Here is a 70,475-nt window from a genome sequence, read left to right on the forward strand (position 1 = left end):
CCACATCTTCCCCCACCCCTAATCCTGCCAACCCTCCCAATCCCCCTCTAAACTACCCCAAAAGAAAGAAAAAGAAGAGATCAACGTACATAACGACCTTCAGCTATTGCCATGGTTTGGTGCAACCCCAACGACCGTGGGAAAAAAACTATTACAAATTCAATCCCATATATGGACTCCAAATTTTAACAAAGGAAGAATCATTGTTACAGAAATTATATGTTATTTTTTTCCAATGGAGTACAAGAGCTCTTTTCCGAATGTCACCATTGAATATTCAAATCAGCCTCATTTTTCCAAGTAATTGCCAAACATTTTTTCGCCACAGCTAATGCCAACTTCAAAAAAGCAATTTGAAACTTATCTAGTTTTAATTCCAAACTCAATTTCTTAATATAGCCCAATAAAAATACAATAGGATCAAGTGAGATTTTAAATTTAAATAAAGCTTCTAAAAGTTCCTTAATTCTATTCCAGAAAGGTTTCACTGTTTCACATGACCAAGTAGAATGCAAGAAGGAGCCAACATGTTTCTGGCACTAAAATATAAATTAGAAATGTATATTTCCTTAAATATAACTTGTTGCAGCGCACATCTCTCGTGGCGAACCGGCCCCGCTTGTATCGCCACGCTGTTGGGGCAGCCACGGGAAGATGGCACCGCTGGGGTACCTCGAAGAAATTTAATATTTCTTTGGAATGAAATAAAACGCCCAGCCTCATAACAATCCTTTACCAATCTAATTCCTTCCTGTTCCCACAATTTCAAAAGTTGATTATTTAATGTGAAAGGTGTGGTACCTTGTTAGCCAGAATCAGACACACACAAGGTAAAGACTGTACAATAGGCTTTAATCCACAAAGACTTCCACAGAGCCAGGCTGGCTGTAGCTGCAGTAACTTTGAGTGAGCTTCGGGAGGCCGGTGCAGGCTTATAATCCCGGAGGGTGATTGACACCTGATTGGGTGGGGCTTGATCCCTTCAGGCCGACTTATTGACAGCTGGCCAGGTGTTGTCCTGTCCTCTTACTCTCCTGCAGGTACAGAGGTTGCCCCCTGCAGTAGGCCGGTGGTACATTCCTGAAGATACAGATGTTGCCCCCTGCAGTAGGCCACTGGTGTACCACCACAAAAGGAAAAAAAGTTTATTTTGAAATAAAAGGGTTTTAGCCTTGATTTTACCTTTCTATAGTCGATAACTCCATTAAATGTTTCAACGGTAAATTATAACTGTAAAAGATGAGGATTCCATTTATAAATAAAATGATTCATCCTCTTCTCATCAATCTGAGATCATTCAATATCAGCCCAACCCACTTCAAACATCCTATTAATAAATGTCAACTGCGCCAGGTCATAGTCATTCTGAAAACCAGGAAGTGGCGGCCCTCCCAACGCACATTTCCAAGTCAATTTCTGCAACATCACCCTTGCCAATTTACATTTCCAGAAAAAAAATGTCCTCACTGAAGCATTCAAATCTTAAAAAAAAATTGGTGGGGGGGATCCTCCCAGGTATAGACTGAAAAAGATATTGAATGCGGGGAAAGACATTCATTTTCACACAATTAACACGTCCTATTAATGTTGTTGGTAAATCTTTCCACTGATATAAATCATATTTAATTTTAGACAACAAAGGTAAATAAATCAATTCATAGAAGTGATTATAATTACTATTTATTGTAATACCTAAATACTTAATTCGTATCAGACCACTTAAATTTCGCAATATGCCTACAATCCACATCAGCCAAAGGTCATAATTTCCTTTAATTTTATATCCTGATAATTCACTCCAATCTAACATGCAGACTCCCCAAAGATTGCCTAGGTTGTGTTAAATATATCAAAGCATTGTTTGCAAATAAATTTATTTTATATTCATCCACTTTCACCATAATACCCTTAATATTGCCATCTTGTCTAATTAACTGAGCCAAAGGTTCAATGACCAATGAAAATAGAGCTGGTGACAAAAGGCAGCCTTACCTAGTTGATCTAGAGAGTCCAGAGGACCCCAAAAACTGGCAGCAATAGATATGCACCACAACACAAAGGGATATTTAAGCAAAAAGTAGTATTTAATTATAATTTAACAAGAAAACAGAATTAAACTTTAACTTATTACTATCAACTTACTTAACCTACTTAATCCCCCCTCTAATACTAAGCACAGATGTGTGTAATATGTATATAGGGTTGGAAAAGAATTGCAGGCAATTCTTGTTCTGTGCACAGAAGTCACCAGGCTTTGGTGCTTAACAGGCAAATGGTTTCCACTCAGGAGCATTCTTGTTGGTCTTCAGAGAGAGATTCCTTTTTGTTCCAGGACATCCGCACCTGATTCCTGTTTAATCAGTCTTGCTGACGAGACTTGCCCCCTTCAGGATTCTCCAGATGATCCTCCTTCTTTCAGGTCACCTTTCAGACAGACATCCTTCTCATTTGACCAGGCAGTCTTCCAAAGTTTGCCAGCTTTGTCCTTCTGGAACTGATTTCTGTCTCCTTTCTCTCTGTTTCACTCCCTCCCTCTCTGAAAGCAAAACTGTTCTGTCTCTGCCTGCAAAAATCACATGCTCTCCCAGGCAAGCTAAATGCTGCAACTTTGTGGTTCTTTTTGCAAAAAGCACTTTGCAAAAGTCCTGCAAATATTCTGTATTTTAAAATGTTTGTGTGCATTCTGCTCCAACAATTCTTCCCAAAACACCTCTAAATACTCTGTTACAATACAAACGAAGTAGATATCTGTCCATTTGTCACAACTCTAGCTGAGGGTTTCTCAATGCAGCCAATAAAAAGAGGGCCGAATTTAAACTTCTTCAACATGTTAAACAAAAAACTCCATTCCACTCTGTCAAAGGCCTTTTCTGAATCAAGAGCATCGGATTACTCCCAAGACCTGATTGAGTTTGACATTGAGGAGTCTGATGGTGGAGGAGTCGCAGCTGTTCCTGAACCTGGTGGTGCGAGTCTTGTGGCACCTGGACCTCTCTCCTGATGGCAGCAATGAGAACAGAGTGTGTGCTGGGTGGTGTGAATCCTTGATGATTTATGTAGCAAAAATCAAGATACATGTGTCAAGCTTGAGCCCTTCATCAAGGTATAGAAAAATGTTGGCAGGTAACAAATTGGTGAGGGGGGGGCACAGTCTCAAAGGCAGGAGGGACAAGGCAGGGAGCAAACAGGGGGAAGGGGGTAGCTCTGTGAATGGAGGGGGAAGGGGTGGAGAGCTGGAGGAAAGTGGGAAGGGAAGGGAGGGAGAATGGAGAGTAGGTTAGCAGAAGTCAATGTTAATGGCATCTGGTTGGAGAGCGCACGGACGGCTCCTCCGATTTACGAGTGGTCTGGGTGGGATAGTCCATGAGGCCAGGGACAGACATGAGAGTATGGGAGTGGGACGCAGAACTGAAACGGTTGGCCAATGGGACAGAGCGAGGGTGCTCAGCAAAGAGCTCTCCCGGTCTGTGCCCAGTCTCTCCGAGGTAGAGAAGGCCACAATGGGAGCACCGGATGCAGTAGACCACCACCACCACACCCCCCTCCCCCTCCGCGGATACACAACTGAAGTGAGGCTTCACTTAAAAGGCCTCTTTTGGGTGAAGGAGGAGGTGAGGTCAGGTTTTTCACCGTTTGTGAAAGGAAAAAAGTTGATGTCATGCCCACATATCATAAATGTGGGAGGAAAAGGAATGCTTTGGCAATGTGGATGGCAAGATATGAATGTCCTGCATTATATATTTCCAAATTTTATGAATAAGGTATATTTTGGCATGAAGAAACGTGTAAAGGATGTATTCAGAATTCCATTATTTCCTGTTCTTTCTCCAAAGATCTACGAAACTATTCACTATTTAGAGAACACTGTTATTATGCTATTTCGGGTTGTATTTCCATTCTGATCGACTTTGTCTCCTATGGACACTTCCTCCAGCATTTCCGAGGGTTTCTACTACAATCCCAGCGTAGGCAGACTATCATGCTTCACTGTCTTCATAGATGTTTTAAATATAAACTTAAATTTAGGCATACAGCACGATTACAGGTCATTTCAGCCCATGAGCCCATACCACCCAATTTATACCCCGTTTTAACCTACACCCTCCCACCCGATGTGAAAGTCAGCCTGTGCTGTAATTAAACAAACAGCGGAACCAATTAAGCGTATAACAGTTTCTTTATTTCACCTTGGAGTGAGGGGGTGATAAAAGAAAGAGTTTAGTAACTTGTTCTCCACACTGAACCCCATTCAAAGCATCGGAGTGGTCATCATACTTTTATACACCTTTGGGCAGGGGTCTGCGTGTCAAGTGTCACACATCTGGCAATCTTGTGTTTACAATAACATGTTCCCCTGTGGTGCCTGCAAATGTCCGGGAAATGTCCTATACTCAAGGTGTATCGATATTTTTGTAGGGTTAGTTGCGATCTCATGATAGCACAGAGAAGGTCATTTTTATAAGGCAATTATATTCTCACTCTTTTGCAGGAAGCTACACCTAATCCATTTGTTAATCATATTCATTAGACTTATTCTTTCACACTGAGTACGTTCCAAATGGGAGAAAACCAGAGGACCCAGAGGAAACCCCCATAGACATGGGGAGAATGTATCATGACAGAGTATATAGAAATATTTTTGGGAGATAAATTGGGAAAGGTTAGAGTAGGTTACATACAAACACTTCAAAACAAATCTAATTTAAAATACTGGAGTCTTCATGTCTACAGTGACTTTACAAGAAACGTTGAAGAATGCCTATGGAGACTTCACAAGTAGGTGTTAATTGGACTGACTGTGTGCAATAAATGGACTATTGTCTTTAAATCAACAGAGGAGACATAAGTGGCTTCTCACACTTCTTTTGCAGGAGCTTTTGAAGAGTGGGAGAGAGAGAGAGAGAGAGAGGTCACTGATGGGTTCTTGCTTACCCAAATGAAAGAGCAGCTGGTGCCCTATTGTCTACAAAAGACTTGCTGTTGTAAGAAGGTCATGTGGCTTTGCAAGCAGAGAGAGTCAAATAGGCTTTCTCTCAATCTCAGTGTGTGTGTGTGTGTGTGTGTGTGTGTGTGTGTGAAAAAGAGAGAGAGAGAGAGAGAGAGAGAGAGAGAGCCGAGATTCTGACAGTGTTACAGCCCCCAGCAGAAGTTGCTGGAACTGAAACAGGACAAGCTGGCAAGCTTTTGGAGACAACCTGGTCGAAGCCCTTGTGATTCATTCAAGAGGAAAGGACTGGAAAGGAACTCTGTGGTGATCTGAAAGAAAGAGGTTATCATCTGGAGAACCCTTAAGGGGCAAGTTTCCTCAGCAAGACACTGAGGTGACTGATGGGAGTACATCAGTTGTGGATGTCTTGGAACAACAAAACTCTCTCTGAAAATCGACAAGAACTTTCCTGAGTGGTAACTATTTACCTTTCAAGCATCAAAGCCTGGTGAACTTCATAAATGTTAGATTCTGTGCACAGTGTAAGAATTGCCTGCAACCAGTGAACTTAGAGGAATGAGAAGTGAGATTGGACTGTGAACCAAGGAACTTTTCTGAACTTACGTATACGTGCGCTTGGACTTGAAGGAGGCTAAGTTAGGTTAGTTAAGTTAATAGTGATAAGTTAAAGCGTGATTCAGTTTACATGTTTTAAGATAATTAAAAGTAACTTTTGTTTAAGTAACCATCTGACTTGGTGAATATCTATTACTGCTGGGTTTATAGGTCCTCTGGGCTCCTTTTTGAGATTAGCATTAGCTGTAGCAAGAAAATGTATTGTGATTATTTGGAAAAATGATATTGATTTGAAAGCTGGACCAGTACAAGAGCAGTAGCACTAAAATGGTGCTTTGCCGAGCTGCCCAGCTAACAGATCAATAACAGGCTGGGGAAGAAGGATATTTTCATGCAAGAATGTTCCTGCCCGCTATTGTTATTCATGCATCAGCCAATCAAACAAAATGGCGGGAACTCCAACTATATAAAAAGACCCCTTTCCAGCCTCAATAAATCTCAGCCCTTAACCTCCCACACTGCGGAGTATGTGTGTGTTTCTTAGTATCATTTTCTATAACAATAAATATATTTATTTTCTTTGCAATATTTTATTTTGAGAATTTTCGATCAACAAGCTGTCAAAACAAAGAAGCATCAAGCTTCACAATATTAATGCAAATATCAATCCGCATGTGGATACTAAAGACCATGAAATAATAAGAGTTGACATGTGATTCAATTATTATAAAGAAATAAAAATGTCAATATTACTATAGAAATGCAAATTTGACATCCAGACTGAACCAAAGGGAGGAAAAGAGAATAGAGAGAAGGAAGAACAAAATAAAGGAAAGCTTACCCCCCTCCCCACCCCACACCCAAGAAACATGAAGGAAAAATAAGAGAAAGACTGGCTTCACCTCAGATAAAACCCACTCCCATCACAGGACAAATAACCTGACTGATCTTGGGTTCACTTGAGCCATTTTACCAGCTCACGTTTCTGGGGATGTAAGCGGATGTCTACAGGTCTTCTTGCAAAGCAACTAAAGCCGACCATTCTTCTCCCACTGGGTCAGCACTGTGTTCCTCAGCAGATTGTGTTTAGCTCTGTCACTGCAATCATGTGACAACAGGCATGAACTTGGTGGCTCTTTCTTGTTTATCCAGGCCCCCCATGATTTTATACAACCCTTTCCTCAACACCCCCATCCTCAGCTGATCCAATATTTTTCCCCAAATAACTACAATTTAAAATGGTAAATACACAAAATGGCTGGAAAATCTCAGCAGATCCCTCATTGTCCACAGGAGGCAAAGGTCTGTAACCTCCATGCTAGGGTCTGAGGCCTTTGTCAAGGTATGAGCAAAAATGAAGTAGGTGCCTGAATTAAAAGGTGGGGGGTAGAGAGGGACAGGGGCAAGGGAAGGGGCACAAACCAACAGCCAAGCGGCAATCGGTGGATATGGATAGGAGGGCAGGAGAGAAAATCTGAGAATCGATTGGGAGATTGATTAATTGATTGGTATCCCTACGAATACATGCGACACGGTAGGAACCGGGGTTCGAATCCCATGCTGTCTGTAAGGAGTTTGTACATTTTGCCCATGTCTTTGTGGGTCTTCCCGGTGGGGGGGGGGGGGTCTCTGGTTTCCTCCCATCCTTCAAAGCATACCAGGATTTGGAGGTTAATTGTGCAGCACAGGCTTGTGGGACTGTTAACGTGCTGAATTCTAAATTTTTTAAATATTATTTTAAAGCACAAAAGTCTGCAGACTCCATAATGGAAGTTAAAAAATACAATGCTGGAGAAACTCGAACAGTGCATCTTATATAGCAAAGATTAAGATACATAACCAATGTTTCGGGCTTGAACCTTTCATCAAGGTACAAGAGAATATAAACAAAGTCTTTATACATTCCTTATGCATTTCATTATTGTAACATTACTAATGACCACAGTATTGTAGCTAAAAACACCAGAACATTTGACCAAAGCAGCGACTTTAAAAAACACCAACAGCAACAAAAACAACAGAGCCTGCTGCCTGTTTCCACAGGCAGACAAAACCACGTCGTTGTCATTGGGTAATAATGACAACTCCGACCAGAACATGTTTGAAGATTTAAAAAAGTAGGAGTTTTAACCTCGTAGGAATATTGATACATGGAAACTGGGCTTACGAAAAATGTTTTTGTCCTTATAACTAACGACAGGGATTTTTAAAAAAAAATATAATCTGCCGAATCATGGCACAGTAAAAAATGTATAAACAATAATTTTAGGGGCCTCTTCCTCTTCTTCTCTCCCCCTCTCTCTCTCTCCCTCCTCCTCTCCAACCTTCCTCCTCCTCTCCCCCTCCTCTTCCTCTCTCCTCCCCACCCCCTCCTCCTCTCCCCCTCCTCCCCACCCCCTCCTCCTCTCCCCCTCCTCCCCTCCCCCTCCTCCCCTCCCCCTCCTCCCCTCCCCCTCCTCCTCTCCTCCTCCTCCTCTCCCCCTCCTCCTCTCCCCCTCCTCCTCTCCCCCTCCTCCTCTCCCCCTCCTCCTCTCCCCCTCCTCCTCTCCCCCTCCTCCTCTCCCCTCCTCCTCTCCCCCTCCTCCTCTCCCCCTCCTCCTCTCCCCCTCCTCCTCTCCCCCTCCTCCTCTCCCCCTCCTCCTCTCCCCCTCCTCCTCTCCCCCTCCTCCTCTCCCCCTCCTCCTCTCCCCCTCCTCCTCTCCCCCTCCTCCTCTCCCCCTCCTCCTCTCCCCCTCCTCCTCTCCCCCTCCTCCTCTCCCCCTCCTCCTCTCCCCCTCCTCCTCTCCCCCTCCTCCTCTCCCCCTCCTCCTCTCCCCCTCCTCCTCCTCTCTCCCCACTCTTCCCTCCTCCTCACCACTTCCCCTCCTCCTCTCTCTCCCCCTCTTCAACTCCCAATCTTCCTCTCCACACCCCTCCCCTCCTACCCTTCTCCTCCTCCCCTCTCTCCCCCTCCCCCCTCTTCCCTTCCCCCTCCTCTTCCCCTCTTCCCCATTCTCCCCATTCCTCCCCCTCTTCCCCATTCCCATCTTCTCCTTCTCCCCCCCATTCCCATCTTCTCCTTCTCCCCCCTCTTCCCCATTCCCATCTTCTCCTTCTCCCCCCCATTCCCATCTTCTCCTTCTCCCCCCCATTCCCATCTTCTCCTTCTCCCCCCCATTCCCATCTTCTCCTTCTCCCCCCCATTCCCATCTTCTCCTTCTCCCCCCCATTCCCATCTTCTCCTTCTCCCCCCCATTCCCATCTTCTCCTTCTCCCCCCCATTCCCATCTTCTCCTTCTCCCCCCCATTCCCATCTCCTTCTCCCCCCATTCCCATCTTCTCCTTCTCCCCCCCATTCCCATCTTCTCCTTCTCCCCCCCATTCCCATCTTCTCCTTCTCCCCCCCATTCCCATCTTCTCCTTCTCCCCCCCATTCCCATCTTCTCCTTCTCCCCCCCATTCCCATCTTCTCCTTCTCCCCCCATTCCCATCTTCTCCTTCTCCCCCCCATTCCCATCTTCTCCTTCTCCCCCCTCTTCCCCATTCCCATCTCCATCTTTTCCCACCCCCACCCCCCGGATGGCGTCTCAGTACCATTTGAATTGCCCGCCTAATCTCACTGGCTTTATGAATGGAACTGAGCGTCCGCCGCATGCCATTGGCCGGCGTATCCCGTCCCGCCCCTCCCTCCCGCGGGACGCCGAGTGCGCCGATTGGGCCGAGCGGGTCGCAGGGAGACGTCAGAACGTTGCCATTGTAGCAATTGAAGAGGGGGGGGGGGGGGGAAAATTGTCAAGGGAGATCCAACAGTGAAGGGAGGTGAGCGGGGGGGATTTAGCCGCCCCGACTTAATTAATTTCTCTTTCAACTGGGGGGGGGCCTGTTTTCATAACTCCTTGTATCTGTGGCTTTTTACCCCCTCTCTGCTCTGAATGGGGGGGGGGGGTTGGTTAATTATTGCGTGAATGTGGACGGACTTGCTACATTGTTGTTTCTGCGTGTGGTCAAATTGTGTCAAAAATTCGTTACATTCCCTGTGTCTAATTGGCGGTCCGGTCTTTACTGCTATATGCTTTTCTCCCCTCTCTTTTAAAGTGTGGCTCTCCGGTCGGCGGGGGGTGGGAAACAACTGGGCAGGCGAGTTCTTTAAACGCTCCCTAACTGTTTACGTGATGTGGTTCCTCGGCTCTGGGGAGTTTAGATTCGATCACCATTTTGTCCTTTTGTGTGTATGAGAGAGAGAGAATATGTGTGTGTTGTCACCCATAAAACGTGAGAGCCCAGTAAAGAATTTACTCTGGAAGGCGGTATGTTGGCGCTTTTGAAGTCTATACTTTTTTTTGTTTTTTTTTATTTCCCTCCCCTCCCTTCTCTTTCTTTAAACGCCCGAATTTGGAACCGATTTTTAAAAAACAAACGACTTTCTACAATGTTTGTGTTCTCTTATTCGCTCATCGCCTTAACCGTGGGGGGAGGGCGGGGCGAGGAAGAGGTTGGATACTTTGTAGCAATTTCAGTATCGATCAGAGACTCGTCTTCGTTTTGTTGGAGTATTTTTTAAAACAAAATGTAACAATTATTGAGTGTTTTAAGCTTCACGCGATGCGTGAGGGCGGGATTTTTCCGCGCCGAATTTAAATTGGAATTTTTTGGAGTTCGGGGAGAGTGTTAAAGAGGATGGATTTTCTTCCGGGAGAATTTTGTTTTATCGGGATTTGTTTCTCTTCTCTTTCCTCTCACCCCCCCCCATTAGTAGTGTTGTGCTTCTTGGTGTGTTTGTTGCTATTAGAGGTGTCCCCACGTGGTGCGTGGAAGACGGCGCGGATTTTGGAAATTGCTATTCCAGGGGAAAGGCTCACATTTCTCAATCATTGAGCCAAGTTGGTAGGATATTTGGGAACGTCTCTTGAGACAGTGCCGGGGGGGTGCTATTTTGATGAATTGCTATTGAATTTTGCCCCACCCCAACAGTTGCAACACGAACAGGATTTCCCCCTGGTCCTCATCTACCACCCCACTCGCCTCTGCATCCAACACATTATCCTGCCACCTACAACATCATCCCACCACCACCACCAGCACCCCCCCCATTTCCGCGGGGGCCGCTCCCTCCGTGACTCCCTTCTCTGCTCGTCCCTTCTCCGCCTTCCGCAGGGACCGCTCCCCACTTCTCCGTGGCCCCCTTCGTCTTCTGCGGGAGTCACTCCCTCCGCGACTTGCTCGTCCACTCCCCCCCTCCACCCTTGGCACCTTCCCCGACGGCTACAGGAAGTGTCGCCCGACCCCTCCTCCCTCGCCGCCACCTCCTCCCTCGCCGCCACCCCCTCCCCCCGTTGTCGGAGCGAACTGGGCGCAGATGGGGAGAGCGCCTTCACTCGGCCCGCACCAGCGACAGGGACCTCCTGGTTGCCAACAACTTTGGTTCTGCATCCCACTCCCGTGCCCATGGCCTCGTGCTAATCCCACCAAGACTGCCCTTAAATTGGAGGAGCAGCACCTGAATTTCCGACTGGGCGACATGAACGCCAACTTCCCCGCTTTCTGCTAGGTCCCTCTCCGTTCTCCTCTCCCCTTTGTCTTCTTTCCTCCAGCTCTCCACCCCTTCCTTTCCATTTACAGAGCCGATTCCCCCCCCCCCCCCGCTTGCAGGTGTGCCCTCCCTACATTATCCACCTGTTTCTTCCTACCCCTTCCCCCACCCCACTCACCGTTTTGTTCGGGCGCCTGTCAACATTTGATGAAGGGCTCCAGCCCGAAACCTTGGCTATTTATCCTTGCTACATAAAGGACGCTGTTTGACCAGCTGAGTTTCTCCAGCACCGTTTTTACTTCATCCGTGGTGTCTGCGGACTTTTGTCGTTTACATCCAATACTTTTAGGCTCCCCAAACACTTCGAAAAGATCGGACAGAGTCGATGTGAATAAGGCGTTTCCCTTGGTGGGCGAATCCAGGGCACAGTCTTAGAATGAGAAGGGACCTGTTTTAAACCGAGATGAGAGATTTCCTTAGCCAGGGGGTTGTGGAGTTGATTGCCACCTACAGTTGTGGAGGTCAGATCATTTTGGGGGGTTAAGGGGGCAATTGACAGGTATCTAATTAGTCAAGGGATATGTGGGGGGGGGGGGGAAGGCCGGAAATTGGAACGAGATGTGAGAACGGTTTAGCTCTGGGTGGAGTGGCAGAGCAGGCTAGATAGGCTGAATGGCCTCATGTTCCTTGATCTTGTGATCTTTCGCTTATCTGGTTAGTATCAGTTGTTTTTGTGGTTTTTTTGCTGATATTTTAAAATCGGATTTTAATCAATCGTGATTTTCCTTCCTTTTGGCAAGTGATGTTGAGGAAGGGGGAGTCGATTTGGGCAACTGCTCCCCTTCTAGATGTTGGGAGATGGATTTTGTGGATCGTTGAACTTGCTGAAGGTATATGTGTTTGGCTCTCAAGTGGTCGGTCCTGCCTGGCAGATGTTTCTTGGGTGGTCTGTCGTGGCAGGAACTGGAGAGGGGGCTGGATTAAATTTGGGTCAGTCGAGTGCAAAGAGAGAATTAACATTGCTTCCACATTAACACCACTGGGTCGTTGATGAAATGTTGAGAGGCAGGAACGAGGGAGCCTGTCATTGTTGGAGATCACCAGATTGCGCCCGCTCTAAACTGGAGAATAAAGTCCAGATTTACCACCTTTTGGCATCATGTTAGATGCAGGTTATACTATTGTCCTGTCATATAGAACCAGAGAACATGACAGCACAGAAAACAAGCCAATTGGCCCTTCTAGTCTGTGCTGAAACATCATTCCTCTAGTCCCACTGACCTGCACCCACTCCATCATCCTCCAGACCTCTTCTATCCAATTTATTCTTAAAACATCAGATGGCAGCTTGTTCCACACTCTCTGAGCGAAGATGTTTTCTCCCTAAACCTTCCCCCTTTCACCCTAAAGCCATGTCCTCGTGTATTTATCTTGCCTAATCTAAGCGGAAAGAGCCGACTCGCATTTACTCTCATTGATTGTTCAGGAATCTGGTTGCAGACGGTGAAGAAGCCGTCCTTGTACCGCTGAATGCTCATCTTTAGGCTCCTGGACCTTTTTCCAGAAGGTAGCGAGAGTGAAGAGGGCACAGCCTGGGTGGTGGGGTCTTTGAGGAGAGAGGTTGCTTTTTTAAGACACCGCCTCATGTTGATGTCCTTGATGGAGGGAAGTCTGGTGCCTGTGATGTCGCAGGTCGAGTTAACCACCCTCTAGAGTTTATTCTTGTCCAGAGAGTTGGCACCTCCGTACCAGGCAGTGAAGCAACCGGGCAACATGCTCTCCACTGTACACCTGTAGAAGTTGTCAAGAGTCTTCAGTGATGTACTGAATCTCCTCAGATACCTCACAAAGTATAGCTGCTGGCAAGCCTTCTTTTTGATTGCACCCAGGAGGCTCCAGACAGATCCTCTGAGTCGTTGACCCCCCCCAGGAAATTGAAGTTCTTGACCCTCTCCACTATTGAGCCCTCGATGAGGACTGGATCGCGTTCCCCTGACTCCCTCCTGAAGTCCACAATCACATCCTTGGTTTTGCTGACGTTAAGCGCAAGGTCGTTGTCGTGACCCCTTTCAACGAGCTGATCTATCTCTCTCTCTCTTGTGCTCTTCCTCGTTGCTGTTTGTGATTCTGGCGACAACTGCGGTGTCATCGGCAAACTTGTAGATGGCATTGGAATTGTGCCTGGCCACACAGTCATGGGTGTATAGTGAGTAGAGCAGTGGGCTGAGCACGAATCCTTGGGATGCACTAGTGTTGATGATCAATGAGGAGACGTTGATTCCAATTCATGCTGACTGTGGTCGTCGGATGAGACAGTCAAGGATCCTGTTGCCGGTGGTGGGTGGGGTCGGGGTACAGAGGCCTAGAGTTGTAGCTTCTTGACTAGCCCTGAGGGAGTAATGGTGTTGAAGGTCGAGCTGTAGTCGATGAAGAGCAGCCATATGTTTGAGTTGCTGTTTTTGAGGTGTACTAGAGCGGAGTGGAGAGCCAGCCATATTGCCCCTGCTGTGGAGCGATTGTGAAAATAGGCGAACTACAGTGGGTCTAGACCTTTGCTTAGGTACGTGTTATGCCGTAGGGGCTCTTTGGTTAGTGAGGGGAGAAAAAAGGTTGAGAACCACTGCTATAAACGCGGTGTGACCTTGTATCCACAATCTCCCTCCAAACCTTTCCTTCCAGCCCCAATGGGGATTGGTCGATGCCGGATAAGTGTATTTTCCAGTTGCTTGAGATTGCACGTTGCATGATCAGTGCACCAACAGCAAGACGCCCAATTTTAACTTCCGGATTTTTAAATCTATTTCTGCATTGTTTTTTTTTTTGGCTGTTTGCCAGTTGCTTGATTTCTGAACAACCAGGGACTTTACTGTTCATCGCATTTTACATGACAATAATAAAAGGAAACTTTGAACAATATCATGGAGGCAAAGAGGCTAGGACAGTGGTTTCGCCCCCCCCCCCCCACCACCGACTCGTATACCACTTGAAGTGATCCCCTGCTAAGCACAGAGCACCGATGCCAGAGGGTCTCTGAGTGGGGGGAAGGGCTGCAGACGCTCTGTGCCCTGTTGAGGTGCCACTCGTACAACTTGTGGCTTTCTCCGCACCGCGGCTCGTGGTGATCTTGGCTCACTGAAGCTGGGTAGTGGTGGTATTAAATCTGCCAGTTTCAGCCTGCGAGATGTTGACGGTGCCTGTCACAGGACCATGTGGTTTTGCATCTCTTCTCAGTAGTGGCCAATCACCGCTCATTGTGCTGTCTGCTTTGGGCAGTTGGACATGGGCTTAGGGTGAGGCCCAACCTCTGACTGGGCGCCTTTACAGCGCCGGGACCAGGGTCCGAATCTTGCACTGTCTGTGAGGATTTTGTATGTTCTTCCTGTGTCTGTGTGGGATTTCCTCGGGGGCTCTGGTTATGTCCCACACTTTGAAGCATACGGGAGGGAGGGTTAATTGGGTGGCACAGGCTCGTGGGCTAAAAGGGCCCGTTACCATGCTGAAGGTCTACATTTAAAAAAAAATTTGATCTTTTGTTTTTATCTGCTTGAAAACATTGCTTTGGAGTAAGTTTGGGGAGCACCTGACGAGGATCTTTGGGTCAAAAATGTTTTCCTTTTTAATTTTTAAAAATATTTATATATAGATGTACAGCATGGTAACGAGCCCTTCCGGCCCATGAGCCTATGCCCCAATTAACCTGCAACCCTCTCTTTGGTACAACATTGGAAACACTGGCAAATTTCAACGTGTGCGGTGGAAAGTGTGCTGACTGGCTGTGTCACGGTCTGGTGCGGGGGACACCAATACCCTTGAGCATAAAGACCTGCAAAAGGTAGTGGGCACAGCCCAGGACATCACAGGCAAAATACCCCCCTCCCCCACCTTCAAGAACATCTACAGGGAGTGCTGCCGTCAGGAAAGAGGTGCGGATGCCACAAGACTCGCACCACCAGGTTCAGGAACAGCTGCTTCCCCTCCAACATCAGACTCCTCTACAACAAACTCCATCAGGGACTCGTTTAAGGACTCTACTGGTTTTCTCTTTGTTCTCTCTGCATTGCGCAGTCAGTTTGTTTACATGTCTTTACTTGTGTATTGTTAATAAGTGTAATTCTGCCTGGCCCACAGGAAAAAGAATCTCGGGGTTGTATGTGATGTCATGGACTAAATTTTAAAATGATTTTAAATTGAGACATACAGCACAGTAACAGGCCCTTTTGGCTCATGAGCCCATGCCACCCAATTTAACCTACACCCCACCCTGGTATGTTTTGAATGGTGGGAGGAAACCAGAACCACGCAGACACAAGGGGGGGCGTAGAACTCCTTACAGACAGTGCATGATTCGAACCCAGGTCGCTGGCGCTGTAACAGCATTTTGACCGTTGGGAATGATGGCTTGACTACCATTTGTTTATGGCCTCAATGGTGTGTCCCCATTGATGGGGCAATCCCTCATGCAGCTGGCATTGCAGTGTGACCACGTGAGGGAGATAGGCTGGGATCAGAGTGATATATGTAATAGTCAAATTTTTTTCGTCCCATTTTTTGGGTCAAATTTGAGAGGGTCGACTTTGACATGGGCCGTACTTTTGGCAGTGATGACGGCACTTCCCATGCCTTTCCCTCTTGGAGCTCGTTCTCAGCACCCCTTCACTGCAAGCCAGCTCCTCCCATGTTAATGGGGTGGGGGGCAACGCCGGCTTTCCCTGAGCCCCCTGTGCAGAGCATCCTCCGCTTTTGGGTCCTACCGTGGGCTGCACAAGATGGCTGCCTTCCGTTGGGCATTCTGGCAACGTGTCCTGCCCAGCACAGTTGTAGTTGGGCCTGGTAAGAGGGAGCCTCAGTCAACTGGAAATCTGCGATTTTCCCTATAGATGCTGGTGGGGAGGGGAGGTTTTAACTGTGTATGTCATTCAATTCTTCATCTGGTAATGACGTGGTCAGATTAACCTGCCTTTATCTTGAACAATTTGATGTGCTCTGCATTTGCAAGGAGAAGTGATTCTCACAAAAGAACATCGAATGGCTCTCAAAGTTTTTTTTGTGCATTGGCCACTGGAGCGAGGTTATTTCCAGTGCCTCCTACCAGTCACTGCCTGCTGGAGCCCACGGGTCGGCACCCACCTGCTGCGCTGGCCCGCGACTCCGGGCACAGGCCAAAGTTCTTCCCCACTTGCAAGGAGATCGGGTAGCCCTTGGGCGCGACTCTTGCTAAGCGAATTCGATAAGTCGGACGGTCAGGTGGTAGAATCAAGCCTCGGCCACCAGCATGCAGCGGGGAGACTGTCGGAGGGGCCTGTCCCTGGGGCGAGTGGCTCCGTGGGGGAATCTCCTACTGGAGCTGAGCAAATTTCAGGTTTGTTGTCAGGGCGCACGCACACCACCGCATACAACACTGAGATTCTTTCTCCTGTGGGTACAGCCAAATTACCACTTGTCAGCAGTGCAAAGAAAACTGACTCAACATGCTCATAGAGAGAATCAATCAAGTGCACATGTCAGAATCCTTGGATGAGTTTCCAGTTGAGTTTGTCGTTGAGGAGTCTGATGTTGGAGGGGTAGCAGCTGTTCCTAAACCTGGTGGTGCGAGTCTTGTGGCACCTGGACCTCTCCCCTGGTGGCAGCAGTGAGAACAGAGTGAGCACTGGGTCGTGTGGATCCTTGATGATTGCTGCTACTCTCTGATAGCAGCGTCCCCTGAGAATGTTCACGATGGTGGGGAGAGTTTTGCCTGTGATGTCCACTACCTTTTGCAGGGCTTGACGCTGAGGGTATTGGTGTCCCCATACCAGACCATGTTGCAGCCAGCATACTTTCCACCACACATCTAGAAATTTGCCAGAATCTTCTGGCCCCTCAACCACTTTCCTGATGGCAGCAGTGAGAACAGAGTGTGTGCCAGGTAGTGTGGATCCTTGATGATTGCTGCTGCTCTCCGATAGCAGCGTTCCCAGTAGATGTACTCAATAGTGGGGAGGGTTTTGCTTATGATGTCCTGGGCTGCGTCCATGAACTTTTGCAGGGCTTTTCGCTCAGGGGTATTGGTGTCCCCGACCCAGACCTACTTATTTTTGTAAGATGCTTTACATAGATAATTCCTCAAAACAATGAATTTCCTGATTTGCTCGTGACAATAAATTCCGAATCTGAATTCCAGGCGATGCGAGACTGGCTGAATTTCTCCACCGTTTCTCTGTTTTTTTTAATGATGATACACTGGTTCTTTATCCCGCCTGTCCTTAGGAAAGTGTGCATTGCACTGAAGGCAGAACATGGCCCGTACCAAGCAGACAGCTCGTAAATCTACTGGTGGTAAAGCCCCTCGCAAGCAATTGGCCACGAAAGCCGCACGTAAAAGTGCGCCATCCACTGGGGGTGTCAAGAAGCCTCACCGCTATAGGTAAGTTTCATCCTGGGCAGTGATCGGAGGGGGGGGGAACCAGTCAGGTATATTGTCACCAGATCATTCAAATCCAATGAAACAGCGTTCTCCGGACCTCAGTGTAAAAACACGCAGACGCACAACCAGATATGACAAATGTACAGACAACATGTGCAGGACAAGTATTTCACCTATAAAGATAATATGGTTTCATGAATAGGGGAGTCTCAGGGTGGTTCGTGTGAGCAGTTGCTTTGGTCGTTCAGCGTTCTCACTGTCTGGGGAAAGCCTTGTGGTGCTGGCTTTGATCCTCCTGTATCTCTTCCCCCTGACGGGAGCTGCTGAAAGACACTGTGTATGGGGTGGAAGAGGGTCCTTTTGTGTGCCCTCTTCAGATAATGATCCTGGTAGATCGCGTCGATGGGGGAAGGAAGACCCCAGTGATCCTCTCTACCACTCTTATGGTCCCATGGATTGACCTAAACATAACAATAACAATTACAGCATGGAAAAAGGCCATTAGGCCCTTCTAGTCCAATCCATTTCTCTGCAGCGACTGTCCCCACTGTGATGCAGCCGGCCAGGATGCTCTGGATAGAGCTCCTGCAGAAGGTTGACCTGATGGTGGCCGGTTACCTCGCTTGACTCAGTCTTCTCAGGAAGTGCAGTCACTATTGAGGAGATGTTGAGGGTACACGATAGGTCACTGGTTCAGTGAACTCCAAGGAACTTGGTGTCTCCATTCTCTCCACCACAGAGTTGTTGATGTGTAGTGGAGGGAGATCATTCTTGGTCCTCCTGACGTCCACGATCATCTTCATTTGGACAACGTTGAGACTCTCGCACCACATCGAGAGATTTTCCACCTCCTCTCCGCAGTGCGACTTGTTGTCACTCCTGACGAAGCTAATGACGGTTGTGCCGTCTGCAAACCCGATGACTCTGTTGGAGCTGGACTTGGCGACGCAGTTGTGGGGTCAGGAGCAAGCCAGGCATGCTGAGGTGCGCCAGTGCTCAAATGAGCAACAAAAGCACCGGCCCCACTCCACGCTGTCCCTGGGTAACGGAAAGGGATATCACCAAACCCCTCATTTGTTGGTCACTAAAACAGAGAGCTACAAGGTTAACAAATGGATGAGTTTATTATGTACGCAAATACAGTAGAATATGTGGCACCTATGGTGATTGTGGAGGTCGGATACGCATATGTTCTAGTTAACTGAGACTCACTCTTGCAATGCTAACTAATACACCTGCATTAAAAATACATCGTTCGAACGACAAAAGACAGGGTAAAATAATTTGCAAACTCATTATTGTAGTAGTTAATTAAGTGAAGTTCACTTTAATCAGGTAATTCCTGTAACTTACAAAATTTAAATTCGAGCCCCAGTTGCTAGTGCTGTTACAGCGTTGCACTAACCGCTACGGTAACCACACTACCATCTTAATGAGCTCGCCCTTCACCAAGTTTCCAGATGGATCCTTACTAATAAAGACTCTTACTCAGCAGAGATGGGGAGACACTTGGGGAGAGTCGCCCCCAGCGGTGAGCGGCACCGGCCGGCTCTTTGTCCCGGGCGCTGCCGTCTCATCGAAACTTTCTCCCCCTTCCTCGCACTAGTGACAGGCCAGCTCATTTCCAATGCCAATGCCCCCAGTCGGGCCCTCGGCACACCTTCCTCGGGCTGGCGGCCCCTCCCCCCCGGCTTGCCTCCACGCAAGTGGTGCTGGTGAAAGGAATGGGGGGCGCGCTGAGGGGCACTGCCCGGTTCAGTGGGGCAGACTTGCGCGAGTCCATCGAAGGCTCGGCACTCCCCCCAGTACAACTGCCGTCGGCTCTGCGCGGGTTTTAAACGGCCTGCGAAAGGAGCCCATAAAATTAAAAACCTTTATAGGGTAATTTGGAATTGAAATACTATGAGGTCACTCCACTGAAGGATGGATAAATATTCAGTTGCAATTAATGCAAGAAAGTTAGTGATGTTTCAATAGTGCAGACAGATTTTGAGTGATCAGGTAGGATAGACAGGATATTTCTGTGGGATATCTGGCATGTTACTTCAAGACCAGAGTTTCACAGGGGCAGGGGTCCTTTTGTATGTTCAGATGAGATGGTTTGGAGGGCAAATTGGGGTGAGCTGACTCAAAATTCAAGAATGGGGAGATGGTGCTGGGGTCAGTATAAAACGCCAGTTTTGGCCACAGCACTGGCTATAGGTTTGGCCCTTGCACCAGCAGGAAGGTGTGTCGGCACTGCGCAGGAGATGCACGGATGATTATGTTGTCGGTGCTGGATGGTCGTGGTGGTGGACGATTGCTTTCCAGGCCGGAGGCCTGCAGCTAGTGCCTCAGGGGTCAGTGCTGGGACCGTTGTTGTTTATGATTCCAGGCCACTGGTGACCGTGCGGTAAATTGGGTCAGCAAGCCTTAGCTCAAAGATTGGGAGGTGTTGTGGACAGCAAGGGAGGCTTTCGACGCTGGCAGAGTAATCTGGAGCAGCTGGGAAAAGGGGGCTGAGAAATGGCAGATGCAGACAAGTCTGAAATGTTTTTGGAAGGACAGACCAAGAAAGGTCGGCCACTGATGGAGTGCGGTAGAACAGAGGGATCTAGGAGTACAGATACATAATTCCCTGAAAGTGGCGTTTCAGATAAGACGGGGTTGTAGACAGAGCTTTTCGTATCTTGGCCTTCAGAAATCAATATTGAGTATTGGAACTGGAACGTTACAGTAAAGCTGTATAAGATATTGGTGAGGCCAAATTTCTTACGGTGGCAAGATTGGTGCTGTCTGCGAGGAGTTTGTTCGTCCTCCCCAGGTCTGCATGGGTTTTCCCGGGGGGCTCTGGTTTCCTCCCACCCTTCGAGACATACCAGAGGAGGGTTCTAGGTCAATTGGGTGTAATGGGGCGGCACGGACCTGTGGGCCGGAAGGGCCTGTCACCATGCTGTTGAGATTCAGGATTCCAGTTTCAATTTATCGCCACAATATTGCGCAAAATTTGTTTTTGTCTGACTCGAAATTGCCTAAAGCGCCTCTTAGAGTCAGAAGCGAAAGAGAGTCCCCTCGGAGTAGTGGAGTGTCCGTGGACTTGCCACCAGTGCTCCCGTGGGCACACAGTCTGGTCCGAACCTTCAGCCACCTGAATCTGCCTGTACGTGTCTGATCAGATGGTGATAAACCTGAACGGGACGGTCAGGCAGGGGATCCCGCGGGCGGACGCAATGGTTTTGATGGGACGTGACTCACCCCGAAATTGTCGTTCTGTTTTATTGTTCCAGGCCAGGCACAGTGGCTCTACGGGAGATCCGCCGTTACCAGAAGTCGACTGAGCTGCTGATCCGCAAGCTGCCCTTTCAGCGCCTGGTGCGTGAAATCGCCCAAGATTTCAAGACGGACCTGCGCTTCCAGAGTGCGGCGATTGGTGCCCTCCAGGTACAACATCAAATCTAACTCGTCCTCGGGCAGGCCACTCGCCTCTCCCCCCCCACCCCACCCCCCAGTTGGCTCAGAGGGGGGGGAGGGTCACTGCGAAGTGTCCACGTATCGTCCCAACATTAGGACTTTTATTCTCTGTAGCGTAGAAAGAGTGAGGGGAGGTTTGATAGAGGTATTCAAGATTACAAGTCTGCAGACACCGTGTTGAAGTAAAAACACAATGCTGGAGAAAATCGGTAGGTCAGACGGTGTCATTTATATGGCAAAGATAAAGATACAGAACCAACATTTCAGGCTTGAGCCCTTCGTCAAGGTGGGGGGGAGGGCGGGGAGGAGCCTGGTCCCACAGGAAGGAGGGAGGGAGGGCACAACAGCAAACAGGAGTGGGTATGGAGAGGGAGGGAGAACGGGGAGTGGGCTAGCAGGAACTGGAGAAGTCAGCGTTAATGCCGGCCGATCGCAGAGCACCCAAGCGGAAAATCTGGTGGTGCTCCTCCAGCTCATTGGGGGGGCCTTGGTTCAACAATGCACGAGGCCATGAGCAGGAAAGCTGGCGCGGGAGTGAGGCGCGGAGTTAAAGTGGATGTCCCCGCCATTTCCCGGTCTGCGTCCGGTCTCTCCGGTGTAGAGAAGGCCCACAGCGGGGGGAGGGGAAGCACTGAGGGAGTGCAGCATAGGTTCACAGAGTTTATTCCCAGCATGGTGGGAGTGTTGTGCATTGAAAGAATAGCTGGGGGGGAGTCACGTGATGGAGTAGTGGCCGGACGATGAACTCCAGCCCTCTCCAGAAAAGTCGGAAAAAACAAAGGAAAATACAAAGGCACAAAATAAAAATTAAAGAAAAGTGAGTATAAAGGTGGAAAGAAGATGGCGACGAAAAAATTAAAATCGAAATCAATGGTAAGAAGAGAGGAAGAGAAGACAACGGAAGAAGAAGGAGAAGGCCTTACCTGTTCGAAGAGGCCCGCGGTGGAGAGAGAAACCCGCTCCCTCAGGTCGGTAGAAAGTGGACTACAAAAATGGCTCGCTGAGCCGAGTAAAAGTGCGCAACCGCGCATGCAAAAAAACACACCGACGGGAGGGGTGACCAGCTGGGGAGTCGATCTCCACAGCCGGCAATGACAGCTGCAGAACACCTGCAGCAAGAGGAGAACATAGAAGACAACGAAAACAAGAAAGAAGAGAAGAAAAGGGCAACAAAGAAACAACAGATGGCCAACCCAGAGGAAGAGGAAGAGTACAGTGAAATAGAAGAAGAAGGGAAAGGCAAGGTAAAGGATATACTTTCTCTTATTAAAGAATACATGGAGTCATTTAAAGAATGGCAAGCGCAAGAATTTAATGATTTAAGAAGAATAAACAACACAGAAGAGAAAATGAATAAAATAGATATGACCTTAACAGAAATGGGAAAGAAAATGGACAAGATGGAAGAGTGGGAAACAGCAGCAGAAATGGAGGTAGAGGACTTAAAAAAGAAATTAGAGGAATCTAATAAAAAAGTTATAGAGACACAAGAACTGTTAGCTCAGAAAATAGATATAATGGAAAATTATAACAGAAGAAATAACATAAAGATAGTGGGCCTTAAAGAAGATGAAGAAGGCAAGAATATGAGAGAGTTTATAAAAGATTGGATCCCCAGGATCCTAGGATGTCCAGAACTACAGCAAGAAATGGAAATAGAAAGGGCACATAGAGCATTGGCCTTTAAACCACAACAAAAACCAAGATCTATTTTAGTAAAATTCCTAAGATATACTACAAGAGAAAAGGTACTGGAGAAGACAATGGAAAAAGTAAGAGAGGGCAACAAACCACTGGAGTACAAAGGGCAAAAAATTTTCATTTATCCAGATATAAGTTTTGAACTCCTGAAGAAGAGAAAGGAGTTCAATACAGCAAAGGCGATTTTATGGAAGAAAGGGTATAAATTTATACTAAAGCATCCAGCGGTATTGAAAATATTTATTCCAGGACAACAAAACAGACTATTCTCGGATCCAGAGGAAGCACGAAAATTCGCAGAACAATTACAAAATAGACTGAGGGATGAAGACGTGTAATGAGAGTACAAAAGACTGAGAACTAAAAAAACACATAAGTTTTGAACTCCTGAAGAAGAGAAAGGAGTTCAATACATCGAAAACGATCTTATGGAAAAAAAACTATTCTCGGATCCAGAGGAAGTAAGGAAATTTGCAGAACAACTACAAAACAACCAGAGAGATGAAGATATGTAATAAGAGTAAAAATGACCACGATTTATATGTATGTGGGTAAAGAGGTATATGTGTGTATATGTATAATGTATCCGTATTTAGAGGAAAATATAGATAGTATAGACAAGAATTAATAAGGGAAGGAAATGGAATAGAGGGAATAAGGAGGGAACTAAAAGAGTGACCTTTGTTACATATGAAAAGTGAAATCTTTTCTTGGGGGGGGCTGGGTGGGGAGGAGTTGCGGTCACTGCAAAATCAGCTGACGCTTGCGAGTGAATTCGCAAATCCAAATGGAGAGGGGAGATGTGGTTGTCCGACAAGGGATAAAGGACAACTCAGGAGGGGAAGGGGAGATTGGGGCTAAAGAAGTTTTAAATAGGAGAATAATGAAAATGTTTGATGTTTTAGGAATGTTGTCTTATAAAGGGTTTAAAACAAGAAAACAGAAATGGATAAGGAGGAAAGGTAATGATGGAGAAACGGAAAGGGAAGATAAACAAACTATAAAATGGCTACGTTGAACTATATGACTTTAAATATTAATGGAATACATAACCAAATTAAAAGGAAGAAACTGCTAAATTTACTGAAAAAAGAAAAAATTGATATAGCATTTGTGCAAGAAACACATTTAACTGAATTGGAGCATAAGAAATTAAAGAGAGATTGGGTAGAACAGCAGCATCGTATAATTCAAAAGCAAGAGGAGTAGCTATATTAATTAGTAAAAATGTGCCATTTAAAATAGAAGAGGAAATAATAGATCCAGCAGGGAGATATGTAATGATAAAATGTCAGATATATTCGGAGTTTTGGAATCTACTCAATGTATATTCACCTAACGAAGAAGATCAAAAGTTTATACAAGATATCTTTTTGAAGGTAGCAAATACGCAAGGGAACATATTAATAGGAGGGGATTTCAACCTGAATTTGGATTCAAATATGGATAAAACTGGGAAAAAAATTAACAGAAAGAACAAAGTAACCAAATTTATAATTAAATCGATGCAAGAAATGCAACTTTTGGATATATGGAGGAAACAACACCCTAAAGAAAAGGAATATTCATATTACTCGGCTAGACATAAAACATACTCAAGAATAGACCTATTTTTGTTATCAGCTAGTATGCAAGATAGAATAAGAAAAACAGAATATAAAGCTAGAATACTATCGGACCATTCACCCTTAATATTGACAGTAAAGCTAGAGGACATCCCTCCAAGAATGTATAGATGGAGATTAAACCCCATGTTACTTAAAAGGCAGGATTTTAGAGAATTTATTGAAAAACAAATAAAAATGTATTTTGAAATAAATACGGAATCAGTGGAAGATAAGTTTATACTATGGGATGCAATGAAAGCATTCATTAGAGGGCAAATAATAAGTTATGTAACCAAGATGAAGAAGGACTATAATCAGGAAACAGAGCAGTTGGAAAGGGAAATAGTAAATATAGAAAAAGAATTAGCAATGAAGGAAGATACAACTAAAAGAAGAGAATTGGCGGATAAAAAAATAAAATATGAAACACTACAAACATATAAGGTGGAGAAGAATATAATGAAGACAAAACAGAAATATTATGAACTAGGTGAAAAAACGCACAAAATCCTAGCATGGCAGCTTAAGACAGAACAAGCTAAGAAAATGGTATTGGCATCAAGGAAAAAAGACAAACAAATTACATATAATCCAAAAGAAATTAAGGAAAACTTTAGAGAATTCTATGAACAATTATACCGAACTGAAAACGAAGGGAAAGAAGGGAAAATAGATGAATTTCTGACTAAAATTGAACTACCAAAACTACAAATAGAGGAACAAAATAAATTAACAGAGCCATTTGGAATAGTAGAAATACAAGAGATAATAAAAAAATTACCAAATAAGACTCCAGGAGAGGATGGATTCCCAATAGAATTCTACAAAACATTTAAAGACTTATTAATTCCGCCCCTCCTGGAAGTAATCAACCAGATTGATGAAACACAAAGCTTACCAGATTCATGTAAAACAGCAATAATTACAGTAATACTAAAGCAAGGGAAAGATCCACTCTCACCAGCGTCATATAGACCAATATCTTTACTTAACACAGATTATAAGATAATAGCTAAACTATTAGCAAACAGATTAGCAGAGTATGTACCGAAAATGGTAAATTTAGACCAAACTGGATTTATCAAAAAAAGACGCACAACAGACAATATTTGTAAATTTATTAACTTAATTCATGCAGTAGAAGGGAATAAAGCACCTACAGTAGCAGTTGCTTTAGACGCAGAGAAGGCCTTTGACAGAGTAGAATGGAATTATTTGTTCAAAGTATTGCAAAAATTCAGTTTACCGGAGAAGTATATTAATTGGATTAAAGCATTATATAAGGGACCGTTAGCGAAAGTGACAGTAAATGGACATGTATCAAAGCAATTTAACTTAAGCAGGTCAACACGGCAGGGATGCCCACTATCACCTTTATTGTTTGCGTTAGCTATAGAACCACTAGCAGAATTGATAAGAATAGATAATAATATAAAAGGAATAAAAATAAAAGACAAGGAATATAAAATCAGTTTATTTGTGGATGATGTTATAGTGTACTTAACAGAACCAGAACTATCAATAAAAGAATTATATAAGAAATTGAAGGAATATGGAGAAGTGTCGGGTTACAAGATAAACGTAAATAAAAGTGAAGCAATGCCTATGAATAATGCGGATTTCTCAAAATTTAAGAAGGAATCACCATTTAGATGGCAAATGCAAGCAATAAGATACCTAGGTGTACAAATAAACAAAAATCTCGGCCAACTATATAAACTCAATTATTATCCACTAATGAAAAAATTACAGGACGATTTAGAGCATTGGAAAGATTTACCACTAACACTAATAGGAAGGATAAACTGTATTAAAATGAACATTTTTCCAAGGATATTATACTTATTTCAGGCATTGCCAATACAACTGACAGAGAAATTCTTCAAGGAGTTAAAGAAAATAATAAGGAAATTTTTATGGAGAGGGGGGAAACCGAGGATAGCACTAGATAAATTAACAGAATGGTATAAACAAGGAGGCTTACAACTGCCAAATTTTAAAAATTATTATAGAGCCGCACAATTAAGATACCTATCAGATTTTTATCAAACAAGGGAAAAGCCAGATTGGACGAGATTAGAATTAGATAAAATAGGGGAAAAGATACCTGAACACATATTATATAAATGGGATGAAAAATTGGTACAACATAGAACTTCTCCAGTATTACATCATCTCCTCAATATTTGGAAGAAGATTCATGTAGAAAGAAATAAAACAAATTATCAATTACCAAAACTAATATTGACGCAAAACAAGTTACTCCCTTTTACAATAGATAACCTTTCCTTTAGAGAATGGGGAAAAAAAAGGGATTAAAAGAATAGAAAATTGTTTTTCAGGAAATAGATTCTTATCCTTTTAACAAATGGAAGATAAGTACAATATAACTCAAGATACAGCGCTGGCATATTACCAATTGAGATCCTACTTGAAGGTTAAATTAGGAAGCAGTTTGAGTTTGCCAGAGGCAAGTAACCTTGAATATGTGATTACAGATACAATGATAATCAAAAGATTTATAACAAATATGTATATTAAACTGCAAGAAAAGGAAAATGAGGAAACAAATGGTAAAACTAAACAAAAATGGGAACAAGATTTAAATATAAAGATAAAAAAGGAAACATGGGAGAAGTTATGCTCCGGAACGATGAGAAATACAATAAATACGAGGTTACGTATGATACAATATAACTGGATACACAGGCTATACATTACACCTCAAAAGTTAAATAAATGGGACCCAACAGTATCTGATAGATGTTTTCGATGTAAAAAAGAAATGGGAACAACAATTCATGCAATCTGGACATGTGAGAAAGTAAAAAAATTTTGGGAAGATCTAAATCAGATATTAAATAAAATAACAGAAAACAATATACCAAAGAATCCAGAGATCTTCCTCCTAAGTAACATAAAAAACAAAGAATTTGGACTTGATTTGGAGGGTGTACAAAAAAGATTTGTTAAGATAGCTCTAGCCGTAGCAAAAAAATGTATTATGTCAACCTGGAAATTGGAAGATAATTTGAAAATACAACAATGGTATATAGAAATGAATAAATGTATTCCATTAGAAAAAATAACATATAGTTTAAGAAATAATATTGAAATATTCGAACAAATATGGGAGCCTTACAGTAAATACAATAGCGAAAACCTACCGAGGACAATCATTACCTAAGTTAATGGAAGGAAAAGGAAATGAAAAGAATGGACTCAGTAGAATTTCTGGTGTATTTTTATTGAATGACAACATTGTCTGACTTGTGTAATGTATCCTAGATTGTATACCTTAAATGGACGGGAGGGGGGAGGTAGGTAGGGAGGGTGGGTTGGGAGGAGGGAGGGGGGGAGAAAATGGCACTGTATATGTGTGAAAAGGAAAAAGTGTGTACCATGGTTAATGTGATTTATGGTGTGAAAAATAAAAAAATAAAAAATAAAAAAAAAAGAAAGAATGAGCTTATAGACACTAGAATTAGAAGGACAAGAGGGGATCTGATTGAAACAGATTATGAATGGATTGGAAATGCTAGAGGCAGGAAATATGTTCCTGATGTTGGGGGTGGGGGCGGGGGTCCAGAACCAGAGGCCGCAGTTTAAGAATAAGGAGTAGGCCATTTAGAACGGAGCGGAGGAAGAATTTTTCACCCAGAGAATTGCGGACCCTTACTGAGGCAATAGAGGAAGTTGCCAGGAGTTGTGGGGGGGGTGGGGGGAGAGATCGGCAGGGAGGGAGCGGTTCATACGCGAGAGAGGGGAAGATGTTGATCTGAATCAGGATGAGGTTTTGAGGGAGGGTATTTGACTTATTATCTTGCTCCTCCCTGATTAAATCACAGTCTGTTTTATTTTCCCCCCACCCTCTCCTCACCACCCACTGCAGGAGGCAAGTGAGGCCTACCTGGTCGGCCTCTTTGAGGACACCAACCTGTGCGCCATCCATGCCAAGCGAGTCACCATCATGCCCAAGGACATCCAGCTGGCACGTCGCATCCGCGGGGAGCGGGCCTGAAGTGGCCCCCAGGGCAGGATTGGAGGGGTGTTCTTCCCTTCCCTCTGCGGCCCTCCTTCGGTAGTTCTGTCGACATGTTCTAGCATTTTCCTCTGAGGAAACTGTCACTGTTTCTTGCTCCTTCCTGTGGGGGGGAGTTGGGGGCTGGGTCCTAGGCCGAGTTGTGTCATTTTTCTCTTTTTTTCTTCATGCAGGTGAATTAGTACTCGGTGCTTCGGCCAAGTGTGGGACCACGTGCTGCCCGCGCCTTTCCCGTCTTCTGCGCCTGCCAAGTGTGCCCGTGTCTTTCCCGCCACGCGCGACCTCCCCTTTCCTGCTGTCTGCGCCCACTGCTCCTGCCCACTCTGCTCTGGCGCATGCCCCCTGCCACCAGTTCCCCCCCCCCCCGAGCCCCCGCACGTGCGCACTCTTTGACCAGCCACCCTCCACCGCCCTGGATGGGGGCCCCAGCAGAGGAGATGCTGGATGAGGGGAGCTAGGGTGTCACCAGCCGGCTCTGGCCTTTTCGTAAGGCGGGGTGAGTGGGCAAAGTGCGGGCGAGGGCCTGGGCCCTAGCGGCCTTCTGCTGCCGTGACAGGACTGTACGGGTGGGGGTAGGGTTGTTGCTGTGGTGGGCCTCAACTTGCTGGAGCATTGTCATGTGGGAGCCCAGCCTTGTCCCATCTGGGGAGAGTTAAATTATCCCTGTTCTTTTGTTTTCACCCCTTTGACTGTCCCCACACGTTGGAAGGCAGCAAACGGAGGCTGAACCCCGGCCTTGCTCAGCGGGATGGTCCGGTGCTGAAATGTCAGAAATCTGCCCCAATCCCAGCACTGAACTCGGCCCCTGCCTCTGAGGTGAAAAGGTGAGGTCCAGAAGTTACCAATGGCCACCTTGAATTTTGTAATAAATTTTATACTGCGGTAAAGCAAAAAAAAATATTTTTCCATTGGTAAATATGAACCTTGAAGGGGGAGAGAAATGACACTGGTGACGCCCACCCATTTGTCTCCACGCCTCTTGGTTCTGTGACTTCTGGTTGCCTCAGCCTTCATTATGTTCAAAAGGGATTGGGGTGGTAGTGGGACTCTTATATCGAGCTGTTGGACTGATTTTTATTTCGGTCTCCTGTCTTGTTTTTGATTTTGAAATTTAGCCGCATAGCACAGTTGCAGGCCCACAGGCCAGTGCCGCCCAGTTGCCCTACGGCCTCACCGCTGGTTCGCGTCAAAGGGGTGGCAGGAAAGGTGGGGGAGTAAATCCATGTGGGGGGGTGGCAGCGGGTCGTACAAGCCCCTTCTAGATTCAAATCCCGAACACCAGCCAATTGGAGGTCGAGTCTCTCCCTAGATCTCTCAGTTAAGGTCACCCGAGAGAAATGGAAGTGAAGCACGAAAGACTGCAGGATCTTGTGGTTGACTTAAAAACACAATGCTGGAGAAACTCAGCAGGTCAATGTACTTCATGTAGCAACAGTCATAGACCCTTGATGAAAGCCTCAAGCCTGAAACATTGGTATCTTTGCTTAATAAACTGTTTGGCCAGCATTGTGTTTTTCACAAAAATAAAATGGGAGCGCGATCAAATTTCGCATTTCAACCTACGACAGAAAAGGATCTGAACTCTATAACGGTTGGGAGCAAAGGAACATGTTTCCTCATTGTCAGGTGGGAGGGCTTGTTTCAGAGTGCAAATCGTCCAAGCTGGCGGGTGAATTTTTTCCTATGCAGTTGCTCAGGAGTGGGTGGGCCCCCCTCTTGTGATGGAGAGGGGTTGCCAGTGTGAAATGCGGGTTCCCTCTGCTGTGGGGGTGTGGGAAGGCGGGCACTGGGTGATTGTGGCCCAGGCACGGGATTCTCAGCACAAATCCTTCCCGGTCTCCTCATCGGGGATGCCTTTCCAAGCGTCAACCACAGCTGTGTTTTGGAGGGGAAAGGACCCTCCAAAGTGAAATGGCTCCTGCCTCATCCCTGCCAATCTCCCTCTGCCTGCCCTCCCTCCCCGCATCCTTAAACAAGGACAAACAGCGTCCCACACTTGTAGCACCAGTTTCTCAAGTTCACAGTACGGTCCAGGGTGTTTTATAATCTGATCTTTAAATCTTTCATATCAACTACAGGTGGTCCCTGATTTACGATGGCCCAATTTAGGATTTTTCAAAGTTACTGTGGTAAAATCTGTACTGTACTTTGAATTAGGATAGACTTCGCTATGCCATTCAGTCTCCCAACTGCCCCGTGTCGGACCCCACACTGATCCCACTGCCCTGCTCTCTTCTCACAGCTCTGTGTCAGTCCCCACACTGATCCCACTCCCCCTGCTCTCTCACCACAGTCCCCACACTGCCCTGCTTTCTCAGTGTCAGTCCCCACACTGATCCCACTGCCCTGCTCTCTCCCCACAGCCCCGTGTCAGTCCCCACACTGATCCCATTGTCCCGTGTCAGTCCCCACACTGCCCCGCTCTCTCCCCACAGCCCCGTGTCGATCCCCACACTGATCCCACTGCCCCGCTCTCTCACGACGGGACTGTATCAGTTCCCCAAACTAATTCCAGTTATGATGTCATTATGAAATAAATGAAAAATATCTTGATCATTTTTATTAACCTTAACAGTTTTAGCATTATTTACAGCTAAATGTTGTTTTTAAAACCTTTTTATAAAATGATTTGAAAGGATGGGGATTCGTTGTAATTATCGGGATTTCTGAATCCAGTGGGGGATTTGGGCAGTACATACCTGTATTCTTTTTCAACTTACGATGGGTATGCCGGAGCGTAACCCCATCGTATGTTGAGGAGCACCTGTACATTGTAGAAAAAAGTTCGTAGAAAAGGCTTTTATTTGTGTTTTAAAAGTTTTAACCTATTTGTATTTGTCTTTCTGAAGAAGTTTCTTCATCTGTATTCATGATGTCTCTCCTTTCCTCTCTCCGATTGCTGTCTCCTCCTATCTTGTACACATTACTATTAAAAGCGTGAAATCTAAAGACTGACTTGTGATTTGCTCTTCACCAGATCAACTGGCCTTTTCCCAATCTTCCTCCTCCCCGTGCCCTCTTTTTAATCACCGCCTGCTCTGCCCTCCATTGGTGGTGAAGACCTTGACTTGCTCCTTCCGTTCAACCAGACTGAGGCCGGTTTATAAGCCGAAAACCATCTGCAGTAAAACACAGAAGCCTGTGGCCGCAATGCTGGAGGAACTCTGTGTCCTTTCACATCACAGACCAACAGCAATAGAAATTCACCAAGACAATGGTATCTTAAACGATCATTTTGATCTTAACCCCAACAATGTGTGTGTGGATCACTCAAACCGTTACAGCTTAGGAGCAATTCTGAAAAGTCCATTCAAAGTTCAGTCTGAGAAATCTTGTGTTGAAACTCAGAATCTTTTAACTGGTGTTTGCAAGTAATTGTGGAGTAGGGAAGACCCTGAGTCTTCAGACTTATCAAAACTCATGAATTCATGTCGAGTTGGCGATGTTTCTTCATGCGAATTTACGATTTCTCCCTTTTTTTTACCAGTGTTGATGTCATTACTTTTCAATGCGATGGTTTCCCAGGCAAGGGTTAAAACAAAATAATCACAATCCAAATCAAGCGTGATCTTGCCACCTTTACCCAGATACGGGCCAGTCGAAAGCGATCATTGCAATGGCTGCAGCTTTGCTTCTCTCTCGACAAAGAAGCAGCTAAAGTGACCATCTTCTGCAGTCACTTTAATTCCATCTGTAGATGAATCTGGTTGAATATTAAAAATGCTTTTTTTTATCTCTCCAAGTGTCTTTAATCATATGACTTGCTTGAGCAATACATAGTGTTTAGGTTTCAATTTCCCCAAAGCAGAGTTATGTGTAGATGGCTGTTTGAACAGGTGTCTCTTGTTAGTTAACCTTCCATCGTTTCAGTATTTCAATTGAGAACAATAACTCTGGTTTTATGACCTTTTGGTGCCTAAAATATATGTAACAGTACTTTATATAGCAAAGATAAAGATACATATACCCTTCTCTACACTGGAGAGACTGGGAAATCGCTTCACTGGAGCACCTTCGCTCTCACCACACCAGTGACAGTGGGCGACCGTTTCAGTTCTGGATCCCACACTTGCATGGCCTCGTGTAAGTTGGAGGAGGAACACCCGATTTTTTTTTCTATCTGGGCACTCTAACGTCAACCTCTCCAGTTTCTGCTAGCCTTTCCTCTGCTCCCTCAAATCTCCGCCTCCTTCCCTCTTTATACGCAGCCATCCTCCCTTATCCACCAATTACCTCCTGCTTTCGGGATCATGCTCCTGCCCCTCCGCGGGCGCCCCCCACCCTATTGTTCGGGCACCTGCCGACATTTTGCCTGTACCTTCCTCAAGCCTGAAACGTTGAATATGTATCTTTATTTTTGCTTCATAAAGGACACTTTGACCTGCTGATTTTCGCCAGCGTTGCGTTTTTTTTTACAAAAAACCAGTCTGCAATCGGCCCTGAGTTTCTGTCGCTGAATCTATTACAAGTCTAGAAAGCTGGTTGTGTGGGTGGGGATGGGGGGGGGTGGGGAAGAGAGCGAAGCGGAGACCAAGGTCGAATCATCTGACCACACCTTGTGGGAGATGCTCTGAAGGTTAGGAGTAGAACTGCTTTGGGTGGAAGCTGTTTTCTAGAAATGTGTGCCTCTATCCAGGAGTTGCAAAATGTGTTTCGCTGTTAGCTACTTTTCTCGGGGTGACCATGGCGAATACCAGTGGGCATCTGTAAGGAATTTGCACGTTCTCCCCGTGTCCGCATGGGTTTTCTTCCAGGTGCTCCAGTTTCCTCCCACCGTTCAAAATGTACCAGGGGATTGTCGGTTAATTGGAGTGAGCTCGAAGGTCCTGTTACCGTGCTGTAATTTTTAATGGGAAATGTCTTGGGATGATGGTGGGAGGAGTTTTTAAACTCAGAATGGTGGGCAGCCGCGAGGGGCGCTGGTGTAAAGGGGACATTCAAGATTCTTTGGAGCGTAGAAGGACGAGATTACGAGAGGCGTAAATAAGGGCTGTTGCCCAGGGTAGGATCGGCTAACACCAGAGGACATCTGCACAAAGTGAAGGGAGGAAAGTTTAGGGGAGACATCGGGGGTACGTTTTTCTTTTACAACAGATTTGTGGAAGCCTGGAATACCTCACGCGGGGTGGTAGTGGAGGCCGAAGCATTGGGGGCGTGCAAGAGACTGGCATATGGACGAAAGAAAAAATAGAGGGTTATGGGGTAGAGAAGGTTTAGTACCTTTTTTTAGGAATATATATGTCAGCATAACATCAAGGGCCAAAGGGCTTGTCCTGTGCTGTAGTGTCCCATGTTCTAAGCCCATGAATGCAGGGAAAATACAGGGTTACCGAGATGGGGAGAATAGATTGTTGTAGAGTAGGTTAACACAGGTCGATACATCGTGAGCCAAAGGGCCTGCATTGTGCTGGGATGTTCCATGTTATGCAGTTTCGACTGAATATGTTGGGCCTTTGAGCTCGGACGCTAGGTAAGAGCCAAAGTTCTCTCCCACCCCACCAGAAGGTCCCTTATGTTAACTGGTCAAGCCTAGGACTTTCTTTAAAAATATGCCTTGATGTACGTGGTGCGGGGTGCTCAAGTTTTATAGACCAGGTCCAAAGACAAAAAGGTGTTCTCAATGCAGCACCCATTGCTGTGACCTTATAACAGAATCAGAATTTAGCGTCACGACAAGTCATGAAATTCGATGTTTTGCGGCAGCGTCGCAGTCCCAACGTTAATATAAACCTCCTTACAACAATAAATTGGAGGATAGAAGAATGAGAGGGGGTCTCATGGAAACATTTCGAAGGCTGAAAGGATTGAATCAGATGCTTCCCCTGGTGGGTGAGTACGGGACAAGAGGGCACGGTCTTAGAATTAGAGGGGGCCCATTTAAAACAGATGAGGAGAAATTTGTTTAGCCAGAGGGTCGTGGAATTTGTTGCCACGTACAGCTGTAGCGCCCGGGTCGTCGGGGGAGTTTAAGATGATCAAGGGATGTGGGGGAGGGGGAGGCTGGAAATTGGAACGAGCCGGGGCAAATGGTTTAGCTCAGGGTGGAGTGGCGGAGCAGACTTGATGGGCCGAATGGCCTACTTCTGTTCCTTTATTTCGTGAAATGAAAATTGGGCTGGAAAAGACAGTGTCTGCGGTCAATTGTTCATTGACGAATCTGCGTCCCTGTGACGCTGAGCGCTCGCCTTCAGGCTCCTGGACCTTTTTCCCCTGATGGTAGCAGACTGAAGATGGCACAGCCTGGGTGTCGGGAGCTAGGACGGGGCGAAAATCCGGGCTCAGGGTGTCGGGAGCTCTGGTGGGTGGGACCGGAAGGTAAGTCTGCGTTCGGGGCATCGGGAGCTCGGACGGGCGGGCAGACGGGGGCGAAAATAGGGAGGCCGGGAGTCAACTATTGGACGAGATCAACCACGACGTGGTACAAGTGTGAAGGAGTGTGGCGTTAGACGGCAGTCTCACACTCTGTGCTAATGCAAGGCGAGAGCATGGAATGGGGCCCCGTCCTGCCGTGGCGGGAGCTCTCGTCTCCCGAACAGCACAGCCTGGTGGAGCACTCCGCCCTGCACGCCAGCTCACACTCTGAGCCCCACGCGGCGCCCCCGCCCCCCACCTCCGGCTGCACTGTGGCGCCGGAGATTCCCTCACCCCGCAAGAAGGCGCTGGCGCGCCGGGCCACTCCGGCCTCGCGGCACTTGACGTGGGCCGTGGCCACCAGCCGCCTGCCGGCCAGCCTCCACACGTGCAGCTCGTGCACGGCCGTCACCCCATCCAGGCCCAGCAGCCTTGTCCGCAGCCGGCCCAGGTCCAGGCCACCTGGCACCGCCTGCAACAGGAGCAGGCCCGACTCCTTCACCTGAGGACAGGCTGCCCACAGCGCCCTGGCGATCAGCCCGAGGCACAGGACTGGGTCGAGGTGCAGCCACCAGCAGGGCTCGTCCAGGCCAGCTGGACCCCCGCACTGGCCCTCAGCACACGCAGGCCAGGAGGTGTAGTACGCCACGGCGTTGAACAGTGCCAGCGCCGAGACGACGGAATCTCCCAGCACACGGGGAGAGGCGCTCCGCCAACTCGGGGACAGTTCTTCGCCCGCCACGCAGGGCTTCTGGGCCTCCTCACCTCGCCCCAGGCCGTTGATCCGCACCTTGTCCGGAGGCTCTGCAATGACAAGACGTGAGCAGCCTCTTGCCAGCTGTAAAACCAGGGGCAAATCCTTCCCCTCCATCGAGAACCTCTACGGGGACCGTTGCCGTGGGCGAGCATCAAGCATCCACACCACCCAGCACACGCTCTGTTCTCACTTTTGCCATCAGGAAAGAGGTCCGGGTGCCTCAAGACTCAGGGTTGGGGCAACGCCTTTACAGCTCCAGCGATCGGGACCGGGGTTCAAATCCCGCGCTGTCCATAAGGAGTTTGTACGTTCTCCCCAGGGGCCCCGGTTTCCTCCCACCGTTCAAAATGTATCGGGGGTGCAGGTTAAATTGGAAGGCATGGATTAATGGGCCGAAATGGTCTGTTACCGCCCTGTAGGTCTAATTTAAATTAGAGACTCGCACCAGCAGGTTCAGGAACAGCTGATGCCCCTCCACCAGCAGACTCCTCAACCACAAACTCAATCGGGGGCTTTTTAAAAATGTAAACATACACCATGGAAACAGGCCCTTGAGTCCCAATTTACACCCAATTAACCTACACCCCTGGTACGTATCAGGACTAGGATGGAAGAGGATGCTGAAGGTTTGGGACCTAGGGCTGCCGATGGTTTGGTGGAGCTGCGAGAACGCTGGATGTCAATCCAATGACGCTCGGTGACTCTGGGGGGAAAGGGGGAGGGGGTGTGATATAGAAAATTTAGGTTAAAAAGACTTAAGTTAAAATGTGATGATTAATCATAAACAGGGAAGCCAGAACGGACAGAGAGTTTACTAGCAGTCAAGGACAGAAGGAGCTGCTGAATATGTTTTTTTAAACCTATCTTTTCATGGTCATAGTGAGAGACATGCAGGAGACAAAGGATTGATAAGAAGTGTGAGAAACAGAATTCAATGAATGTAGAGTTCACAGCGTACGTAACGAACGTGATAATTAATAATGCAGTTATACTTAGAATGTTTTTGTAATACTAACCAATTAAAACAGTATTAATAAGAAGGGGAAGGGCAAATAATAAAGGTATAAAAATCAATGCACTGTATGTATCGGGGCTTAACTGGTGAGAAACCAGTTGAGTCCAACTCTGCAGACTTGTAAATAAAGCTTGTCGTGTCATCAGTTTTAAAGAGACTCATGTGTGAGAAGTTTTATTTCTGACAAATGGGGGCTCGTCCGGGATCTACACTCCGGCCGTGAGGGGAGGCGAGAAGAGGGACATCGGAGGCGGTGCACCCCGCTGAGTTCAGCGGCTCCTAGTCCCTTGCTCGTTGCTTCGGGCGGCTTGAGCGAGTGGTATCCGGACAGGGTGACACGACAAGACGGAGAGGAGAAGGGTGACGGTTCAATCCCCGGGAAGACACCGGTAAGTGACGACTTACGATTGTGGTGTGGGGATTGGGTAACAGGTGTAACGGGATACACCTGTTTGGATAAAAACCTAACGGAATAGATTAAGTATAGATCTTTTGTCGTTGTGTGAGGACCCTGTCGCGGGACTCTAGGATAGACCCCAGGGAAACCTCGGCGGTAACCGAAGGAGGGACAGCACCTCCGACGAAGTGCCGAGAAGAGAGGGGTCAACCCCAGGAAAACCTCAGCGGTAACCGAAGGAGGGACAGCACCTCCGACGAGGCGTCTGAGAGGAAGGGAGTAGGGTCCAGAACGAGAGGGTCCTCAGCAACGATAAACAGATCTAGGTGGGAAAATGGGAGGATCAAAATCTAAGGGCTCGTCTGAAAATTCAGGACAATTCCTGGGAGTACCCCTTGACAGCCCTTTGGGGAGAATGTTTGAAAATTGGGATAGTAAAAGATATCGGGACAAAAACAAGAAAAAGATGGTCCAATATTGTCTCCTTTGGTCAAAACAACCTATTAAAGGTTCCTCGGTCTGGTGGCCGAAATTTGGATCTGATGAGGATTGGGTTAGACAAGCATTAAACATATATGTAAATTCGAGACCAAAGGTGAATCAAGAAGAGTCAGCATATGCATTTTGTTGGGTTCCCTGGCCAGGATCCTTAACAGAATGTTTTAAATTGAGAGTGGCAGGAGAAAAGAAATGGGAACCTCTGGACAACCTTCCCCCTCCTTATATTCCCCCGGTGCCTACTGCGCCCGAGGAAAGCTTATTACCGGAGGGGAAAGGTGATGAATCTGATTGCCCCGAAGGGGGCCGGGATAAAAAGGAGGAATTAAGGGAGTCGGACCCTAAACTTCCACCGGTAAACCGACCCTGGACAAGATCCCAGACTGGTCCAGGACCATCAAAGTTTTCAATAAACCTAAATCCCCTGAGAGAAGTTCCTATGGGAGGACCGGGAGGGGGAACGGGATATGTGAATGTTCCCCTAACTAGTACAGAGGTGCGGGGATTTAAGAAAGAAATGAAAAAGTTATTGGAAGATCCTATAGGACTGGCTGAACAGCTTGACCAATTCTTGGGACCAAACACATATACGTGGGAAGAGATGCAGGCAATAATGGGAACATTATTTTCACCCCAGGAGAGGCAGATGATTCGACGGGCTGCCCTCCTCATGTGGGAATATGAACAACCTGGGGACCCTAGACCCCATGAACAAAAATATCCCTTAAATGAACCCAGGTGGGACAAACGAACACCCGAGGGATTGGCAAGTATGAGACAATATAGAGAGTGGACAATTAAAGGGATACGGGAGGCTGGGCCAAAGGGTCACAATTTTACCAAGGCATTTGGGAACCACCAGGGGAAAGACGAGTCCCCTACTGATTTTTTGGAGAGGGTGAGAAAGAATGTCCAACAGTATGCTGGTGTGGACCCTAGTACACCAATGGGTGAACAGCTTATTCGAATTGAATTTGTTTCCAAATCATGGCAAGACATTAGAAATAAACTAGAAAAGGAGGAGGACTGGAGTGAAAAACCCCTAAGTGAACTGTTAAAAAAGGCACAAAAAGTATATGTGCAGAGAGAAGAAGAAGATCAAAAGAAGGCGACAAAGGTTATGGTACAGACTATCCGACAGATGAATGCTGAATCCAGAGGGGAAAGAAAACAAAACCTTCCTCTAAACAATCCAAAATATCCAAGAGAGGGAAGACCCCGGAGGTTCGTTAAGTGCTATTACTGCAATGAGGAAGGACACTTTAAGAGGGAATGCCCCCGATACAAGAGGGAATTGCGTGCCCTCGAACTTATGGAAGAAGATTAGGGGTGTCAGGGGTTCCAAATGTTAGGGACCAAATATAAGAGGGAACCCCTGGTAAAACTAAAAATTGGTCCCAAGGGAGAAGAGGTGGTGTTTATGGTGGACACAGGAGCGGAACGAAGTAGTGTAATAACTGTGCCAATCGGAACTGAGCCTATAAAAAGTAATTTGACAATTTCTGGGATAGAAGGGGCTCCCAGAATGGTATCAATAATTCCCCAAGTAACAGTGAAACTGGAAGAAAGAGAAGGGGTACAAGACCTCTTGTTATTACCTTCGGCTGGATTTAACCTCCTAGGAAGGGACTTACAGGCTCTCCTAGGTTTGGGTGCTCTCCCTGTGGACGGAGAAGTGCGAGTCCACCTCTGCGCTTTAAAGGAAGAGGATGAACGGCAGATTGACGAGAGAGTCTGGTATAAGGAGGGAAATCGAGGAGGTCTGGACATCCCACCTTTACATGTCACATTAATACCAGGTCATCAGCCGGTAAGGAAACGTCAGTATCCTATTTCTTTGGAAGGGAGAAAAGGGCTACAGCCGGTAATTGAGACTTTAATACGAGACGGACTATTAGAAGAATGCATGTCACCTTATAACACCCCTATACTCCCAGTAAAAAAGTCAGATGGATCCTATCGCCTAGTTCAGGATCTAAGAAGTTTGAATGCTATTGTTCAGACCCGCCACCCAGTGGTGCCTAATCCCTATACTATTATGAGTCGGATTCCCCCAGACCATGAGTGGTTTAGTGTTATCGACTTAAAGGATGCCTTCTGGACTTGTCCGTTAGAAGAGGAAAGTAGAGATATGTTTGCGTTTGAATGGGAAAATCCATGGACAGGTAGACGGAGACAGTTTCGGTGGACTGTATTGCCCCAAGGGTTCACTGAATCTCCAAACCTGTTTGGACAAATGCTAGAACAAATCCTGATGGACTATCCACAATCTGATGATTCCCAACTAATGCAGTATGTGGATGATTTACTATTATCAGGACCCAAGGAACAAGAAATGAGGAGAGAGACCATTAGACTCTTGAATTATCTGGGGAAAAAGGGTCTACGAGTGTCCAGAAACAAGTTACAGTTTGTTGAGAAAACTGTGATATATCTGGGACACCAGATAAGTAAAGGACAGAAACGGATTACCCCTGAACGAATTGCGGGAATCACTAGAATGCCTTTACCCCGTAATAAGAAGGAAATAAGACAATTCCTGGGACTCTTAGGATACTCTAGGTTATGGATAGAGGACTACTCAGCTTTGGTGAAGTTTATGTATGATAAACTGACAAATGAAAATGACTATCCATTGAAATGGACCCAGGAGGAGGAGGGATGGTTCGAGGACTTGAAACATTGCCTAACACGAGCCCCAGTGCTCACTCTGCCCTCTTTAAAACAGCCCTTCCAGCTATTTGTCACTCATAACCAAGGAACAGCTGTGGGAGTTTTAACACAGGAAAAAGGCGGTCAGCGACACCCAGTAGCTTTCCTTTCCAAAATGATGGACCCAGTGTCTCGCGGATGGCCGACGTGTATCCAGGGAGTAGCGGCTGCTGCTCTGTTGGTAGAGGAAGCACGTAAACTTACTTTTGGAGGAAAGATGACTGTGTACACCTCCCATTCTGTGAGTGTTTTATTAACACAAACTGCCCATCGATGGCTGACTGATTCTCGCATATTAAAGTATGAAACCATTTTAATGGTTGGAGAAGATTTACAGTTTGCAAAAATTAATAGCTGCAACCCAGCTCAATTTTTATACGGCAGTGAAACAGAGAAAGAGGTGGAGCATGACTGTGTCGAGTTGACAGATCTTCAGACCAAGACCCGAGAAGACCTTTGCGATACTCCGCTGGGAGAAGGATATGAATTCTACATTGATGGCTCCGCCAGATGTGTTGACGGAATGAGAAGAAATGGGTATGCTATAATAGAAGGAAATACTTGGAAAGTAGTAGAATCCACGAGACTACCCGGAAGCTGGTCAGCACAATCCTGTGAACTATATGCCTTGCAGAGAGCCCTCAGAATACTGGCAAAGAAAATTGGAACGATTTACACAGATTCCAAATACGCATACGGAGTAGTGCATACCTTTGGTAAGATCTGGAAGGAGCGTGGTCTAATTACATCAAGAGGAAAGGAATTGGCACACGAACAGATGATTACTCTGACTCTAGAAGCCTTAACATTACCCCAAGAAATAGCAGTGGTCTACATACCAAGCCATCAAAGGGGAGATAACCCGACAGCAATTGGAAACAGACTGGCTGATGAAGAAGCCAAAAGAGCAGCCATGCAACAAGAAGTCCGTTTGCTGACTTTAATCCCAATAAGGCAAGGCATAAAGACAGCTCCCATTTTCACTGCTAAGGAAGAAAAGAACATGGATCAGCTGGGCGCAAGCCAGTTACCTGATGGAACATGGAAAACACCAGATGGAAGAATTGTTCTAAATAAAGAAATAACTCGCAATATTTTAAAACACCTGCATCAACAGAGCCACTGGGGCACCCAAGCCTTATGTGACACAGTGCTTCGAGAATATGTGTGTAAAGGAATCTACACCTTGGCCCAACAAGAGGTGCAAAATTGTTACCTATGCACAAAAATTAATAAGAAGATAATGAGGACAGGGACCATGGGAGGTCAACCATTAGCCATACGCCCTTTTCAACGTATCCAGATCGACTTCACAGAGTTACCTCAAGTTCAAAGATGGAAATATCTGTTGGTGATAATAGATCACTTTACCCGATGGGTAGAAGCCTTCCCAACAATAAATACTACAGCCTCTACAGTAGCTCGCCTCCTCCTAGAGCAGATAATCCCCAGATATGGTATAATGGATTCTATAGACTCAGACAGGGGTCCACATTTTTCTTCAAAAATCCAGCAATTGATTTGTGATGCATTACAGGTCTCTTGGAAATTACATACCCCTTGGCATCCACAAAGCTCAGGGAAGGTCGAACGTATGAATGGAACACTAAAAATCCAATTGACAAAGTTAATGGTGGAAACTAAAATGCCTTGGATAAAGTGTCTGCCCCTAGCCTTATTGAGAATTCGTACTGCCCCACGAAAAGATGTAGGGCTGTCCCCTTATGAAATGATGTTTGGGCTTCCCTTCTGGAGTACAGTTGAGGGGTGTCCCACCTTGGGGGAAGGGGATATATTTGTTAGGAACTATTTACAGGCACTGTCACGCTCTCTTACAGATTTACGAAAGAGAGGACTATTGGCACAAACACCGCCTCTAGACTTTTCTTTACACAAAGTGGAACCAGGAGACTGGATTCTTATCAAGACCTGGAAGACTGAAAAACTCCTGTTTCAGGACCACATTTGGGGAAGAAAGGAAGGTAATTTCATTTCCCATACCTCAGTTCCTGAGAAATGCTGGGCAGAAAATACCACCCAACATCCATATACCCCTTGTGTGGAAAAAGAAGGAAATAATATGGGCCATTATATACAGATTCCTAATACCACTCCTTTCCCTCTTAACGGTTGGAAAGGTGACTCAAGCCCACCATGCCCTGATGGACTCTGGTTTTGCATACACCAACGTACTGTTCCAATGAGAAGTTACACTCCACACTCGAGATTGCCTGTCCCTTTAAGACAGCCGGACTTAGTTCGAGTCCATCCAAATAACCATGTAAGTTTCGGTAATGCAATTGGGGGAGATAACCTTTTTGTAGATCTGGCAACTAAAATTGCAGGAACTTTTAATGTAACCAATTGTTGGGTCTGCGGGGGTCCACGGATGTCAGAACAATGGCCTTGGTGGGGAGAACCTCTCAATTCATTGACCATGATTTCCCGCATTTGGACAACTAACCGAACGAGATCAAGAGAAACCTGGTCTCTCTCTAACGTCCCCTCTGGTTTTTATTGTCTCTCACGAGCCGGCAAATACCCAGTAGGAGAAAGTCCCTGCAAGGCTGTATGGATTCGCATTTCGCCTGGTGTTTTCACTTGGTTTCCTAAACCTCAGACTTGGTTCTTATCCACTGTTTTTAAAACTAATTGCCTACCCCTGTCTAATAGCAGTATTCAGTTTTGGAATTGTACCACTTCCACCATCACAGGACCATACCAATCAAATCCTGTTCTTAAAAGAGTTTGGGAAAGGGGGTATGGAGTATCCCCAAATGGATTATTCTGGGTATGTGGTAATAAAGCTTATACTCGTCTTCCCTCACAGTGGAGTGGAACTTGTTTCCTAGGAATAATCCGCCCAGAATTTTTCCTTCTACCCCACGATCACGGTCATAAATTAGGCGTGAAGGTCTTTGATACATTACATCGTGAACCCCGCTCTACCACGGTACATTTGGGAGAATGGAGAGATGATTGGCCTCCAGAGCACATAATTCAATATTATGGTCCCGCTACATGGGCTCAAGATGGATCTTGGGGTTATCGTACTCCTATATATATGTTAAATCGCATAATTCGCTTACAAGCAGTGCTTGAAATTGTTACAAATCAAACAGCTATAGCCCTGCAATTACTTGCATCCCAGCAAGGTCAAATGCGCTCTGCTATATATCAGAACCGTCTAGCCCTAGACTATCTCCTAGCCACGGAAGGAGGTGTATGTGGCAAACTTAATTTGACTAACTGCTGCTTACAGATTGATGATAATGGAAAAGCCGTTCGTAAAATCGCTGATAATATTCGTACATTGTCCCATGTACCGGTTCAAACCTGGCATCCTTTCCCACAATTTAATTGGATGGACAAATGGTTTGGAGGAACCTGGTGGCGTACCTTCTTGTGGGTCATCGGAGGTATTTTATTCCTCCTACTTATTTTGCCCTGTATTATTCCCTGTCTACGCAGCCTGGTGATTTCCATGGTCGAACAAGCTATGCAACCAGGGGGGATGGGAGACCCTGTAAGACTTTTATTTCAGCGTGAGATTAATGTATCATAAAACATTTCTCTTCCCTAGCTTAGAATCCCCATTCATATCTATACATATATTGAACACATTTTAAAGAGAGAAAGGGGTGGATTGTGATATAGAAAATTTAGGTTAAAAAGACTTAAGTTAAAATGTGATGATTAATCATAAACAGGGAAGCCAGAACGGACAGAGAGTTTACTAGCAGTCAAGGACAGAAGGAGCTGCTGAATATGTTTTTTTAAACCTATCTTTTCATGGTCATAGTGAGAGACATGCAGGAGACAAAGGATTGATAAGAAGTGTGAGAAACAGAATTCAATGAATGTAGAGTTCACAGCGTACGTAACGAACGTGATAATTAATAATGCAGTTATACTTAGAATGTTTTTGCAATACTAACCAATTAAAACAGTATTAATAAGAAGGGGAAGGGCAAATAATAAAGGTATAAAAATCAATGCACTGTATGTATCGGGGCTTAACTGGTGAGAAACCAGTTGAGTCCAACTCTGCAGACTTGTAAATAAAGCTTGTCGTGTCATCAGTTTTAAAGAGACTCGTGTGAGAAGTTTTATTTCTGACAGGGGGGAATCAGTGGGAACATCACCAGGTTGAGGAACGGGGGCAGTGAGAAGCTGAACGACCAAAGCACTATTTGTACGGATGAATGCATTTGTGTGCGTGTTCTGTCTGGGTGTCCTGCCCCGGGGGTTGGTCTTGCACAAATGGGAATAAACGTCTTACCTTTGCCCTCCTGCTCGCAGTCCAGGGCAGCAGGACACCCCCACTGTTGGGCGCCCTTGAAGAGGTAGAAGGTGCCCAGGTCGACCAGGAGGCTGGCGAAGGTGACTCCCAGCAGGACCCCCGGGCGCCGGACGGGGCGAGGCTGCAACACGCCCTCCGCCGCCTTGGCCAGGACGCTGACGCCCAGGCCAGAGAGGAGCACCCCTTGCACCAGGGCGCCCAGCGGCCGGACCCTCCGCCAGCCGTAGGTATTGCGGCGCGCCGGCGCCTCGCCCAGCTTCATGGTCGCCTGCAGCGTGCCCAGCCCCAGCAGGGTGACGAACGTGTGGAGGGAATGAGAGAGCAGGGTGAGGGAGCTGCAGGCTTGACTGGCGCCCAGCTGCACAAGCCACTCGGCCAGGGTGAGGGCGAGCATCAGGTGCAAAGCCCAGGCGCCTCTCCTGCCCATGGACAAAAGTTTCTCCGAAGCTCTGCAAAGCGGTGCCCAAGCAAGCCCTCTCCCTCTCTCTGCCAGAACCAGCACTTGTAAAACAAATCACGGAGCTCCCCCCACCACCCGCCCCGGTGGATGCGATCTCCATCATTTGCCTGCAGCTCACGCTCTCCCAGGGCAACTTTCCTTGGCTTTAGTCCTGCCCACCCCCTTCTGCTTTCTCACTGGACCTCTCTGGCGGGACTGAAGCCCAAGGTTGCAAACCAAAGGAACTGCCCACACTAACCACCCGGAGCTCTCATTTGTACACAGCTTTTTTATATATAGATTTCAGGATTTATTGTCACGAGATTCGCTGTTTTGGGGCAGCATCATATTTCAAACATTCACGTTATAACCATTTTGCAACATTACTACAAAAAAATATAGTGCACGAAAAGTCGGGCCGTGCCTGTGGTTCATTGATCTGATGCCTGAGGGGAAGAAGCTGTCCTTGTTCCGCTGAGTGCTCATCTTCAGGTTCCCGATGGTAGCAGAGTGAAGAGGGCACGGCCTGCGTGGTTTTTGAGGAATCGGACTGCTTTATTAAGACACCGCCTCACGTTGATGTCCTGAAGTCTGGTGCCCGTGATGTCACAGGCCGAGTTAACAACCCTCTGGAGTTTATTCTTGTCCAGAGAGTTGGCACCTCCATACCAGGCAGTGATGGAACCACGGCAGGGGCTGGGGGTAACCCTTGCCCTGGGAGTGTGTGATGGGAGGTGTCTGGGGAGGATATCCTTGCCCTTGGAGTGTGTGATGGGAGAGTGTAGGGGGGATACCCTTGCCCTTGGAGTGTGTGATAGGACTATGTAGGGGGAATAACCATTGCCCTGGAATGTGTGATGGGAAGGTGTGGGGGGGGGGGGGGAACCCTTGCCCTGGGAGCCTGTGATAGGACAGTGTGGGGAGGGAACCCTTGCCCTGGAATGTGTGATGGGACAGTATACAGGGACTTATGATAGGGCAGTACAGAGAGCACATCAATCTATTTAACCTATGCCTTCAACCCTTGTGAAACTACTGATCCAAGGAAAGGAACAATGCATTGAAAAAACCTGTGCACGGTTCCTAAAATCTCGACATCTTTTCCACCCCCTCTCGCCAGTAAAAAATAATTTATGTGAGCAAGTTTGGAGAAATGAAATACCCATTGGGCCAGGCAGCATACGCGGAAGGAGAAGCAGAGTCAACATTTGATATTGAGGTCTTTCACCAGTGGCAGGTCAGATCTCCCTTCACACTGGACTAGATGTCCACAACCTGGAAAATAATCAAGGTAAGGTTCTTTGGACAATGGAAGTGAGGGGGGGGGTGGGTGAAGGACTGGTGTTCTATGGAAATAACGATTCTAAAGTTCCATTTCTTGTGTGGGAGTTGGCCTGAAGAGGCCAGTTAAGTTTATTGTCATCTGATTGTTCAAGTATAACCCGACTAAACAGTGTCCTCCGGTCCTCAGTGCAAAACAAGCAGACACACAACTAGACATAACACACATACAGATAAACCTTACGTACACAGGACAAATATTCCTATATACAGATGAAAAAATATTGTTCCATCAAATTGTGTGTCTCGAAGGGTGAGTATGAACGGTTCCTTTGGTCGTTCAGTGTTCTCACTGTCTGTGGAAAGAAGCTGATCGTCAGTGTGGTGGTGCTGGCTCTGATCCTCCTGTATCTCTTCCCTGATGGGAGCAGCTGAAAGATGCCATGTGCGGGGTGGGAATGGATCCCCAATGATTTTGCGTGCCCTTTTTGGACAATGATCATGGTAGATCACATCGATGGGTGGGTGGGGGGAGTGGCAGACTCCAGTGATCCTCTCTTATGGTCCTGTGGATTGAGTCCGATCCATTTCTCTGCAGTGACTGTTCCCCACGGTGATGCAGCCAGCCATGACACCCTCGATAGAGGTTGATGTGATGGTGGCCGGTAGCCTCGCCTGACTCAGTCTTCTCAGGAAGTGTAGTCGCAGTTACGCCTTTCTGACAAGTGAGGAGATGATGAGGGACCACGATAGGTCACTAGTTAAGTGGATTTCAAGGAACTTGGTGTCTCCATTCTCTCCGCTACAGAGTGGTTGATGTGTAGTGGAGGGTGGTCGTTCCTGATCCTCCTGATGTCCACGATCATCTTCACCTTGTCCACATTGAGAGTATGGTCAGGGAAGGAAGCAGCCGTGTTACTTCTTCTATCCTGTCCCATCGCAGATTCCATAGGTCGGACACAGAGTGAAGCTCCCTCCTCACCGTCCCATCACACACTCCCTGGGTCAGTCACAGAGTGAAGATCTCTCACACTGCCAGACATACATGAATAACCTCAGCTGAGCAAGCATGGAGACAACAAATGAAGGAATGTGCAGCGGAAGCTGCGGGAGGGGTTAAGTGAATGCCTGGAGTGGTGTCAGCGCAACCAGAAGGACTGAATGTTTCAGCTGATTTGCACTGATAGACTCTGCTCTGTCAGCTGACGAAGGCTCACAATGGCTGCAATGTGTTTCCTCATTCGTGCTGTAATGGAATGTTCCAGAACACAGGGGCATGTCTGTCTCTCTCCCTAACTTCCCGTTTTCTTTCTCTCCATCTTCTTCCCTCTCTCCCTCCTATATCCACTCATGTTAAGTTTGGCATCTTTCGCATCTCCTAATAAAATGACAGCAGTTTATGTTTGGGGTTGTGTGCAGGCATGCATGTGTGTGTTAGTATGTGCGTGATAATGTGTGTGCATATGTAATCGTGTGTGTTTGTGCCTCGAACTGCGTGAGTGTGTGTGTGTTTGCACATGGGTGTGAGACCAACTGCGTGAGTGTGCGTGTAACTCTGTGAGTGCATGTGCACGCCTGTGGAGGCGTGTGTGTTTGCACACGTGCGTGGGTGGGTGCATGTCTGTGTGTGAGAACAACCTTTGTGCATGTGTGTTTGTGGTGTGCCGGTGTGCTCAAGTGTGTGTGTGCATGCGTGTATGTCAGTGAACAACCTTTGCTCTGCAGTGAGCCGTTGTGCAGGCAGCGCGGGCCCCGAGCAATGAGAATGGCATTCTCCCCTGGAACGACCCTCACCATCAAGCCGCCATAGCTCTGAACTGTGTCTGGGTGCATCCGTCAGCAAGTTATGTCCTAAGGTATCAGAAAAGCCTGAGAGAGCTCGTAAGCTTAGCGTAAAACTGGACTAGGAACACTCAAAAGACATTTCCCAAATAAATTAAAGGTAATTGCTGCTTTGCTTCATGGAAGATTTTATAGGAATGCTCTACTTTTGGATATTATAACACACACTCTCAATTGACACATTGCCATCCCTGTGTCACCTTGTCATTATTCCCCCCCCCCCCTGTAGTTTGAGGGGCTTTCCCTCGATCTCAGCTCCTCAAAGCCTGGTGAGCGAAGGACTCTAGACTAGCCATCCTCAACAGGAGCCCTACGACCTCCCCCCGTGCCCACAACACATTTCATTCACAGCCTTGATTTCTTTTCAGCTCACGCAATTGTTTACGGGTCTGTTACCGTGTTGCGTGTCCGAAGGGGGCCATAGCTGGAAAGCGGTGGAGCATGGGCTGGTCTCGACTGCGGTCCTACTTCAGGCCGCCCTCGCATTGGCTGCGCCGAGCCTCAGCATGGACTCCCAATGGGCAGCGTACCCTCGCCGTCATCTCCGTGAGCAGCCACCCATGGCCCCCGCCCCCCATTGCGGCTACCTCCGATAGTTGCTGAGGTGTGGCAGACCACAACTCCTGCATGAGAGTCACAACGCTATGAGGTCATAAGAAACAGGAGCGCGAGTCGGCGATCCGGCCCGTAGAGCTCTGCTCCGCCATTCAACGGGATCGTGGCTGATCTGACGGCCGGCCCATCTCCATCCACCTGCCCTTTCCTCAGATCCCTTAATTCCCCAACTATGTAAAAATCTGTCCAACCTCGTCTTCAATACATTTACAGAGGTCTCCTTCACTGCTTCAATGGGCAGCAAATTCCACAGATTCACCCACCCTCTGGGGAAAGCAGTTCCTCCTCATCTCGTCCTAAATCTACTCCCCTGAATCTTCCCTAGTTCTACTCTCCCCCACCAATGGAAACACCTTACCTACCTCTCTGCCTTTCATAATGTTATACGTTTCTATAAGATCCCCTCTCACTCTTCTAAATCCCAGTGAGTGCAGACCCAATCTCTCCTCATTGACAACCCCCCTCATCCCTGGAATCAACCTGGTGAACCTCCTCTGCACCGCCCCCCAAAGCCAGTCCATCCTTCCTCAAGTTAGGAGACCAGAACTGCATACAGTTTTCCAGAGGTGGCCTCACCAGGACCTTGTCCAGTTGCAGCAGGGCCTCCCTGCTCCTAAATTCAATCCCTCTGGCAATGAAGGCCAATGTTCCATCAGCCTTCTTGATTGCACAAACCAGACTGAGCCCTTCCGGATCCTTCTGCATGGCCGCACGCTTGTGCAGTGCATTTGAAACAGTGCACCTTTCAGGGTTGCTACTTTTAATCTTTGAGTCTCCATTTTGCAATTGACAGCACAGGCAACCAGGCAGTTAGTCAGGAAACTCTATTTGATGAAGATCCATTGCATTTGCATCCATTGCGGCCCGGTTGGTGTAGTGATTTGCGCAACCCCATTACATCACCAGCGATTGGGACCGGGGGCTCGAATCCCACACTGTCTGTAAGGAGTTTGTATGTTCTCCCTGTGTCTACGCGGGTTTCCTCCGGGCGGGTCCAATTTACTCCCACCCTTCAAAACGTACTGGGAGTTGTAGGTTAATTGGGCAGCACAGGCTTGTGGGCCGGAAGGGCTTATTACCGTGCTGTATGTCTAAATTTAAACATTTAAAAATCCCCTTCCTGACAGATTCAAGAACGCACAATGGAGAAAAAATGTAAAACCTGTTTTGCTTTATTTCAATTTAATTTAATTAACAAACTCTTGATGGTCAAATGCTGTAAAAAATAATTGCATTTGGAGGCGGAGAGGGGTCAATGGCGGAAAGGGGAGTGGGTTCCGCCTCAAGAGTTCTTTCCTGCCACCTCGGCCCACTCCGAGGCCTTGTCCTCAGAGTCGGGCTCGCCGCTGGTGTCCAGCTCAAAGTGGGGCGGGGTCTGTTTCCGGCTGCACGTGCTGTAGCGCTCGATGAACTCCACCCTGCCATCGGTGTGGATGATCTCCCGGAAGGTAGGCCGGTTCACTGCGTTGTACAGCTGCTCCTTGATCTTCCTGGCCAGATCCAGGCTGCAGCGGCGGGTAGGCCGGGAGGCTGTGTTGGTCAGCGCCTTGCCCACCACCGCGCTGAAGACCATCTTGTACTCCTCCGGGCTCAGCCTGTGAATCTTCAAGGGTTGCTTATCTGCTTCGGATTTCCGGAGAAACCTTGGCTCCGAGTTGCACCTCCTCAAGCTGCCCACTTGCTCACTGCTGGGCCCAGAGATGTTCCAGGTCAGGGCCTCTTTCTCCTTCAAAACAACAGGAGGCTTTAATGTCCCAAAGGAGCGCTGTGGAAGGGGCAGTGAGGAGGGAGCGCCATGGGAGGGACGGTGAGGAGGGAGCTCCGTGGGAGGGGCGGTGAGGAGGGAGGGCTGTGGGAGGGGCAGTGAGGAGGGAGGGCCGTGGGAGGGGCAGTGAGGAGGGAGCATTGTAAGAGGGACGGAAGGAGGGAGCACCGTGGGAGGGGCAGAGAGGATGGAGGGCCGTGGAAGGGGCGGAGAGGAGGGAGCCCCCCCTGACCCCACCCCCACTCCCCGGGTCGCCCCTTACCGACCTTCTGTTGCTGTGGTGACTGGACCTGCTCAGGGATTCCGGCAGCCCCCTCCCTCCACCCTGGTGCCTGCTGGATGCCCACTACCAGGTCCACTGCCTCATCCACCTCGATCCGGGCCTGAGACTGGGCATGGGACCGCTGGCAGGTGGAGCGGAGGGCGGCTGCCCCGCAGCTCCACCGCTGGGCGCTCAGGGCCCGTTGGGCTGCCCCCACCCCTCCTGCTCGCTGGCCCCCTCTCCTCGACGCGCGGCGGCTGCAGTAGTTGTGCTCGATGGCGATGATGTCAGGTGCCAGGTTGTCTCCTGCCATTTGGGAAGCAGTCACCGGCAGCTCACGATGGCAGGCCTGCCCTGTCAGCAGGCAGCTGGCTGCCCTCGCCCGTACCAGCCTGCGGTGAAACAACTCGGAATTCGGGCACAGGAGACAGGCCGCACGGTCACTCGGCCTATGCTGGAACCCTTCACGGACGGCCAAGGGACTGATGGATCCCGCGATCATCTTGTTTCCAAAGACCTGGAAGACCAAGCCACACGCATGTGAGAACTCCATACCCAGCCCCTGGGTATCTTCCTGGCCTGGTGGAACTCTTCATCAATACAAAGGGTCATCAAAACAGCTGAGACCATCACTGGGGTCTCCATTTGACATCAGAAACTGTGACAAATTTCTTCAGAGGTGTGGTGGAAAGTGTACTGACTGGCTGCATCACAGTCGGGAATGGGGACACCAATACCCCTGAATGTAAAACCCTGCAAACGGTAGTGGGCGTAGCCCAGGGCGTCACGGGTCAAACCCTCCCCACCATTAAGAATATTGACGGGGAACACTGCTGTCGGAGAGCAGCAGCGATCATCAAGGATCCCACACCACTATCACACACTCTGTTCTCGATGCTGCCATCAGGAAAGAGGTGTAGGTGCCACAAGACTCGCCCCACCAGGTTCAGGAACAACTGCTCTCCCTCCACCATCAGACTCATCAACGACAAACTCAACCAGGGACTCATTTAAGGACTCTGACTTGGGCATTTTATTAATTTTTAAAAATTCTTTCCATACTCTTTCAGTTTGTTCCCATTACATTATCTGTTGACAGTTTTTTTATTTGTACATGTTGTGCACAGTGGAAATTCTGCCGCGCCCACAGGAAAAAGAATCTCAGGGTTATATGTAATTTCATTTATGTCCTCTGACAATAAATCTGAAATCTGAAATCTTTCCTCTATTGACCACATTCACCTGGATCGTTGCTTAAATAGACCAAGTCTGATAACCATTTAACAATTACAGCACAGAAACAGGCCATTTTGGCCCTTCTAGTCCACACCGAACCAAGTCCTTTTGTCCCACCTGCCTGCCCATGACCGTCCATTCCACTCCTATCCATATACCTGTCCAATTTTCCCTTAAATGACAAAATGGACCCGGCTGCCACTACCTCACCCAGAAGCTCATTCCACCACTCTCTGAGTGAAGAAGTTCCCCCTCACGTTACTTCTAAACTTTTGCACCTTATCTCATGACCTCTTGTTTCAATCTTTCCTACCCTCAATGGAAAAAAGCCTATCCACATCAACTCTATTTATCACCCTCATAATCTTAAATACCTCTATCAAATCCCCCCTCAACCTTCCATGCTCCAAGGAATAAAGACCTAATCTGCTCAATCTTTCTTTGTAATCTAGATCCATCAGTCCCAGGCAACATTTTCGTAAATCTTCCCTGCCCTTGTTGATATTCTTTCTATAATTCGGTGACCAGAACTGACGCGCGGCGGCTGCAGTAGTTGTGCTCGATGGCGATGATGTGAACAGTTCTCTAAATTTGGCCTCACCAATACCTTGCACAGACTCAACGTCACTTCCCAACTCCTGTATTCTAAGCTTTGATTGATAAATATATATTAATTAATATATATATTATGATGAGATAGGTACCCAGGGGAAAATTTCAGGAAAGACATCTCTGTACCTGAATAACCTTTGTTCTTTTACTCTTAATAATCAGTTTTTGAAAATATGGAATTGAAACAAGGTCGTTATGAGGCTGGCTATTTTATTTCTTTTCAGAGAATGAAAGAAAAATATGAAATTCCAACTAATGCTTTTTTGTTATTATCAGTTTGCTATTGGATAACTTTGGGCATTCTCTGAGATTACCAAGACAATTAAATTTTTGAAATGTTACTTACAGAAGGTGGTGAAAAGAAATTTATTTCTGAAATGTATGAACTGTTACAAAGTAAGATGCCTAAATTAGTTCTTCATTAATCAAGAATGAAATAGGAAGAGGGTTTGGGAATTACAATCGACCATGATGATGGGAGATCTGTTTGTAAGGAGAGTGTGTCGAAGATTATTAATGTTCATTATAATTTTTTGCATCAATTCTACTTAACTCCTCAGAAATTTAAGAAGTACAACTGAAGTTCTTCATATTTATGTTTGAGACGTTTTAACAAAGTAGGCTCTTTCTTATGTTCAACTTCGTTACTTGATAAGGTTCAACTTTTTTTTGGAGATGGTTTAAGCAATTTTTAGAGGAAGTTTTAAAGATTCAATTCCCAATGGACCCAACATTGTTTTTATTAGGTTGAGTTTACAGGTGTACCGCGGAGATCATTCAGTCTGGCGGCATCAATGGAACGGAGGTTCAAGACAGAAAAAGGCTACAGAGCATTGTGAACTCGGCCAGCACCATCACGGGCACTGGTCTTCACTCCATCAAGGACATCTGCCAAGGGTGCTGTCTTGAGAAAGCAGCCTCTGTCCTCAAGGAGCCCCCCACTCACCCAGGCCATGCCCTCTTCACTCAGCTACCTTCAGGACGGAGCCTGAAGAGGAGTACTCAGCGGCTCAAGGAAGCTTTTTCCCCTCTGCCCTCAGGTATCTAAATGGACAATGACCCACAGACATTGCCTCACTTTTCTTCCTCTTCTTTTGAATTCATTATTTTAAAAAATTGTGTATTTGGAAGTGTCGTCTATGGAAAAATTTGCACACGTAATGCACAATGATGCTGTTGTGAAACATCGAATTTCATGTCACGCGCTCATGGCGATAAATTCTGATTTTGGGGTGTGCTGCGGGAAACATCAGTTGCCCGCCCTATTAAACCTGACAAATATGCACCAGACACATCATTCCCTCGCCTCCCCCTTTCCATCTTCTGCAAGGGACTGTTCCCTCCACGTCTCCACTCCCCCCTCCCCTCGGTGACTGCAGAAAAATGATACGCGCGTCCACACCTCCGCTACCCACTGTGCCACCATTCGGGGCCCCTTGCAAACCTGCAGGGGCCATCCAGCTCTCCTGTCACTCCTGCCTCCCTCTGTGTTGGAGAGAGACAAGAGAGGGGGCACAGGCCGGGGAGATCGCTTTGCCGAGCCCCGCTGCAGCAGCGTGGAAATCCCAATGGCTGCCCATTTCAATTCCCCGCCCCCATTCCGACATGGTCCGTGGTCTCATGCACCGCCAGACTGTGACCACTTGTAAATTGGAGCCTCATCTCACTTACAACTGGATGGCATTAACATCAACTTCTTCGGTTTTCATTAGCCCACCCCCTCATCATGTCTCCTTTCCTGTCTCCCCTTTTCCCTCAGCTCTGCATTCACAGAGTCAACTCCCCCTCCCCCTATCAATCCTCACCTTTCCTCTCTCCTGACTTACTCTCCATGTCCAATTAATACATTTTGCCCATTAGTCTTGTGACAGAGTATATAGAAATGTTTTTGGGAGATACATTGGGAAAGGTTTGTTAGAGTAGGTCACATGCAAACACTTTAAAACATCTTGTTTGAAATACTGGAGACATAAGTGTCTTCTCATACCTTTTTGCAAGAGCTTTGAAGAGTGCTTAAGAGACTTCACGAATGGATTGTTGTTTATCAAGGCAACGGATGAAAGAGCAGGCTGGAGCTACTGCTGTCTGAAAGGAGAATTTGCTGTTCTAAAAGGGTCATGTGGTTTTGCAAGCAGAGAGATTAAACAGGCTTTCTCTCAGTCTCAGTGTGTGTGTGAGAGAGAGAAGCAGAGACTATGTCTCAGCCATCAAGAGCAGCTGGAACTGGAACAGGACAAGCTGGCAAGAAGCCCCAGTGTGGATGATGGCCTAGTCACAGCCCTTGTGGTTCGTGCAAGAGGAGAGGACTGACTGCCTAATGTTTCACTTGGAATAAGAGAAATAAAAAGGAACTCTGTGGTGACCTGAAAGAAAGAGGTTGTCATTTGGAGAACCCTGAAGGGGCAAGTTTCGTCGGAAAGACACTGGAGTGGAGTTGTGGATGATCTTGAACAACAAATCCCTCTCTGAAAACTGACAAGAACCTTCCTGAGTGGTAACCATTTACCTTTCAAGCACCAAAGCCTGGTGAACTTTATAAATGTTCAATTCGGTGAAAAAACGCACAAAATCCTAGCATGGCAGCTTAAGACAGAACAAGCTAAGAAAATGGTATTGGCATCAAGGAAAAAAGACAAACAAATTACATATAATCCAAAAGAAATTAAGGAAAACTTTAGAGAATTCTATGAACAATTATACCGAACTGAAAACGAAGGGAAAGAAGGGAAAATAGATGAATTTTTGACTAAAATTGAACTACCAAAACTACAAATAGAGGAACAAAATAAATTAACAGAACCATTTGGAACAGTAGAAATACAAGAGATAATAAAAAAAATTACCAAATAATAAGACACCAGGAGAGGATGGACTCCCAATAGAATTCTACAAAACATTTAAAGACTTATTAATTCCGCCCCTCCTGGATGTAATCAACCAGATTGATGAAACACAAAGCTTACCAGATTCATGTAAAACAGCAATAATTACAGTAATACTAAAACAAGGGAAAGATCCACTCTCACCAGCGTCATATAGACCAATATCTTTACTAAACACAGATTATAAGATAATAGCTAAACTATTAGCAAACAGATTAGCAGAGTATGTACCGAAAATGGTAAATTTAGACCAAACTGGATTTATCAAAAAAAGACGCACAACAGACAATATTTGTAAATTTATTAACTTAATTCATGCAGTAGAAGGAAATAAAGCACCTGCAGTAGCAGTTGCTTTAGACGCAGAGAAGGCCTTCGACAGAGTAGAATGGAATTATTTGTTCAAAGTATTGCAAAAATTCAGTTTACCGGAGAAGTATATTAATTGGATTAAAGCATTATATAAGGGACCGTTAGCAAAAGTGACAGTAAATGGACATGTATCAAAGCAATTTAACTTAAGCAGGTTAACGCGGCAGGGATGCCCACTATCACCTTTATTGTTTGCGTTAGCTATAGAACCACTAGCAAAATTGATAAGAATAGATAATAATATAAAAGGAATAAAAATAAAAGACAAGGAATATAAAATCAGTCTATTTGCGGACGATGTTATAGTGTACTTAACAGAACCAGAACTATCAATAAAAGAATTATATAAGAAATTGAAGGAATATGGAGAAGTGTCGGGTTACAAGATAAACGTAAATAAAAGTGAAGCAATGCCTATGAATAATGCGGATTTCTCAAAATTTAAGAAGGAATCTCCATTTAGATGGCAAATGCAGGCAATAAGATACCTAGGTGTACAAATAAACAAAAATCTCGGCCAATTATACAAACTCAATTATTATCCACTAATGAAAAAATTACAGGACGATTTAGAGCATTGGAAAGATCTACCACTAACACTAATAGGAAGGATAAACTGTATTAAAATGAACATTTTTCCAAGGATATTATACTTATTTCAGGCATTGCCAATACAACTGACAGAAAAATTCTTCAAAGAGTTAAAGAAAATAATAAGGAAATTTTTATGGAGAGGGGGGAAACCGAGGATAGCACTGGATAAATTAACAGAATGGTATAAACCAGGAGGCTTACAATTGCCAAACTTTAAAAATTATTATAGAGCCGCACAATTAAGATACCTATCAGATTTTTATCAAACAAGGGAAAAACCAGACTGGACGAGATTAGAATTAGATAAAATAGGGGAAAAGATACCTGAACACATATTATATAAATGGGATGAAAAATTGGTACAACATAGAACTTCTCCAGTATTACATCATCTCCTCAATATTTGGAAGAAGATTCATGTAGAAAGAAATAAAACAAATTATCAATTACCAAAACTAATATTGATGTAAAATAAGTTACTCCCTTTTACAATAGATAACCTTTCCTTTAGAGAATGGGGAAAAAAAGGGATTAAAAGAATAGAGAATTGTTTTTCAGGAAGTAGATTCTTATCCTTTGAACAAATGAGAGATAAGTACAATATAACTGGAGATACAGCGCTGGCATATTACCAACTGAGATCCTACTTGAAAGATAAATTAGGAAGCAATTTGAGTTTGCCAGAGGGAAGTAACCTTGAATATGTGATTACAGATACAATGTTAATCAAAAGATTTATAACAAATATGTATATTAAACTGCAAGAAAAAGAGAATGAGGAAACAAATGGTAAAACTAAACAAAAATGGGAACAAGATTTAAATATAAAGATAAAAAAGGAAACATGGGAGAAATTATGTTCTGGAACGATGAGAAATACAATAAATACGAGGCTGATACAATATAACTGGCTACACAGACTATACATTACACCTCAAAAGTTAAATAAATGGGACCCAACAGTATCTGATAGATGTTTTCGATGTAAAAAAGAAATGGGAACAACAATTCATGCAATCTGGACATGTGAGAAAGTAGAAAAATTTTGGGAAGATCTCAATCAGATATTAAATAAAATAACAGAAAACAATATACCAAAGAATCCAGAGATCTTTCTTCTAAGTAACATAAAAAACAAAGAATTTGGAATTGATTTGGAGGATGCACAAAAAAGATTTGTTAAGATAGCCCTAGCCGTAGCAAAAAAATGTATTATGTCAACCTGGAAATTGGAAGATAATCTGAAAATACAACAATGGTATATAGAAATGAATAAATGTATTCCATTAGAAAAAATTATATATAGTTTAAGAAATAATATTGAAATATTCGAACAAATATGGGAGCCTTACATTAAATACAATAGCGAAAACCTACCGGGGACAATCATTACCTAAGTTGATGGAAGGAGAAGGAAAGAAAAGAATGGACTCAGTAGAATTTCTGGTGTATTTTTGTTGAATGACAACATTATCTGACTGGTTTAATGTAACCTAGATTGTATACCTAAAATGAATGGGAGGGGGGGGTGGGGGGGTGGCTTGGGAGGAGGGAGGTGGGGGGGAGAAAAAGTCACTGTATATGTGTGAAAAAGAAAAAGTGTGTAGCATGGCTAATGTGATTTATGGTGTGAAAAATAAAAAATTTAAAAAATAAATAAATAAATAGATAGATAGATAGATAAATAAATAAATGTTCAATTCTGTGCACAGTATAAGAATTGACTGCAACCAGTGAACTTGGAGGAATGAGAAGTGAGATTGGATTGTGAACCAAATAACTTTTCTGAACTTGCACACACGTTCCATATGAGCGCTTAGAATTAGAAGGGGGTTAAGTTAGGTTAGTTAAGTTAATAGTAATAAGTTAAAATGTGATTCTGTTTTCATGTTTAAAGCTAATTAAAAGCAACTTTTGTTTAAGTAACAATTTGTCTTGTTGAATATCTACTGCTGCTGGGTTTACGGGTCCTTTGGGCTCATAACAGTCTGTACCCCTCCCCCTGCCATTCTTTCGCTTCTCCTAATCTTTTAATTCAGCCACCCCCCCCCCCCCCATCTTGCTTATACCTTGAGGAAGAGCTCAGGCCCGAAACATCTGATGGACACTGCGAGACTCGTTGCATTCCACCAGCATTTTTGTGTTGCTATCCATGTCAATTGTCACATTCAGGAAGGGGAACCAACAAACCTGGAAATTATTGGAACTCTTGGGGATATCAAAGGCAAACCTCCCCCTTTTCAAATCCAACTATTTTTATAACCGTTTCTCTTTTGGGCAGCCTCTAACGCAGTGGTTCTCAACTTTTCTTCTTTCCACTCACACACCACTTTAAGTATTCCCTATGCCATAGGTGCTCTGGGGTTTTTTAAGGTGATCTGTGGGTGGAAAGAAAATGTTTGAAAACCCGTTTTAATCACTCTTCCTTGACTCATCATGTGCACCATTTCAGAGCTCCCAAAGGACTTGGGCCAAAGACCATTGTTCTCAAGCAAAATATTTCCGTGTCATTCGGGTCTAGAGCAGTGGTTCTCACCCTTCCCTTCCCACTCACATCCAACCCTAAGCAATTCCTTACTAATCACACTGATGGCAGAGGGATTTCTTAAAGTGGGATGTGAGTAGAAAGAAAAAGGTTGAGAACCTCTGATTTAAATAGCTGCTTTGGGTAAGATAGATGGGGGATTTGGGACAAGGGGAGATATATCACCTCTGTTTCAGAGCAATTTAATCCCCTTCTCTCAAGATAATAAATTTTTGATAATGTGGTATGATAAAGGAATCAAGGTGATAGAAGACCGTTATAATTAAAGTCAACTAATGTCTTTCATTCAACTGAGGGATAAATATGGAATATCCATATAACCAAATATCCATATAACCATATAACAATTATAGTACGGAAACAGGCCATCTCGGGCCCTCTAGACTGCACTGATTTAAGTGAACTCCACTAGTCCCACCTACCTGCTCCCTACTCATATCCCTCCAATCCCCTCACATCCATGCTCTCATATAACCATATAACCATTTACGGAGCGGAAACAGGCCATGTTGGCCTTTCGAGTCTGCACCAGTTCACTGATTTTGTGCGCCCTCTTCATCCAGCCTTCTCTTAAATAAAGCAGTTTTTAAGGGACAAATTGAGATCTGCTGCCTTGTACAGATGTGTAAACTATGGAAATTTACCCCTGCAATGTACTTGTTATTATAGAGAGGAACGTTTACACAAATCTAAATGGGAACAGGATCTTGATATTACAATTGAGCGACTATGGAGGGATCTGTGTAGAGACTGCATGTCCAACACAATTAATGTGCAGTATAGATTGGTACAGAATAATTTTCCACATCAATTGTACATCACACCGAACTTCAAATACTGCGAATTCATTCTAAAATCGTGACATCTACTCAATCTCGACGCCCCCCCAACCCATCTGGACAAGCATGGGTAGGAATAAAAGCCATTTTTATTTTACCATTGTGGCTGGCGGGACAGATCCTTTCCTTCCTCCTTCGGTCGGAGGGATCTGCTGCCTCGTGCCCCTCGTTGTGTGTTGCTGTTCACGAACTGTGTCTTTGTTCCCTGTGTATATTCAAACATTCTCAGGTAGTGTCAATGGAAACCATTGTGTGACATCACTCACTAATATTCCAGGTCCCCTTGACTAGAACTACACTGGTGAACCGGGCTTCAGACCCAAGTTGAAATTGCTTCAGAATGTCCCCTTCACCTCAAGGATTGAGCACGATGGCACTGTCTCCTGAAGGTGTGAAACTCCAGCAACTTCATTTATATAGCACTTCTGGCAAGAGCATCTGTTGCCAACCCAGCTTCACTCCTCAAGGTCATCAGGTTCTGCCGAGACCACACCTGGGAATCTCAGAATTACTCAGTAAACCCAAAGACCCGGGCCCCACCGAGCAATTGGATCCTGGATTTCCTCACCTCAAGACCCCAGGGATGAGCTATCAATAACCCAAAAGACTGGAGTAACAGAACTATAGGTTTTTATTTACAATAGACTTGAAGGTCATCCTGTGCTGTGACCCAGGCTTTCTGGAGGGTCAAGAGGGAGGAGCCATGGGTTGGGCGGAACTGAGTACACACACCCACTCAGTGTAGATTGGCAAGAACATAAAACAATTACAGCACGAAAACAGGCCATCTCGGCCCCTCTAGTCTGTGCCAAACCATTTTTTCTTGCCTTGTTCCACTGACCTGCACTCAGTCCGTAGCCCTCCATAACCCTCCCATCCACATACCTGTCCAAATCTCCTTTTAAATGTTAGAATCGAGCCTGCCTTCACCACTTCAGCTTGCAGCTCGTTCCACAATCCCACCGCTCTCTGTGTGTTCCTCCTAAACTTTTCCCATTTCCCCCTTAACCCTTGTCCTCTGCTTTGTATTTCACCCACCCTCAGTGGAAAAAGCCTGTCTACATTTACTCTGTCTATACCCCTCATAATTTTAAACACCTCAATCAAATCTCCCCTCATTCTTCTGCGCTCCAGGGAATAAAGTCCCAACCAGTTTAACCTTTCCCTGTAACTCAGTCCGGGCAACATCCTAGTAAATCTCTGCACTCTTCCATCCTATTGATAATTTTCCTGTAGCTTGGTGACCAAAACTGTACATAATACTCCAAATTTGGCCTAACCAATGTCTTCTACAACTTCACCATAACATCCCAACTCCTGTACTCAGTACTTTGATTTATGAAGGCCAATGTGCCAACAGCTCTCTCTGAGACCTCTTTCTGGGAACATCTCCACAATCTCCATCAGCACCGGAGTACCACAGGGATACATTCTTAGCCTCCTGTTCTACGTACTTAGCACTTGGCTAAATACAACAACACCATCTACAAGTTTGTTGACGATACAGTAGTAGACTGTATAAAAGGGGGCGGTGAGTCAGCATACAGGAGGGAGACTGAAAACTTGGCTGTCAGATGTATTAACAACAACCTCTCAGTCAATTTCACCAAGACCAAAGAGCTGATTGCAGAGTTTAGTAAAGGAGAACCAGAGGTATATGATCCAGTGATCAGTGGAGAGGTTGAGCAACTTCAAATCTCTGGGAGGACCTTTCCTGGACTCATAAATGTCATAGTGCAGAAAGCACATCAGCGCCTCTACATCCTCTGGAGTTTTCAGGGGTTCGATATGACATCAGAAACCTTGGCAAATTTCCACAGAGGTGTGGTGGCAAGTGTGCTGGCTGGCTGCGGGGGCACCACTGTTTCTGAGTAGAAAGCCCTGCAAAAGATCGCGTGCGCAGCCCATGACATCGCAGGTGAAACCCTCCCCCGCTGTCGAGAACATGTACAGGGAACGCTGCCATCGGAGGGCAGCAGCGATCATCAAAGATCCACACACCACCCAGCACACACTCTGTTCTCGCTGCTGCCATCGGGAAAGAGATGTAGGTGCCACCAGGCTCGGGAACAGTGGCTACCCCTCCACCATCAGACTCCTCAATGCCAAACTCAATCAGGGACTCATTTAAGGACTCTGTACATTATTTATTACTGAATATTCTTCTGCATATTCAACAGTCAGTTTGTTTACAATTTTTTGATCACATTTCTCTCATATTTTTTTTCTTGAGTACAGTGTTCGGTGGTCGATAAGTAAACATTCTTCCCCACATGCAGGAGAAAGAATCTTGGTTGTACGTGATGTCATGTATGGAGTCTGATAATGAATGCGAACTTTGGGAATGATTCTGCAATTCTTTCAGACATTATTGTCATGCAATAAAACAAATGTAATTATGATACAAAATTGCTCAGTCAGCTGAGCTTGCACAGCACAATGGGCCGAATAGACTCCATTAGGATAAAATTGTAAAAGACATTGGTGAGGGCAAATTTTGAGGATTGTGTGCCGTTTTGGTCAACTAACTACAAGAAAGATATCAATAAGATAGAGGGCAGAGAAGATTTATTAGGATGTTGCCCGGACTTCAGGGACTGAGTTACAGGGAAAAGTTAAACAGGTTAGGACTTTATTCCTTGGAGTGTAGAAGAATGAGGGGAGATTTACTTGGTTCACTTGGTTTACAAAATTATGAGGGGTATCGATAGAGTAAGAGCAAGTCAACTTTTTCCACTGAGGGTGAGTGAGATGCAAACTGGAGGACATGGGTTAAGGGTGAAAGGGGATAAAGGGGGAATGTTAGGTGGAATTTCTTCACACAGAGAGTAGTGGGAGTGCTTAGCCCACTGCTTTACTCACTCTATACCCATTACTGTGTGATGAGGCACAATTCCAATGCTATTTACAAATTTGTTGATGACACCAAGCTGGTCGGCAGAATCACAGACGGCAATGGGGAAGCGTACAGGAGGGAGATATGATCAGCTCGTCGACTGGTGACACAAGAAAAATCTTTCACTCAATGTTAGCAAAACCAAGGAGATGATTGTGGACTTCAGGAGGAAGTGAGGGCTCCATCGTGAGGTCAAGAACTTCGAATTCCTGGGTGACAACATCTCCGAGGATCTGTCCTGGAGCCTCCACGTCGATGCAATCACAAAGAAGGCTTGTCAGCAGCCATACTTTGTGAGGGGTCAGCGGAGGTTCTGATCATCACCGAAAACTCTCATAAACTTCTGCAGGTGAACTGTGTTCTGGCTGGTTGCATCACTGCCTGGTACGGAGGTGCCAACTCTCAGGACAAGACTAAACTCAGAGGGTTGCTAACTTGGCCTGTGACGTCCAGCAGCTCCAGCGTGTGATTCTGATGAACATGCTGTAAACAGGCGCATTAGTCCGGTAAGGCGGAGGGAGGAAGTGGTATGGCACCCGCCATCCAGCCTGGTCAGCGCACCCCATCCCAGTCATCACCCCCCCCCCCCCCCGCATCCAGCTGGCACTGGTTCTGCTCCTTCCACCCCGCACACAGCATCTTTCGGCTGTGTACCACAGAGCCAGTGCCGCCAGGGCGAGGAGCAGCTGCTTCCCACGGGCAGTGAGAACGCTGAACGGCTGAGACTCTCATATTTATTTTAACAGATGAAATACTTGTCCTGCATATGTATTGTTTGTCTGTATGTGGGTTACGTCTGGGTGTGTGTCTGCCTGTTTTGCACCGAAGACTGGAGAACGCGGTTTTGTTCTACTGATACAATCAGATGGCTCAAGCCTGAAATGTCGGTGATGTATTTTTACCTTTGCTACATAAAGGAAATTGTTTTTCCTGCTCAATTTCTCCACCATGTGTTTTAACTTTAAAACAATGAACTTGACTGGACTGTGATTGACAACCATGAACGCCCCGCCCCTCACGACTGGTGATTGACAGGACCGCGACTCCGCCTTCTGTTGCCCTGGACCGGTCCCTAGGAGCCCCTCCCCGCCCCCCCCCCCATTGATGGATCGGACCCCGCCCCGTATCCGCTTTGACTGACAGCTCGACCCCCCCACCCCCGTCGTCTGTGCCGGCCGCGGCTGTCGGCGATGCTGGAGGAAGCCGGCCGCGGTGAGGAAAAGAGAACGGGCAACAGCAACCCTCGGGGCGGGCTGGTACCGGACGATCCCCCGCCGTTTCCACCGCCAGCTCCTTCTCCCCTCCCCGTGGCCGAGAGAGAGACAGCGACCCCGATTTGAACGCTGACACCGGCCAAGGCACGCCTTCAGCGGGCAGTGGAGCGGAGGAAAGGACGAGGATCCAGAGCTGTGAGTAGGCCCGAGTTGGTGGGTTTGCAGAGCTGATGGGGGGGGGGGGGGGGGGGAAGAGAGAGAGAGAGCGCCAAGACCTGGAGTAAAGTTGTGCATCAACAAAGATGCAAAAAGTGTAATTATCTTTGTTTTAATTGCCAAAACACTTAAAATTTGCAGATGATACAAAGAAAGGTGGTAGGGCAGGTAGTGATAATGAAATAGGGAGGCTGCAGAGGAGACTTGGATAGATTAGGGGTAAAAACACAGCAGGTCAAACGGTCTTCTTTAAATAGTAAAGATGTTTCGGGCTGCAGTCCTTCATCGAGGTTCGTAAAAACATTGGCAGGCATCCGAACAAAAAGAGTAGAAGGGGAAAGGGAGGGTGGTCGCAAAGGCAGGAGAGGTGGCGAAGGGAGGGAAGGGACAGTAGCGATCAAGGGGAGGAGGGATGGTTGGGTGAATAGAGAGGGGAGATTGGGGAGTAGAGAGGGGAGGTTGGGGGAGTAGAGAGGGGAGGTTGGGGGAGTAGAGAGGGGAGGTTGGGGGAGTAGAGAGGGGAGGTTGGGGGAGTAGAGAGGGGAGGTTGGGGAGTAGAGAGGGGAGGTTGGGGGAGTAGAGAGGGGAGGTTGAGGGGGAGGGAGGGTAGAGGGGGAGGGAGGGTAGAGGGGGAGGGAGGGTAGAGGGGGAGGGAGGGTAGAGGGGGAGGGAGGGTAGAGGGGGAGGGAGGGTAGAGGGGGAGGGAGGGTAGAGGGGGAGGGAGGGTAGAGGGGAGGGAGGGTAGAGGGGAGGGAGGGTAGAGGGGAGGGAGGGTAGAGGGGAGGGAGGGTAGAGGGGAGGGAGGGGGAGGGAGGGTAGAGGGGGAGGGAGGGTAGAGGGGAGGGGGGGAGGGAGGGTAGAGGGGAGGGGAGGAGGGTGGGTAGAGGGGAGGGGGAGGGAGGGTTAGGTGAATAGAGAGGGGAGGAGGGATAGGAAAGCTGGGAAGCCACGTTAATGCCATCCTGCTTGAAGAGTGGCCAGACAGAAAAATCAGGTGTTACCCCTCCGATTTGCGGGTGGTCTTTGGTGAATATGGGAGGGTGACACAGAACCGAAGTGGTTGGCTACAGGGACTGGTGCGGATGGAGAAATTGAGAGAAGGGGATAGAATCCTTGTAGGGGGGACAGGATGATGCAGTCAAAGTAGTTGTGGGAGTTGGTGGGCTTGTTCCTTATTTCCCGAAATGGTGAGATCCAGGAAGGGGAGAGTATTGTTGGAGATTAATTTGAGATCGGCGTGGAAGTTGGCCGCGGAGTGGAGGAAGTTGGCAAGCTCATCGCAGGTACATGAGGCAGACCGATGGAAAAGGAGAACAGGCAAAGAGGTGGCGAATTAAATACAATGTTTGAAAGTGTATGGTCATGCACTTTGGCAGCAGAAATAAAAGGTCAGACTATCACTTGGATGAGCAAAAAATTCAGAAGCGCAAAGGAGTCTTTGTTCAGGATACAAAGATAAGCGTTAAGAGTTAGCTGGAATGGCAGATGGAGTTCAATCTGGATAGGTGCGGTGATGCATTTTGGAAGGTCAAACCAGAAGGTTGAGTACAGGGTTAAGGGTCAGATACTTAACAGTGTGGAGCCACAGAGAGACCTTGGGGTCCAAATCCATACATCTCTCAAGGTTCCCATGCAGGTTGATGGGATTGTTAAGGCGGCCGATGGGATGCTGGGCTTCATTGGTCAGAGGAAATTGAGTTGAAGAGTCGCAAGGTCACATTGTATAATGTTTTGTTCTGGTCACCTTATAGGAAGTACGTGGAAACTATGGATTCACCAGGATGTTGCCTGGATTGGAAAATAAGGCAATGTTAGCAGAGCTGGGACTTTCCTCATCGCAGCAAAGAAGGATGAGACTTAGCAGAATTTCTGAGAGGCATAGATAAGGTGGACAGCCAGCACTTTTTTTTTCCTAGGGTGGGAATGGCAACCATTAAAGGACAATGGGACAAAGTGAAGGGATGTAAGTTTAGGAGAGATATTGAGATCAGTTTTTTTTAATACTGAGAGTTGGGGGAGGCCTGGACTGCATTGGTGGTGTAGGCTGGGACAATAAGGGCACTTAAGAGACCCTTAGGCAGGCACATGGAACAGAAAGAAAAAGAAGAGAAGTTTAGTATTTTTGATAGGAATATGTAAGTTGGCACAACATCGAGGACCTGTAATGCTCTATGCTCTAATATTCTGTGATGCCCAAAAGGTTAACGGTGGTGAAGAAGGCGATTGGAGTGTTGGCATTCATATCTAGGGGACAAGAGCAGGGACGTGACTGGTGAGCTTTGCATGAGTTCCAGGTGCACTTTGGGGCTCCACGTTTAAGAAAAGACATTGGGGAGGGTTCAGAGAGATTGTCAAGAATGATTCCTGAAATGAAGGGTTTAACACGTGTCACCAAAATAACCTCCAACACCGTATGTTGTGGGAGGAAACCCACGGGGAGAATGTACAAATTCCTTTCGGAGAGGGATGTAATTGGGCGGCACTGGTCTTAGTGGCTGGGATCGGCTTCTTCTGTGATGTAAATTAAAAAAAAACTAAATAGATGAATAATAGATTACAATTTTTAAAATGGAAAAATTTTAAATGACAATATATACCGATACCTTTTTTTGGGTGAAAAAAAAATCAGGTGTTTTCCTATCACCCATGTGAAAGTCAACACCTCTCCCTCTTATTTTTGGCCCTGTCCACCCACCCATCCGAGCTCTTAAATGTGGATCCTCGCTCTGGCCATGCAAACTCCTCATGCCATGGCCGCTCGCCCATCCGAGCTCTAGACTGCGGATCCTCTCCCTGGCCATCCAATGTCCTGACACCCCAGCCGCCCACCCACCTGAGCTCTTGACCGGGGTACCTTGCTCCGGCCATCCAAACTCACGACACCCCGGCCACTCACCCATCGAAGTTCACCCGCCCATCCAAGCTCCTGACGCCTTGGAATGACGCAGGTACTTACCATGGTTAAAAGTATGACCCGAGTAAAAGACTACCCACCCCCTCCCCCCACAAATTTGACCCGAAAAGGTGGGATTGAGCAAGTATACTCTCTCTGGGCGTCATCCATTTGTAAGATCGTGATCCAGATAGTTGCTTTTTACTTTACAGAATATTTTCTTCATCCAAACCTGAGCAGATGGCTGAAATGACAGCGTTGGAATCCATGATGGAGATGGGATTCTCCCGGAATAGAGCGTGAGTGTTGATTAGAAAAGTGTGTTTCCAGCTGGCGAAATGCCTGTTCCGTGCGGAGTCACTTTGTCTCAGTTCCTTCTCCTGGTGTCTCTTGGTGTCTACCCAGCTGCATCACCCGGGGAGTTTGGTCGGTTGGCTCAGGGTGGGGGGAGGATAGGCAGTGTCTGATTACATGTGAGCACAGCCAGACAAGAGTGGTGCCCAAATCCCAGGCAGCTGGTAGGAATGTGAAGCACCCAGGGAGCAAATGGTCAGGTTGGAGCTCAAACCGTGCTGAGTATGACCTGCTGGTGTTGAAGAAAGTTCAGAGAAGATTAACGAGAATTATACCAGGAACGAAAGGGTTAGTATATCCTCTTGGACTGTACTCGTTGGGAGTACAGAAGGATGAGGAGAGACCCCATAGAGGCATTTCAAATGCTGAAAGGGCTGCACAGAGTAGATGGGGCAGGGATGTTTCCCATGGTCGGGGAATCTAGGACAAGAGGCTAAAAGGGCGTCAGTTTAAAACAGATGCGAAACATTAGCCAAAGGATCAAGAGTCCGTGGAACTTATTGCCACGGGTGGCTATGGAAGTGAGGTCGTTGGGTGTATTTAAGACAGAGACTGACAGGTATTTGATTAGTCAGGGCATCAAGGATCACAGGGAGGGGCTGAGAGGGTGGATGGATCAGCTCATGATTAGAATGGTGGAGCAGACTCGATGGGCCTACGTCTGCTCCTATATCTTGTGATCTTGAACGTGCTGAAGAAAAACAGCAAGGACTTTCAGTGTCTATATCAATGGTTCTCAACCTCCTCCACCCCCCCTACATACCACCTGAAGTAATCCCTTACTAACCATCGAGCACCAAATGTCCTACCAGTAATAAAGGGATATAAGATCATGAATAGGGTGGTCCTTTTTCACCTGGGATGACAATAGCAAATACCAAAGGAGATCGGTTTAAGGTGAGGGGAGGAAAGTTTAGCGGAGATATCAGAGGTAAGTTTTTAACTCAGAGTGGTGGGTGCCTGGAATGCATTGCCAGGGAGAATGGTGGAGTCTGATACAATGGGGACGTTTAAAAGACTTGGACAGGCACGTAAGAAAAATAGATGGTTGTAGATGTGACGTCAGGAAAGTTTAATTTGTTGCACAAAAATATATAACCAATGTTTTGGGTCAGCAAAAAAACAGGAAGGAGTCTGAATAAATAATAGGGGTGGCACAGTTGGCGTACCAATTAGTGCAACAACTTTATGGTGGCAGCGATCGGGCCTGGGGTTCAAATCCCGCACTCTCTGTAAGGAGTTTTGCATGGTTTCCTCCCACCATTCAAAGTGTACAGGGAGTGTACAGAGAGTGTAGATTAATAGGGTGTAAATTGTAAATTGGGCAGCATGGACTCATAGGCCGAAATGGCCCATTACCATGCTGTATGTCTAAAAAAAAGTTAGGGGGAGAGAAGGGGCAGGGAGGGGAACAGCATCGTGGGCTGATGGATCTGTACTGTGCTGTTTATCAGTGGCAGACATGGGGGCAGGTTAAAATATTTTAAATGCGTTGCTGTCATTTTTTTCTTTTGTTTCCAGAGAGAAGGCCTTGGCACTGTCGGGGAATGAAGGGATCGAGAAAGCTATGGACTGGTATGGGAAGTGTCAACGCCTCTCCATCGGGGGGGAGGGGTGTTGCATTCGAAGCCCAGTCCCAGCAAAGCATAGCAAAAGCTGCGAAGGAGCCCCTAGCTTTGTGGTTCTCACATGTGAGGCAGGACCTCCCTTAAATTTACTTCCAACAGCACCCACCACCTCTACTTTCCCATGAGTAAACTGGGAGGGGGTTCAATGTGGATGTAAATCTGAAGGCCCAGGCTAGAATGGATGGGGAGGATTGCAGTGGTTATCTAAGAAAATTGTTCTTCATTCCTTCACCACCATTCATCAAGATTGTGAACCTGCACCATCTTTGTACCCATTAATTTCCTTAATACAGTATTTCTGGCACCCACGGGGATCACAGATGCCGGATATGCAAATTTTCCGGTTGCCTGAAGCTCCCTCTTAAAATTGAAAAAGATCAGTATGTAGCCTTTAATTATGTAAAGTTCTCTTAAATCAGGTAAATTTCTGTACATTTAAATTCGAACCCCAGTCACTGGATCTGTAACAGCATGGCGCTAACCGTGCCGCCATCAAAATTAACCTGCCCTCCCCCAAGTTTACAGATGAAGCCTTACTAATATACATTAATACTTATCAAGATAAAGACTCTTACTAGGCAGGGATAGGCACACTTTGGGGGAGTCGCCCAATGGGGAGTGGCATCGGTCGGCTCTTCATCCTGGGCGCCGCCATTTTATTCAAAGAGCTGCTGCGGGTGGGGCATGACCGGGGGCGCTCCGTTGGCTGAATGTGTTGTTTTGGAGAACGTTTACAATTTAAAACTTTAATTTATTTCAAAATAGATATTTTTTCCCTTTTTTTTTGCTGGTTGTTTGGGCTTCCACTTGATTAAATTTGAGATAAAGGGGATTCTACTGTATCTGGAATTCTCTGATCGCTTTTTGAATGAACTGGGGCTGAGTCTCGGGGTAGAGGTTTTCAGAGATTTGTGCTACCTACTGGTTTAAGGTATCCGGTTCCTGAACAGCCAGTCTCATTCACATTCTCCCACCGTCTCCCTGATGAGAGAAGAGAGTGTGCCCAGGGTCTTTCAGCATGATGGTTGCCTTACCTGGGCAGCAGGATGGAGTATGTGGAGGGGGGAGGAACTTTTTGTTATGTTCTCACATTAAGTTGAGCAGTTGGTTGAGCTATTGTCTCATGCCTCCAGAGACATGGGTTCAATCCCGACCTCTGGTGCTCTCTGTGGACTTTGCATGTTCTCCCTGTGACCCTGTGGGTTACCCCTGGGTGCTCTGGTATTATAAATTGTCTCTATAAATTCATCCCTAGTAGACAGGTGAATCTAGGGAGAAATTATGCCAATGTGAGAGGATCAATTTTATCAAACAAGAAAGTCTGCAGACGCTTTTGTGCTGGAGAAACTCAGCAGGTCCCCCAGCATCCATGTTTTGGCCCTGAGTCCTTCATCAAGTTATGAGCAAAAAGCAGGAAGGAGTCTGAATAAAAAGGTTGGGGGAGGAGGGGGCAGATGGAGGAGCAATAGGCCAACTGCCTTGAGGACGTGGGTAGGAGAGGAGCTGAGAATTGATTGGGGCAGGGGGTGGCTTTGTGAATGCCGAGCTGCTGGAAAAGAGACGGAGGAAGGAGAGACAAGGGGAGGGGAGCAGGAGGAAAGGAGATATTGGGATAGGGAATGAAGGGGGGGTGGGGTATTGACAGGAACCAGAGAAGCTGATGTTAATGCCGTCTGGTTGGAGAGTGCCCTGACGGTCGATGAGGCGTTGTTCCTCCAATTTGCAGGTGGTTTCGGTCTGGC

At 46.4% G+C, this 70,475-nt stretch overlaps 4 protein-coding genes across 7 annotated transcripts in view; 2 read left to right on the forward strand and 2 right to left on the reverse strand.

The window, feature by feature from the left end:
- Positions 1-9,215: 9,215 nt before the first annotated feature.
- On the forward strand, positions 9,216-31,948 carry LOC138740844 (histone H3.3A). Of its 3 annotated transcripts, XR_011343186.1 has the most exons (5): positions 9,216-9,301; positions 17,259-17,415; positions 20,682-20,835; positions 28,066-28,254; positions 31,703-31,948. XR_011343186.1 is itself a non-coding variant. In XM_069894049.1 (4 exons), the coding sequence occupies exons 2-4, from the start codon at positions 17,288-17,290 to the stop codon at positions 28,192-28,194; spliced, it is 411 nt and encodes a 136-aa protein (XP_069750150.1). In that variant the 5' UTR covers positions 9,217-9,301; positions 17,259-17,287; the 3' UTR covers positions 28,195-31,164. The 3 variants fall into 3 exon arrangements, 2 of the variants coding, with proteins under 2 accessions (XP_069750150.1, XP_069750151.1); XM_069894049.1 differs by lacking the exon at positions 31,703-31,948 and having other exon boundaries at positions 9,217-9,301; positions 28,066-31,164; XM_069894050.1 differs by lacking the exons at positions 9,216-9,301; positions 31,703-31,948 and adding an exon at positions 9,710-9,789 and having other exon boundaries at positions 28,066-31,164.
- LOC138740843 (proton-coupled zinc antiporter SLC30A1-like) lies at positions 30,761-44,766 on the reverse strand. The gene is made up of 2 exons (XM_069894048.1): positions 44,228-44,766; positions 30,761-35,370 (listed from the first exon to the last, which is right to left on the reverse strand). The coding sequence occupies exons 1-2, from the start codon at positions 44,673-44,675 to the stop codon at positions 34,658-34,660; spliced, it is 1,161 nt and encodes a 386-aa protein (XP_069750149.1). The 5' UTR covers positions 44,676-44,766; the 3' UTR covers positions 30,761-34,657.
- A 4,815-nt stretch (positions 44,767-49,581) lies between these two features.
- LOC138740845 (uncharacterized) lies at positions 49,582-59,738 on the reverse strand. Its single transcript, XM_069894051.1, has 3 exons — positions 59,631-59,738; positions 50,457-50,969; positions 49,582-50,151 (listed from the first exon to the last, which is right to left on the reverse strand). Exons 1-3 carry the CDS (start codon positions 59,631-59,633, stop codon positions 49,708-49,710), a joined length of 960 nt encoding a protein of 319 aa, XP_069750152.1. The 5' UTR covers positions 59,634-59,738; the 3' UTR covers positions 49,582-49,707.
- A 3,794-nt stretch (positions 59,739-63,532) lies between these two features.
- Positions 63,533-70,475, forward strand: part of ubxn1 (UBX domain protein 1) — a 20,956-nt gene continuing 14,013 nt past the window's right edge. The window contains exons 1-4 of one of the 2 annotated variants that reach the window (XM_069894053.1): positions 63,533-63,837; positions 66,059-66,130; positions 66,964-67,050; positions 68,627-68,680. In XM_069894053.1, coding sequence (XP_069750154.1) covers positions 66,992-67,050; positions 68,627-68,680 — 113 coding nt within the window. In that variant the 5' untranslated portion in view covers positions 63,533-63,837; positions 66,059-66,130; positions 66,964-66,991. The remainder of the gene's footprint in view (positions 63,838-66,058; positions 66,131-66,963; positions 67,051-68,626; positions 68,681-70,475) is intronic. The other variant, XM_069894052.1, reaches the window with a different exon arrangement.

Source organism: Narcine bancroftii, chromosome 8, assembly GCF_036971445.1.
Source record: "Narcine bancroftii isolate sNarBan1 chromosome 8, sNarBan1.hap1, whole genome shotgun sequence".
Taxonomy (NCBI): Eukaryota; Metazoa; Chordata; class Chondrichthyes; order Torpediniformes; family Narcinidae; genus Narcine; species Narcine bancroftii.

What these genes read in the sequence shown, in the direction of transcription:
- LOC138740844 (XM_069894049.1), top strand. Translation starts at nt 17,288, where the DNA reads ATGGCCCGTACCAAGCAGACAGCTCGTAAATCTACTGGTGGTAAAGCC. An exon ending in AAGAAGCCTCACCGCTATAG is followed by an intron (nt 17,416 to 20,681) that starts GTAAGTTTCATC and finishes TTATTGTTCCAG; the next exon opens with GCCAGGCACAGTGGCTCTAC. An exon ending in CGGCGATTGGTGCCCTCCAG is followed by an intron (nt 20,836 to 28,065) that starts GTACAACATCAA and finishes CACCCACTGCAG; the next exon opens with GAGGCAAGTGAGGCCTACCT.
- LOC138740843 (XM_069894048.1), bottom strand. Translation starts at nt 44,675, where the DNA reads ATGGGCAGGAGAGGCGCCTGGGCTTTGCACCTGATGCTCGCCCTCACC. An exon ending in CTGCGAGCAGGAGGGCAAAG is followed by an intron (nt 35,371 to 44,227) that starts GTAAGACGTTTA and finishes TTGTCATTGCAG; the next exon opens with AGCCTCCGGACAAGGTGCGG.
- LOC138740845 (XM_069894051.1), bottom strand. An exon ending in AGTCACCACAGCAACAGAAG is followed by an intron (nt 50,152 to 50,456) that starts GTCGGTAAGGGG and finishes GTTGTTTTGAAG; the next exon opens with GAGAAAGAGGCCCTGACCTG.